General features: G+C 37.9%; 3 protein-coding genes across 4 annotated transcripts; 1 reads left to right on the top strand and 2 right to left on the bottom strand.

Annotated features, from left to right (window-relative positions):
• Positions 1 to 61: 61 nt before the first annotated feature.
• LOC132616012 (uncharacterized) lies at positions 62 to 730 on the bottom strand. The gene has a single exon (XM_060330622.1). It carries the CDS (start codon positions 728 to 730, stop codon positions 62 to 64), a length of 669 nt encoding a protein of 222 aa, XP_060186605.1.
• Positions 731 to 14,865: 14,135 nt separating this feature from the next.
• Positions 14,866 to 25,951, top strand: LOC132642680 (uncharacterized). Of its 2 annotated transcripts, XR_009583304.1 has the most exons (7): positions 14,866 to 15,542; positions 22,294 to 22,453; positions 23,716 to 23,892; positions 23,995 to 24,078; positions 24,346 to 24,427; positions 24,545 to 25,035; positions 25,580 to 25,951. XR_009583304.1 is itself a non-coding variant. In XM_060359754.1 (6 exons), exons 1-6 carry the CDS (start codon positions 15,181 to 15,183, stop codon positions 24,982 to 24,984), a joined length of 1,305 nt encoding a protein of 434 aa, XP_060215737.1. In that variant the 5' UTR covers positions 14,866 to 15,180; the 3' UTR covers positions 24,985 to 25,268. The 2 variants fall into 2 exon arrangements, 1 of the variants encoding a protein (XP_060215737.1); XM_060359754.1 differs by lacking the exon at positions 25,580 to 25,951 and having other exon boundaries at positions 24,545 to 25,268.
• A 1,229-nt stretch (positions 25,952 to 27,180) lies between these two features.
• Positions 27,181 to 31,065, bottom strand: LOC132642668 (uncharacterized). The gene is made up of 2 exons (XM_060359748.1): positions 30,913 to 31,065; positions 27,181 to 29,141 (listed from the first exon to the last, which is right to left on the bottom strand). The coding sequence occupies exon 2, from the start codon at positions 29,137 to 29,139 to the stop codon at positions 27,598 to 27,600; it is 1,542 nt and encodes a 513-aa protein (XP_060215731.1). The 5' UTR covers positions 29,140 to 29,141; positions 30,913 to 31,065; the 3' UTR covers positions 27,181 to 27,597.
• Between the last annotated feature and the right edge of the window lie 41,024 nt (positions 31,066 to 72,089).

Below are 72,089 nucleotides of genomic sequence, written 5' to 3'. Positions count from 1 at the left end.
CTACTAAACTCTTTGTGCTTACGCAACTTATTGAATCCCCTCACATTCCATGTAGCTACTTTCATTTAGAGATAGATTGATAGTTGGGACTGTGCAACCCTACCCCTTTGCTACTATGTCCTTTCTCAGCCAAGGCAAAAGCATTCTGGATCATCTGCTGTAGTGGATTTTCTTCCAACTGGTTGAAGCAATTAGTAGTCTCAAGTTGCTCCACTGGAGGGGATGTTAATGGGCTTTTAGCAACTGCCTTTCCTTCTGCTTCTGTCCACCCACCCTCCTCCTGAGTTTGCTCACCTGCTGGAGAATGTGAGGACTCAGGGATACCCTTTGGCCTTAGGTCTGCTGGTACCTGTTCCTGCCTATTCTTCCAGACTTGCACTTGCTTGTGTTCATCTCTATTTTGTACTTGTTTGGGCTGATCACTCTTCCTGTTGTGAGGCTGGGGATTCTGCTTTGTTTGTTCCTGTGGAGGCTTCTTTGTTTTAGTTGGCGGATTCTGCTTTGTCTTGGCTGGACCTTGAGCAACCTGCTTAGTCGGGGCCTGCATATTCTGTTTGGGAGGACATACATGCCCAATTTGATAGCATGTCGGGCAATATTGGGGCTTCCATTCATATGAGATCTGTTGATCAAACGTTGTACCACTAGGATCCATTACCCTAACAATATTAGGTAAGGGAGTGGTGATATCCATTTCGACAAGCACACGAGCATAGGAGATCCTCTCCATTTTGGTGGTGCAATCATCTGCGCAAATTGGGGTGCTTAAACCACTAGTAATTCTACTCAGTGAGTTCATCCCCAACAGTTCAAGGGGAGGCTGGGGAATTTCACCCAAAGGGGTATTACTTTCACAACTTCATCCTTGAAACTAAAATTTGCCCTCCAAGGCTTCATAATAGCTGGCTTGTTGTTAATCATATGAGGCCCCGAGTACAGAATGTCATCTCTATCACTAACACTATGGAATTTGAGTACAAAATATCCATCATTGTGATAATAGATGGTAGGCTTATGGTCGAACTTCCTATGACTTTCAATGAATCTGGATATAGCTGCAAGAGTAGGGGATGCACCTATGATGTAGAGAATCATAGTTGGCTTCCAGAGCTCAGCCTCTCTTTCCATTTCAGTTTTATCAAGGTGAACAACTTTCATCCCATCCTTCACAGTCGGGGGTACAAATTGGAGATCCATTCCTTTCATTGCCATCTTATTTCCTTCGAAAAGCTGAACCCGGGGTTTCTCCATTGGAGTTTCTTTTGGTAGTTCCAATTTCCTCTGAGTATTCACCTCGCTTTGCACCTTCAATTGACCTCCTTCCGTCTCTACTGGTGGCTTAGTCACACTACCACATTGTTCTATCGAATCTCCAACTGTAAGGGACTGCTCTTGAACGGCGATACTCATATCATCGGCTTGTATTTGCGGAGGATCCTCCCTGGCTGGAGTAGTGGCCCTAGCATTGTTTTCCGGTGATGGGGTTGTTAGTGGGGTTACGACTCCACTCTGGCTAACTTACGCAGCTGTAGTTTGTTGTTCCTCAGAGAATCGTCGGTGCACTTGCTTCTACTTTATTTCTGAGAGTTGAATCTTGTTTGTTGCCGTCGCTTTTCTCCGTCTTCTTGCCATTGGCCCTGGCCGACGAGGTTTCTATCGTGTGCCAAGGGTTTTGCTATCGTGCGCCCAGAGAAGAGAGAGAATTTACGTGGTCTAAAAATTCCTTAAAATCTTATTATTGAACCCCTAGAATTTAAATCCTAGATCTGCCTCTGTTTATAGTCCTGTGATTATAATACTTGGACTATTTATTCTACCTGGAGGTGGGAAAAAATAATTACAAGTTTGATGGGATAAGGTGAGATATCCAGGAGTAAGTTTAGGATTAAAATTATATTGTTTAGTTAATGGTATAAATTTATCATATTTTATGAAAATTTATCATATTTTATGATAAATTTATGCCATCAATTAAACACAATATAAATTTACTTATATACTTGATCCTAAAATATCCATTTTATCTCGCGTACCAAACAATTCCCATATTAAAGAGAGATGAAATATCGGGAAAACATAGGATAAGCATAATAACTCGTTCAACTTGTACTTTCCGGGATAGAATCATTTTCTCTTTTCTAATTTTCTTTTAATTAAAAATAGGCAAAATACATCAAAACACCCCTGAACTATACCCGAAATGTCGATATCACACCTAAACTATACGAGCGACCTATTACACACCTTAACTTGTTAAAACTGAATTAAATTATCCCTCGACAGACCAAAACTCAGACGCGTATTTGTTCACATTTTTTAGCGCGTTGGAGCTATAAAAAAGGCCATTATTATTTTAATAAAAATGGAAAATAACTTGATAAATCCTACTTAATAATACGGTTCAAACCAATTTTCACCCACCCCACATTTACTTCACCCACCCACATTTACCCATACCCGTTTAGAATCCTAAGGCCAGCAACTCCCCTAAATTTGCTGAAGAACACGCCCAAATCGGAGCTCAAGACCAGTTGTTTTTTAATCAAAGGTAACTAAATTCAACTTTATTTAGCTTGTTCTACTGTATAAGCTCAAGTATTGTTGTATTTCGTAGCTGTAAAAATCGTTTGGATTCACCCTTTTTTTTTGTTGCATTTGTCTGTACTCTTTATTTCGTATGGAGCACTGGTTAAGTTGATTTTTTTTGTTCTCTTTTCTGTTAAATATTGTTATACAATGGCTAAAATAGGCTTAAGTAAGTTTTGTAAGCAAGAGGATGATCATGAGTTGAAGGATGTGCGAGGCAAACATGGATTTCTTTTGCCATTGTTGACTTCTTGGACCCCAAGGAACCCTAGTAGAAGATATTGAAGTTGTCCATATTATGGTGTAAGTGAAATTTATTTCAAAAATTGAATTTTGAAGAAGTGAATTTTCCTTTCGAATATTGAACTTTTAAGAGTTGAAAGACTGGTTTTTTTTTATTGATTTTATTACATTTTAGGGTGCTAGATCATGTGATTTTTATCTTTGGAAGAATGCTAACATTGATCCAAGATCCAAATTTGTTATTCCTAAATTGGTGGGAAGAATTGGTGAACTTAAAGCATCATTGGAGGCTTTTGGAAAAGATGATTACAAGCCTTCTCCGTCAACAAACTCCGTGGAAAGCAAAATTGATATGAACAACATAGAAATTCAACTAGAAAATTTTGGAGAAGACATTAAGAAGATGAAGGAAAAAAAGAAGAAGTGGAAGAGCAAGTTGGCTAAGTCCAAGAAAAGGGAAAAAGTTCTTTTGATTTCGTTATTGTGTATTTGTATTGTAGTAGTAAGTTTTCTATTTCAAAACTTTTTTTTAGAGGTGTTTCAATGAAGTTGCCCTAAGCTCTTGTTGTAGTTTGGCATGTCGTTAGCGGGGTTGCACTTGTTAGTGTTGTAAACAACTTGTTAGTGTTGGCATTTTGTGAAATGAAATGGCAATGTTGGCTGTAATGTTGTTGTTGTGCAATTCTTAGTCTTGTGCAATTGCTTTGCAAAATTAGTAAGTATAAGGCATAAAACAGTGACAAAATTTCATTTAACATTGAAAGAACTTTCATTAATCGAAGGCATAAAACATGAAAAGAAATAAAGAGACCTATTCTATAATTACGATCTCTGGTGCCTTCTTATTAACGAAGAAGCATATGCGCCCGCTAACCTCGCAAGCTTGAAATTCCAAAAAATTTCCTCTTTGCAGTCCGTTGTCATCAACAAACGCCTTCCATCCTTAGCAAAGACGCTTATATGCACCCACTTTATATTGCATATAGTAGGCGTGAGCATTGTGAAGAACAACCGTTTCACAGTCATGGTTTGGAAGGAATTGGAAAGTATGGGAAGGAAATATGAAGTCATCCTTGTCAACATATGATTTTGTTAACTTCTTCTCAAATGTTGTTAGGATGGTAGTCATTTTTGGTTTGAGGGGTTGCAATGAGAATTAGTGGAAGAAGTATGATTTTATAAGAATTGGGTGAAGCATTAACCACCAACCACCTCACTTAAAGAAGCCAAAGGAAATGGTCAAAATCTTGAATTCTGAAAACAGATTACAATGACTTCAAAAAGTGTACCAAGACTTGACCAAAACTGAACAAAATCAGTGCCATTCAACCCAACAATTAAGGCTAACAAAACTGCCAACGATAAAATCAAACAAAACAGCTTAGAACTAACGTTAAATGCAGTCACAGCTGCATACCCATTGATCAAAAAAGAGTGACTTTACATAGACAAGAACTAACGTTAAATGCAGTCACAACTGCCAATTCAAGTGCAGTCACAGCTGCCAATTCAAGTGCAGTCACAGCTTCCCAAAACAAACTTAAATGCAGTCATATCTACCAAACCACTACATATAGTTAAGGCAAAATACATCAAATCACAACTTAAACTGTACCCAAAATATAGATTTGATGTATTTTGCCTGTAGTTAACCCCAACCAAATGCAGTCACAACTACCTAAACAAAGTATTTAAAAAACTACATAAACAAATTCACAAAGCAGTCACAGCTGCCAAAAACAGTCAGTAAAGCTAGAATGGTCAAATTCACAAGGCAGTGGTGCTGCCTTGGCTCATTTGTACAACTTTAGTCCTGGTTTGACTCTGATTTTTGTTCCTTCCTTGTTGAAGCTGCCTGGAGATCATAGCTTGTCTTCCTTGCCATTTCACACCACCACTTGCTTTGTGCCGCAGTTCACCAGTGACAACTGCACTAGATTTGATGTTTCGAACCCTTTCACTAGGCAATCCAGGCTGCTCAAATGAATAGAACTACTTGTTAGTGGTATTTAATTTCAGAAAATGTTATTTAATTGTTAAACATAGAACAGTCTTACATTGATGATAGTTGCTCCACTTTGTGTGTGCAACACTCCCATTCCAACCATATTTGGCCTTTTAGTAGCAACACTCTACAAATTATACGAAAATATTAGCAACTAGTTCAGCACTGAACTGTACATGAAGTATGTGAAATTATTTACCTTTTCAGTTGATCCCTTTGGCCTACCCCTTCCTCTACCAGTTGGAGCAGGTGCCTTTTTTGGGCCAGAACCTGAACTTGGGCCAGCAGAAGCACTTGCAGTTGCACTTGGGCAGCACTTGCAACTGAACTTGGGCCAGCAGAAGCATTTGCACTTGGGCCAGCAGTTGTAGGATCTCTAAGACATTTCCTTTTATTATGACCTGGGGTATGACACTTACTGCATGTCATTTCAACCCCCCTTTTGGAGAGTTTTCCTGTTTTTTTGGGTTCACTTGCCTCTTTCCTCCTAACAGTCTTAGGCCTGCCTGGCATCTTCCTCACTTCAGGTGGTATAACAGTAGGATTTGTGGATGGTGGCCACATCTTCAAGTTCAAAACTGGTTGAATAAAGTAGTTATATGTCTTCATATAGGTATCTCTAGAATACCACTGAGAAATGTAATCCATTGGGTTCAACCTCTTGTGGTGAAGAGCAGCAATTGCATGAGGACATGGGATGCCTTTCAACATCCATGCTCTACAAGAACAAGTTTGCCTAGGCAGATCCACAACATGTCTAAAACGACCTTCAAGAACCTCATACCCTGTATCAGAATTCCATTCAATACTGCATTTCATAGACCTTGCAGTATGCTGCTCTGTCAGAACTTTCAATGCCATTGGAGAAAAGTCATGAATCCAACTGTCACAAAACTCCCTAATCTGTCCTACTCTCTTCATCATTTTGACTCTTATTTCTTCAAGCATAATTATTACAGTCTTGTGCCTTGCAGCCAGTATCCAAGTTTTTATAAACATTCAGCCATGTTGGTGTCTATAATGTCACACTTTGTGGTATATTTCATGTAAACCTTGCTCTACCTTTCAGGGTTGTAGTACATCAACTTATCAAGACATTCTTCTCCCAAAAGTTTCATGTAGTCTAAGTTCTCATTCAGCTGAGACTCAAAAGTTGACTTTGCACACCTCCAGAAACAATTCTTCCTCTCAAGGCCTCTGTATTTTTGGGACCAATTGGCTAAAACATGCCTATCACACATTATATGTTCAACATTGGGCAGCTGCTCTTTTATGGCACTTTCAAGACCCTGTGAGGAATAAAAAACAGGCAGTTAGTAAAGTAAAAGAACATTAGGGTAAAGAGTTATGAAATGGAGTGAATTCAACACTTAAATCTCACCTTCTGCATATCTGTTATAACAGCAATGTCTGTCCCATCTCCCAGCTGAAGACCAAGTCCAATTGTGCTTGTTCTCAACCTCAACTATTGCGCAGGCCAGTGACATCATCTGATTGTTTCCGTCTTTACAAACAGCAACAAATAATTGACCGTTTGAGATTCCCTTTAAAAAGCAACCATCCAAACCAATGCACTTCCTAGAACCAGCTAAGTATGACTTCTTCATTGCATCAAAACATATGTAGAATCCTTTAAACATTTTTTTCCACCTTCAAATGTCTCATCACTAAGCCTAACTACACATGTACTACCTGGATTTGATATTAACAACTCATCTTTATAATCTAAAATCCTCCCAAACTCCTAAACATGGTCACCCATCAACTCAGCTAAAACCTTGTTTCTTGCTCTTCTACACACAGTTCTACCAACATAAATGTCACGACCCAACTAGGGGCCGCGACGGGTACCCGATACTTGTACCGAGCACCCCTTATCTCGTATCGTACTTTTACTACTAGGTGGGCCGTATAGACTATACCGTATCTTTTTTTTTTCTGTTGCTTAACGCTAACATTAATGGCATAATTGTAGACATGGACTTATAAACTTTGCTAGCACATTATACAACGACAAGGACCACAAAAGTACAAAACATCTGACTGTACATATCTGTCTACGAGCCTCTAAACAAAGTACATCTACATATACAAGAAGGACCGGTTCTACCGTGCCCGAATATGTACACAAAAGTAGTACCAAGAAACTGAGGCTCCGGAACAACTGGAGCGCTGCCACAGTACTGCTGATGGAGCTTCTAAGAGTCAAATCTGTCTACCTGTTGACCTGCGCGGCATGAAACGCAGCGTCCACAAGAAGGGACGTCAGTACGAGTAATGTACCGAGTATGTAAGGCATGAATAATAACATAAAAGAGATATAGCGCATGTCATGAAGTAGAAACACAACCTGTACATATAAGTGCACGTTGGCGGATACCATGCATGCTTAGCGCTGCGGAACGTGCAGCCCGATCCATATGTGCATATACTATAACGTATTGCTACGGCACGTGCAGCCCGATCCATATACATATAATACTTTGCTTTCTTGGAAAACATTTCTTTTCATATATATATAACATAGAACATATCATATTGCCGAGGCGTCGGCTCCGATCCATTTAACCATATATCCCGCGTCCGGGCATCCCGCGTCCGGGACGATATCATGTACCATACTCCAACTGATCAGGTGGCTATGCGTCTATAGCGCCTTCTCTTTCCCAATCTTCCCCATATACATGTACATATACTTATCGTTCGATAAACGAAACAATTAAGAAATTCCGGGAATAACGGGCCCACCTCGGGTCAAATGAGGTGGCGTACACGATTTACATACGTTACATTTCATGACGTCACTTGTGAGAGTTTTAAGGTAGTCGGGTCCTATTTGTGCAAGTTCTAGATGTTTAGGCAATTTTTCAACATTTCATACAATATTTAATTCAATTCTACTGAATGAAAAAGGGGAAACTTTGGGTGCGGATTTCGGAGAATATAGTTGTCCCCGAGGCTCGTATCCAACTTATTACGTTTAAGACATGCCATAGAAGGAAGGGTGAATCCTTACATACCTTTTCCGCTTCATACACGTCTCCAAAATCAAGTTTCAAGTTCGCCAAAATCTACAATTTGGTCACAATTACCAAATGTTAATTGTAAGGCTTTAAGATTTCAATCTTAACCATTACTTGTCTACAAAAATTTGGGCAGCATCTCCCCTATAAATACACCATCCCCAAAATTCAACTTAGCCAATTTTTTTAATCAACAACAATCCGGGAATTCAACCCGGCCAAACTATCAACACAATGACAACAACCATGACTACAAAACACAATATAACACAACTAGTCTTCTTTCCAACATAATGCAATAGCTTTCGTTCCAACTTCACATTTCCAAACCAATCTCAATGTTTTTACATTCATTACTAATCAAGATCATTACAATCTAATTCGGAAGCATTTCATATCATTTCTACCAAATATTCACAAGATATACAAAATATACAAACCTTCCACCAAAACCATAATCCATCCAAAACTTCAAATCTTCAATCTACATATTCATAACATATTTCCATCTTCCAATTTCATCAACCATAATCATAATTTGCACCTTAATAATTTCATTTTCATAATTACATAAATCTACCATAAAATCACAAAACTTCTCATAACCACTTAACAACCAATCTTTCATGCCAATATGGACTATTATCCTTCCAAATTCACCAACTAACATAATAATTCACATTTAAAACTCCACTTCTATAATTACATAAAAACTTCATTAAAATCATATAATTTCCTATAACTATTCCCAATAATTTTCCATGCCAACTTGAACCATTTTCTTCCATTTCCAATATAAATTTCACCATAACCACAACTAGAATACAACATAAAATTCAACTCATATTATTTATACAACAATATACATATATGTCCACTTACATATATGCACACCCACTTTGTAAACTTCCATATTTCCATAAATTCTACTAATTTCTACATACTACAACATAAACCAACCTTCATAACATAATAAAAAGGGATTAATTCTTACCTTTTTCTACAATCTTCTTCACTTGACCAAGTTGTCAACTTGAAGAAACAAGTGTTCTTTCTTCCAAAATAATTACACCAAGTTGTAAAGGACCCTTTAATTGGTAGAAAATGATTTTTGAAAAAAAATTTTTTTTTTTTTTTTGGTCTAGAGCTTGGCCGAAAATGGCCTTCTTATTCTTGCTCTTCTTTCTCTTGTTTCTCTCTTTCTCAATTGTCTTGAAACTTCTAAATGTTTCAAGACAATTTAATGATCCTTTATATTAATTATCACATGGGAAATTTATTAATTTTGTGGGCTTGTGCCATAAGATGGCCGGCCACCCCTCTCCTTTGGGCCTTAATTCGTTTTTTATTTTTTTGGGCCAACTCGGTTGATCCCGAGTTGGGCCTAGCCCACTGACCTTTCGACCTTAAAACGTCCATATCTCCTTGTACCGATGTCACCTGGGAACCCACGACCTATGGTTGGAAAGCTAATTCAATTATCTACAACTTCTATTTCTTGGTATTTTCCAAATTCCAAACTTATAATACCGTTTTTGCCCCTAGAAGTCAGATCACCCGAAAAACGTTTTCTTAAAAATATTCGTTTGGAGGACTTCCACTTTGATCCAACTCCTTCTTAATGAGCTGCTGAAACTCAAAAATCCTAGTGTTTGGTTGTTCCTTTATTTTCTCATTATAGTGACTAGATAAGAATTTGGTATTGCAAAGCTTGTTCCTATTGGTAGGGTCACACATGTGAATTGGATTATAGGTCTTCACCACAAAGTTGTTAGTCCTAGAGTCAAGACTAGCAAATAAAAGCCAAGGACAACCCTCTACACACCTAACCCTTACACTTGTAGGTTCATTAATACATTTTTCAATGGCAACATGCTCATGGACTGCATACTTGGTAACTGCAGTTCTAAATTCATTAACACTTTCAAATTGGAGACCTGTTTCCCACACTATTTTCTTGGAGGTTTTATCAAACACAACTCTGTTTGTCACCTTCCTTCTTTTTGCTTTTACTCTCTGTTCAACTGTTCCTTCATCATCATCAGATATGTCATCTAGATCAGTCTCAAAACTGGCAGCTTCATCTGAGGGGTAATAAGGCTCATCACCAGCCAACTTACCTTCCATGGTGTCTCTATTAGCACCTTTAGATTCATCATACCCCACATTTGGCCCTTTTGGTCCTGAACCTAACTTAACATGTTCAGGAACAGGAGCTCTTTCACCCCTCTTCCTTCTTTTTCTTTTTCCAGCTCTCTCTTCCTCCCTAAAACCCCTTAGCTCCTCATCTACATCACTCTCACTATGTACTTCTCCTTCATCAAACAATCCATCTAGGTATGAATCTAAATCACTACCAGTTTCAGAAAAATCAGGGACAACCCTAGTTTGTGAAGATTCAACAGTGGTATGAAGGGCAGGAATAGATTCATTAGTAGTAGTAGGGGCAGGATTTGATGCAGCAGCAGTAGTGCTAGGGGTAGGATTTGGTTCAGTAGTAGTATTAGGGGCAGGATTTGATGCAGCAGCAGTAGTATTAGAAGCAAGATTTGATTCAGTATTGTCAACAGTTGGAGGAGTACAAGGGACAGAACTTGGAGAGTTAGGTTGGAGAGGGGCAGTATTTTGAGTTGGTTCAAAAGGAGGTTCATTGAATGGCTCTAAATCAGCATCAAATGCATCAAAAGATGGAACACCACTACCCCCAATGTCTTGACCAGTCACTTTATCAAAAGAAACATCACTTTCCCCTTCCACATGGGTTACATATTCTAATAAGGGTGGGACCACTAGGGGCTCTTCAACCATGTGACACATAAAAGCCTCCAAAATATCCCCATCCCCCAAACATGCAGCAACTCGGGTTGTATCTCTATCACATTTGATTTCTAACAATACCACACTATCGACAAATTTAACATAAATGGTGCATTTACCAGGGTCATACCCTAATTCTTTCACACAATCAAGCAATTCAAAGTAACAAAACCTATCTAAATCCATACGTGTAAATTCAGTTACTTGTCCACCAACGTAGGGTTTTTTGCCAGTCGTTAAATTACCACCATGGTAAAATCGCAAAGTAATCAGTTCATAAGACATATTTCGACCTGAAAACAGTACAAATACTTCAATTTCATAGTCAATGAAATACACAACAACCAAATCGACATTTACATATTCAAGCATTTACCCTGTCATTTACACTGTAAATTTGCAGAAAAATTAAAGACGCAAAAAAAAAACCCTAGTTCTAATCGCACAATACAAAAACAAAATGAGACAATGGACTAACCTTTTAGTAACACAGCCGATTTTTGTCCCCCAAACGTCAACAAAAAAGCCAACTTGGAATCGTCCAAGTTCAAACAATCACCAACACTTCGATTATAGGTTTACGATGAAGAAAAACTAAAAAACTCTATGAAATCCGACAATATTGAGCAGGTAAACTATAAAAATATATGATTTAGGACGAATATTGAACGATTTGTTATTTGTGGTGTCGTTTGGTTTTCTAGGATTTGGGCGTCTGATGTGTGTGGGTGTTAAAATGGGTATGGGGGGTTAAAAATGGGTTTATTATGTTAAATATATTATAATGACGTGATTATAAAATAAATCAGTTCATTTAATACGTGGCTTCACTCAGGGGCGAGTGTCACCCACGACATTCACTGATTGGGAGTTTTGGTCTGTCGAGGGGTAATTTAATTCAGTTTTAACAAGTTAAGGTGTGTAATAGGTCGCTCGTATAGTTTAGATGTGATATCGACATTTCGAGTATAGTTCAAGGTGTTTTGATGTATTTTACCTTAAAATTAAATAAAGTATTAATGGTAATTGGACAGTCAACATCAACAAATGTTAGAATTGGTAGGACTCTAGAAACCACGAAGAGACATTGAATAAACGTGGTTCAAAATGCCGCCTCCATCCTCAAAAGGTCAATCACTATTTATAAGTTAAACAATCTTGTAATTTTAGCAATTGGCTTTAAAAGCAGTTTTAAATACATTTTAATTATGGAGTATTATAATTTATGTACTTTTAAATGTTATTTTTTAAAAAATTAAAATCAAGATACAAGTTCCCACACAAAATTAAATGTGTTGCGCTCATACTCCAAACCCATTAATTTCGTTAGGCCGGAGAAATTACAAGAGTTGCGATCTTAGATAATACGTAGAATTTTATAAATTTCTAATGAAAATTTAAATGTTATAAGGAAATGAGGTTGCAATCATTTTCAACTATAATAAGTGCATAAATACTTACTATATCCTCAAAGCATCAGCTATAATATTACTTTTTCTTTTTATCCAATCCAAAGGAAACAAAGTTTCAACAAAGATAACTTGTTAAACAAAGATCACATTGAAATTAGTACAATCACGAATTGAATCAAAATGAACTTTTTGGCCACGCATAGATATGTCACATAATTTATGTCTCCGTGAAAAAGTTATTTATTATTCACATGTGATGTTACATAAAACAAGATATTTGTCTCTTAATACGTAATTTATCACTTAATTGATAATTTACGCGTAATATGTCATATTACATCATTCTTTGTTAGTATCACTTTCGTTTCAATTTATGTAATACAATTTTTTTTTTAAGTCTGTCTCAAAAGAATGTCATCTTTTCATAATTAGAAATACATCTACTTTAAAATTCCCCTTTTATTCTTAATAAAATACTTCCTCCGTCCCAAAGTAAGTATCACCTTAGCAAAAAAAAAATATGTCCCAAAATAAGTATTACCTTAAAAAATAAGATAAAAATTGACAAACATTTTCAACTATGCCCGTAGTATTGAAAAAATTGTGCTCTTTAATATTACTCAATTCTCAAAAAAAAAAAAATCTAATAAATAGAGGTAGTTTAATAAACTCCGCTTTGTACTTATTGATTTTTTAATGTGCATGATTTTTATTGAAGTTACACCTACTTTGGGATGGAGGAAGTATACAAGACCACTAAGGATTTTTTTGAAATGGATATGATTTTTCCACAGTTAATTAGAGATTTAGAATTCAAGCTCTCAGTATGAAAAGAAATCATGTGAAAACCAAAAATAATATTAACACACAAGATATATGTCTCTGAATTATGTACATATCACTTAATAATAATTTAATCCCTCCATGTCATTTTAGCCCTGCTTAAGGGGCACTCCCTCTATGCAATACCGAGTATTTTTAAGGAGTTTGTTTTAGGTACTAAATTATGTTTTGAAAATCCAAATTTTACTATTTTTATTTATATAGTTATTTAATAATAATGATAATATTGGCATAAAATAATAAATCTCGCTTGTATTATTAAAATAGACAAAAAGATACAAAATACTGTATGCTCCCTCCGTTCACTTTTACGTGTCCACTTTTGACTTCACACGTCCCTTAAGAATTAATCAAAGAAGTATGTATTTTACCATATTATCCATATTGATTGGTGTATAGTGTCAATATATTTGGAAGATTATTTGAAAATGAATAATTAACGTTAAGGTTAAAACAAGAAAAAAAAATGGTTGTTTTTCTCTTAATATACTAAAGCGAATAAGTAAAAGTGAAATTTTATTTTTATATAGTGGATAAATAAAAGTGAACGGACGTAGTATATATATTACTATTATATATAAGGGAGGATCCCAAAATTTTGTAGTCCTCAGATGAAATTTTTTGTCCATTTTACCCCTAATTGAAGGTTTAATTACCTTATAAGCTCTCACATATTTTGGTAAATTTGAATAATTATGTGGGCTAATTAAATTCTAGAAGGGATGATGTGGAAGGGTGATAGTGACACCACAAAATATTATTAATTCAACCAAATTCAAAATTGATCCAAAACTTTATTGTCTTTCTTTTATGTGGAAATGATTAAATTTGTTTCATTTTTTTTTCTATAAAATTTATTACGGAAAAGTAATAAAAAAGGTATATACCTTAATACACGCTTAATTATCAATTTAAAATTATTTCTCATATATAGCTAAAAAAAATTGAAAAAAGTAATCAAAGGAATCTTGTAGCTCTCCAAATTATGGGGAACGAGGGTATTAAGAAAAGGGATTTCCCATGGAAGTCCCTCAGCCTCCCGCACCCATATTTATTATTATTATAATAATAATAATAATAATAATAATAATAAATAATTGAAAACGAGAGTAATCATTTTCACATTTTTTTGAGATTGAAATGTTTTACAAAATATGAGATAATTAATGTTTTATATAATTAAGGACGAATAGTTAGATAAACATGAAACACTAAAACTACATACGCATTTAAGAAATTATAACAGTTCATTAAGAAAACACAAACTACAATATTTTTAAAGAAAAGGAAAGATTAAAGTAAGAAAAATAAATAATTTCATTAACATTCCAGTTCCTTTTTGTATGGTTTAATATGAAGAAACATCTAAAGTATTTCGTTGTATCAAGACTTTTAATTATTTAATTTTAAATGTTATCTTTATTTATAAGTTAACTTCATTGATGTCATTATACAACAATTTATACCATTGAATATTTTTTTTATATTACTTGAATATCATAATTATTTTTTTCTTCCAAAAAATATGTTAGCCAATATAAGTTTAACGAAAAAATTAAGTTGAAATCTAACGTAAGGTAAAACTCAATTTGGATCAGTAAAGATTTCTCAAAAAATATAGTAAAATAAAAGGGAGAAAAGCTTTGACGCATGCATTAATTTGTATGAAAATAAAAAGGAAGTCTAAATACATTCTAAAAAATGTTATTTTTTAAATTACAATTTTTTTTATATAATTAAATATCTTAGAAACATTGAAAATTTGTCAATATATCTTTACAATTGATATGATTATACAAAAACAAGAAAAAACAAAAGTAGGAAAAAAGAAAAAAATTGCAAATTTAAATTTTAATGTAGCTTGAGTTCAGGCTTAACACAGGCCTAACACACTATATATATATATATATATATATATATATATATATTATTTGTCATAAGGATCAAGTGAAATGACACGGCGTAGGACTATGCTCCTCTGTTAATTTGATTGAAGTGATTAACTCCAAGTATCCATCAGGCGCCATTATTATTATCCAGTTTAATCGAAGAGTTCAGATCTTACCACGTGTCCCTTTCCGACAAAATCAAAACAGTACTTTTTCCGTTCCCTTTTTTTTTTTTCTTCCAAAAAATTCAACTCTTCAATCTGCAAATAATTCCACGTAAAAGCTTCACTCTAACTACAATCTCCAACTACCTCTTCAATATAAATCTTATTCAATTTTTGTAGTAATAATCAACAAAAAAAATGGAGGTGGAGAGGTGGATGGAATTGATGAACAAGCCAGCAATAATGGAAACATTTGTCGACATTTTGGTATGTGTTGTCCCGATTTGGGTTGCGATTATGATTGGTTTAATGATCGGTTGGTCTTGGAGACCTCGTTGGACCGGTCTTGTCTTTTTAGGACTCCGGTCTAAGTTGAACCGCTTTGTTTGGACCGTTCCACCCGGTTTTGGTGCTAGAAGGGTTTGGTTAGCTTTTACTGCTCTTTCCGCTTTCTCTGTTGGTAGGAAATTGTGGTTTAATTTTAGGACACGTAAGCCTGACTCGGGTTCGGGTTCGGCTCAGGTGGATCCGGGTCCGGGTTCGGATGAGCCCAATATCAGGTATGTTTTCATTTTTTTTTTTTTTTTTTTGCAATATATCAGATATATGTGCGTGTTTTTGTTTCTAGGGTTTTGATTTTTGAATTTGATGTAAATGTGTTTTAGTGCTAAAAGGTACTCTCCTGTATACTAAAAATAGTTGTCTAGTTTGGAAAATCAAGAGATAATTTACCATTTCGTACCTATTTTACCCTCGTTATTAATTATTGGGTTGCAAAGTTGAAGAAATTCTTAGTGGTATGTTTTATTGATTTAAGTCATTAGATGACTTAGTAATAGTTAGGGGTGATATAATAAAATTGTCATTCTATTTATGGCTCCTTAAGGGGTGTGCCAAGTCGATGCAAGACAGGTAAAAATGGACAGAGGGGGTACTCCCCAGTTTCAATTTATGTGACAGTGTTTGACCTGGTACGAAATTTAGGAAAGAAAGGAAGACTTTTGAAATATGTGGTGTAAAACGAAGCTTTGGACATTTGTGTGAATAGAAATCATTTCAGTAGGGTAAAAGATGATTTTTGAAGTTAAGTTGTTTCTAATTATAGAAAGGTGGTATTTTTTTGTGACGGATAAGGAAATGGTGTGACATAAATTGGGACGGAGGGAGTAGGATTTTTAGGGCGTTGGTTGAAGTTTTTGAGGTTAAGGGCTGATTGCATGTGTGATATTGAAACTAAGGTTGAGTGCTATTTGTTGATAATTACTAGAACTGAAGGCAAGCAAAATTGTTATTGTGCTTTTGTTCTTATAATTTTTGTGTGAAATTTCTGTTCCATTTCGTGACTATAACATCAATGTTTCAATGATCTTGAATGATCTTTGATGTTGCTAGTAAATGTAAGTGGGTTCAACCAGCTATTGTTGATTTTATGAGAATAGTATTAAACTGGAGAGTAGATAGAAAATCTTTTCTAGTATAGTCAAACTTGGGGATCGACTATGGTGTGGTCCATGCTGGTCGTTGAAGAAGAACACAGGCTCGATGGAGTTTCTGCATTGAATTGAGCTGATCTTAGCTGATTACAGTGCTTTTCAACGCCTTATAATTCTGCAAGTGTTCCTGGGCTACTTATATTCACCTTTCTTATGAGGATGATTAGAAGAGAGCAATTTGCATTTTCTAAAAATGAACTTGAATTTGAAGGAAGTGCAATTCTTTGAATTTGAACTTTAAAAATTCTGAAAGTTATATCTTATGTAATCTATTCTGAAGTGGGGTAGATATTTTGGAACGTCCCAAACTTGAATGCATGTCACAAATGTTGGTATAGAGAATGTATGTGGTATTGTTAGTAAAAAATGAATATTGACTAGCTTGGATATTGTTTGTAGTTACCATTTCGTAAAAGTTTTCGTCGAAATCTAATTCTTCTTGCTTCTGAGCCTAAATTTTGACATGCAAAAGATGCTAACAACACAATCATCAGACGAGAGGTAATTTTAATCTCTAGAACTATAACTAGAAGGGAGCTAAGTTTCATTCAATTATGTAGCTTTTATCTGTAAGATAAGGATCTGAGCTTGGCCTTTTTATTGTTTAGTACGAAATGAAGAAGAATGACAGTATTTAGAAAATGAGGATCAAGCCATCTAATATTCGGTGTGAATTCGGGCATCAATTCCTTTTTTTCTCTATGTATTGAAACAAGCCACTTTGAATCACAGTTCTTTTTTGTAGTTGGAATATTCAAAAAATATTTGAAAGAATGGTGCCATATAAATGGGGCAGGGGACTCTTTTAACTGCAAACTTCAAATCTCGTTTAATGGTTTCTTCAGTATTATAGAAGAATGAGGCCTTACTGCATTAATCTGGCATGCCTTCATGTGACAGTAAATATTAGCTTTTGTAGATGTCTCTCAAAAATAAAATTGATGTCCTATGATGCTTGATGTCCATTTTACGTCGTGTGGGCCTAAATTTCGTCTGTTTTGAAGCATCTTCATATGTCAAATGTTAGAATTTTTGGACAAACTCTGAATAATTAATGTTGAATTGAGTTCAGTTGTGCCTGAGCTACAAGTCTGGAATTTCCATTATATTTTGGTTCTTGACAGGCAGGAAAAATATGTCCTACCTGAGAAGGATTAGTTGAAATTGAGGATAGGGTATACATTAGTCAGAAGTAGTTCAAACTTCCGGTGAAGTGGTTGTGCTAGTATCCCTTCAAGTGAACCTGCCGTAGGTTAATAATGATTCAGAGTTTCCTTGATAAAGAAATAGGTAATCGGGAAAGAACTGGAAGAGTTAAGCTGTGTTTGCGTAATCCTTTTATTATTTGCTTATATTTGAGGGACAACAACAACATACACATTGTAATCTCACAAGTGGGGTCTGGGCAGGGTTGTGTGTACATAGCCTTATCCCTACCTTGTGAAGGTAGAGAGACTGTTTCCGGTAGACCCTCGGCTCAAGTAAAGCGTGTCATAATCAGTAAGAACGGAAATACAGTAGTGAAGAAGTTATATAGAATTTGAGAGAATTTGTGCTGAAAACTAAATTTCTCAAAAGAGATAAAAGAAATGGTCTTAGAAATAGGTCAATTTTTAGAACTAATGCATTCAAATACCTTTCTATAAAGTAAATGTCATAGCCACTTCCAAGGTGGACATGAATATTATGACCTTGTGAATATACTTATAGGCCTTCATTTGCCAAGAATGCTGGGGAAACCTATTAGCTGTCCGTTAGCTAAAAGATAAGCTTGTTTCTCATGCTGACAAGTTTATCAGCCTCACCAAAATGATCCTCATCGGTCTTGTTAGCATGTTGAGTAATTAAACATGTTAAGGAAGCAATGGAGAAGAAATGTTAAAATCTATAATAGTGAAGGAAATAAATTAGAATAAGAAGAAAGGTGCACCACGTTTTTGTTTTCGTACTCCTGCAACTTCCTCAATTGATAATCTTAGGGGAGGTATTCTGTACGATAAAGTCATTTTGTTTATTAAACAGTAAATGAGGTAGAAGTTTAAACATAATAAACAGTAAATGATGTAGAAGTCTAAACATTCTTTTAAATAAGAAGAAAGGTGCACCACGCTTTACCCTTTTGCTTTTCCCCAATCAAATTCTGTACTTCTTTCATTTCATTGCTTTGCGCTAATCAAATGCCCTAGCAGCAATAACATTGAAGTTGGTCGTACAAATGAGGTTCCTGAGGTAGGCGACATAAAGCTTCAGAAGATTTATCTCAACTCGTGTGAGACAATTCGTTTAGGGGCTTATAATATTGAGACTTCATTCCTTAAGGAATAAATCATGTGAGACTGACAATTCATGAAGGAGATTTACAATAATGGGACTTCACACCTTCTTGAGGAAAGAGCAGCTGCAAACTCAATGATGCCTGCTCTATAGATCTGTGACCTAAATTTATGCTGCTATTAGCTCTTTGAGTCTTCTTCTCTTTTTCGCGGAATCATTTTGGCCATCCCAGGTCAAATTGATTTAAGAGGCTTTTGAGACTCTTCTTCATAGTGTGTGGGTTTTGAAAGGTGTTTAGAGACCTAAGGTTGTGAGACTTATAAAATATTGAACTATCCATATGTAAAGCCATGCAATCTCACATTTAAAGCTTGTTCCATCTTTATTCATCGACAAAAAAGAAGAAGAAAAAAGCTCGTCTCATTTGTACAGCATATAAAGTGTTTGTGGAAATGCCATAGAGGTCAATTTTGTCAATTTGTGATGATGCTGTGAGTTGTGGAATTAATGTGACTTGTGACAAGATTACTACTTTCTCATCCACATTGAATCACTACCTTTCAAGTGATGCACAAGTGGTTGCTGACTATTAGATGAGTATGGACTGCCGTGTATGTTTACTTTTGTGGTTGAATTAGGTAACTACAAGTTCGTATACACACTTACCCCCAAAAAAAGAAGTTATAAGCTCATGTACAGTTCCACTCTTGCTGAAGTGAGGTAATTGCATTGTGCTGCACAGCTATTACTGTGTCAGATGTAATATATCGTAGATATGCAAAGTGGCTAAGTAAGTGGTTATGTGTATGCCCATTCGTAGCCCAGAATCATTTACGGCTTTTGCTACCTCTGGATGTTGAAAGCGGATTTAAAATTTGTGGGATTAGAAAAAAGTAAGCTGCTTTGACCAATGGGGTTGCTTCGGCCTTCGGGGGCAAGAGCACTCCACCACTAACCAGGAGGTTGGGAGCTTTGAGTTACCAAGGGTGCAAAATGGAAAGTACCTTCGTTGATTCCTGGAAGTGAGTGTTCGTGGGTGGAGTTTATCATACTTAAAAGAAAAAGAGAAGCTGCTTCTGAATACTAAAATTCTGTTTCATATATAGTTAGTATATTTTTCACCTCTATGTTGAGAGTTCTATATATTATAACACATAAAAACGAAATTTCTAGTTTTATTAAGACTTTCCCTTTCATCAAATTGTAAAAACTGCATATATTCCAGTGTTGTCAAAGGCGCGCTTAAAACCCTAAAGCGAGGCTCAAAACATGTTGAGCGCTTCGCCTCGCTTTATGTGGGCTTCAGTGTCATCATCAAGGCTCTAAGACATACTTTTCCTTTCCAATTAGCCTCTCTTGAAGAGATGACACCAGATAATTGATATTTTACTCTATTGTTATGTTTTTACAATTTGTTTGTCCATATGTTTGTTATCCATGCTTATTATTATTAGTCTTGGGCAAAACATATATATATATATATATATATGTTATTATTTTGCACCACTGCGCCTTTTTTCATTAAAGCCCACACTTTATTTGCGCTTTGCGCTTAAAGCCCCAGCTGACTTTAGAGCTTTTTGCGCTTTTCGCTTTTGATAACACTGGTATATTCAAATATCTTTGGATCCTTCTATTAGTTATTTATCCAATCCTTTTTCCTGTTTTGTCTTTTGCCCAGGGTTTAATACTGGACCCAGTATGGATGTCCTCAAGGATATCCAAAGATCACACGAAACCTCGTGGCATTTTTAAACATCTGGTTACTACTTTCTTTTCCCGCTGTTTTCTTTTTTGAACTGCTTTGAAATGTTTTTACTTGAGCCGAGGGTCTGTCGGAAACAACTTCTCTACCTCCCAAGGTAGGGGTAAGGTCTGCGTAAACACTACCCTCCCGAGACCCCACTTGTGGGACTACACTGGGTAATGTTGTTGTTGTTGTTGTTGTTGTTGGTTACTATTTTCTTTTCTAAATTCAGTTGTTTGTCTTTTCGATTGTCATGTTTTTAGGAAAATATTTGCTTCATATTTTACAAATTCAGGAGTTGGGGAGCAGTAGCTTTGCCTTTTGTTCTTGCTAATTGCGGGATGCATGTAATTTTTTTTTATTTATTTTTTTAAATCAAGATTATGGTAGTGTGTCTTATAGGGCCATTTGTTTGGATGATCGGAAATTTGGGGGGTACTTTGTGAATTGTGACTGTGAACTCTATTTCTTGATACTTGAGTGCGCAGTCCACGCTATCTTTACATGGGCCTGTTCTGTGACATGCTAGTTGGATATTCATTCCTCAAGAAGCTATACACTTATGTGAGCAGAATTCTCTAATTTTTAATTCCAGATGCAAACACTATGATTCATATCTCTGAGTTTCTGGAGCTTACCAATTATTTTGCCTGGTCCAAGTGCAATACTTCTATTACTCCTGTAAGATGCCCTGAACCGACAATCACGATTCCTTCAATAATCATCCGTTTCTAGTCAATCTCTCTGCCTTATCTCTCTCCCTGAATATCCGTAGTCTGACGTCTCTCTTCTGCACCAGATACTAGGTCCAAAGAATCAGTACCTTCATCGGATGAGATTTTTGTTTTGGTATGTGCTATCGTCTTTCCAAAAATTGGAGGCACACCTACTTCTCCGCAGATACCTTACTAAGTTTGTGAAAACAACGCGAGGAAGTTGACTGTTGGAGACCCCGTGGTTTTACACAAACTGTTCCTTACATGTTCTGGTAATAAAGATTAGAAATTATGTGTTGGTGTCGCTCCAGGGATCTGGTTCGGTGGAAAGATGCAGCGCATTATGTGTGGGTAGGGCGTACTTCATGAGTTTGAACCCTGCCACCAACTGAAGCTTGGTATTTAAGTTGGAGATGAGCAGAGGGGTGTGCCCACACTCCCCTGAGTTCCAACTAGAGGGCCAATTGGGGTTGGGCCAGCTAACTTGCATAGGGATTCTTGGTTATAAAATAAATACAAATAGATTACACTTTGTCTCTAGTATATCTGTATATGTAGTTTTTCTTCATTGTTAAATGCAATAAGTAATTTCTTGGAATTAAAATTAAACTGGGAAGAAATCGTAATTGACAGTTTTCATTGTTCAATGTCTACTTGAACTGTTCAATTTACCATTAGTTCAATATGATTTTGTGATGCTTCAGATACCAGCTTTTTAGCTGCAAATCACGGTTCTCAAGTATACACAAAAATTAATAGTTTCTTTTTCTGCATTGAATTGACCTTATTCTGTAGTATTGAACAAAATATAGAAGAGTAGTTGTGTTATAGTCATTTAAGGCAGATATTTAGAAGAGGATTTCTATGTTTTGCAGTTCTGGGGAAGAAGTTGGTTGATTTAAAAGAGAATGACAAAAACTAATTATCGGTCTCCTTAGTAAATATGCATTTCTGTCGAGTGTTGAATGAGAATTTCAATTCTATAGAGTGCTTACATTACTGGCACAATTTTCGGCCTTTTAGATGATTTTTGTCCCTTTATTTGGTTAGACAGATGACAGCATCTGCTCCATTCCTGCAGGCATTTTACTGGATCAGAAAATGAGGACATAGTGACTCAGAAAGATCTGGAGCACTTTCTGCATTTACTAGATGGTAAAGATGGAGAGATGGCATGGCAAACCATGATGGAGCGCTCTACTTCAAACTTCACATACCAAGCATGGCGGCATGAGCCTGAGGTCAAGTTTACCTAGATTATTATGATATGGCTTTTCTTCAACATTTCTGGTGTCAAGAACCAATTTTCTTGAGAATTGCTTGATCCCAACTTTTACTTACATCATGTAACTTAATAAGCTGAAAGGGTAAGACTGCTAGTGTGTGGTATATACTTTCAGGAGAAGGAGAAGCATTAGGACTCCTCGGAAACTATTACCTCCTTTTTGACCCGTAATGGAACTGGGTATATGGGAGCATTAAGTCAGTTACAACTTTAGAAATTTCCATAGCACAGGTTGAGCTATTTATATCTTTGATACTTTAGAATGACTCATGTCTACGCTATGTTCTCTAATCAGCTTAATTTCCATTTGATGTCTTGATGTTTCAAATGATCCAAAGGCTGAAAATCAGTTAGTGTTTATCCTATTCAAGGATCAGTTTAGGGTCAGGCTGCTTAGGTACAGGTTCTTGTTTCTGGGGCAAACTGAAGAAGTCGTCTGCTGATAATTTAATAAATGACTTCATATCAGTTCGCATTTTTCCTTCAACATTTAGAAGCATGAATTAGTAACATAATTTCCCTTGTTTCATATGACGGATTGGTTTCTGGTGATACAGCAATGAGTCCCCTTGCTGACACAGCTTTAGATGCTCATTTTAGCAACCTCAAATAATAGTCATTTTTGCTTACATTTTTAGATACATCTTCAGTATCTTTTGCCAATAAAACAGAGGGAGGTTCTTTTAGGCTCCCTTCTTTGAGCTTGATTTGTGATATGTGCTTTCTTCCTCTGTGGAAATGGGGAGCCCTTATTTGATTTCTATATGTTCATATTATTATTGACATGCCAAAAAACATCGCAGACCTAGTTTGAGGGAGACGTGCCTCTGCTTAAATCATTGCTTTATTTTGATTCTTTTTAGATGTATCACTTATTTGCTTTTCCTTTTGCTACTTTCAAATCCTCATATCAATTTGAATTATTTGTGTTATGTTACTGGAAATTGTCAAAAGTAGAAATGGAGTTTTAAATTTTTTTTGCGATTCTCCATGAATCAGACCTTTTTTATGCTCTTCAGCTAGATACCAATATCCGATGTACTACTGGAGTAAGTATAAATTAATCTGTATTTCTCAAGCCATAATTGCTTGTGTATTGCATGATTTGCAATCTGTCAAAAACCAATGGCTTTTTATCCATACTATTAATTTAAAAAATTTCTTTGAAACTTCTCTGTTCTCTCTTAGTGATTCTAACAGAGCCTTTCTGTCTGTCAGATGGGTCCAACAATCTACAAAACCAAAACTGTTTTTGAAGATGCAACTCCTGACATAGTCAGAGATTTCTTCTGGGATGATGAGTTTAGGCCAAAATGGGACCCAATGCTTGGTTATTTCAAGATATTGCAGGAATGTCCACGTACAGGATCTATGATTATCCACTGGATTAAAAAGGTTCGTTACTCGTCTAAGCTGTCTCGGTGTTGTGAGAAATTCCTTATGATTCATTTCTTCCATTAGCTTCTTCACTCACGTAAATTGTTTTTGGTGCTGCAGTTCCCATTCTTCTGCAGTGATCGTGAATATATCATCGGTAGAAGAATTTGGGAATCTGGGAAAACACACTACTGTGTGACAAAGGTGAGCTTTAGAGGACCACATGTGAATTTGATTGTTGTCTGAATGCTTCAAATACAAATTTAAGTGACTGCTCTGTCTTTACACTGTCTTTTCATTTAGTGCTTCTACCTAACATTTTTCAGACCTTTTTGGACTTATGAAGCTGCTGTGTCTAAAACTTTTTAATTGTTTCCATGAAGTTCATAAATTTACTTATTTGTACTTGGACAAAGTTTTCCTATATTACATTTTGAGGTTTGTTCACATCTTCAACATGATCTTCCACAGAGTGTACCATACCCAGCTCTGCAAAGACGTGACAAGCCTAGGCGTGTGGAACGCTACTTTTCAAGTTGGATTGTTAAGCCGGGTAGGTAGTGGTTATTACCGACAGATGTTTAAAAGGGATTAACTTTGCAATATTTACTGTTGCCTTTTCCTTAAGTTGACCTTTACTCAAGTGTGTACACTCGTGAAATTGATGTAGTGGAATCGAAGAAGGGAGATGGACAGTTATCTGCATGTGAAGTCACTCTTATTCACTATGAAGATATGGGCATCCCTAAAGATGTTGCTAAACTGGGAGTTCGTCATGGAATGTGGGGAACAGTGAAGAAGTTGCACAACGGCTTCAGAGCATACCAGAATGCAAGAAAATCAGAGGCAGCAGTGTCTAGGTGTGCGATGATGGCACGAATCACTACAAAGATCTCGCTTGATGAAGGCGTTGATGCTTTGGAGCAAGTTTCTGCTGAAGAAGATAGAGCTGTGGAACTCCGAGGCCAGAGAAGGGATGGCGGGATTGACTGGAAATGGGTGGCTATAGGAACGGTGGCTGTAGTTTGTGGCCTTCGTACAGGAATGATCGGAAAAGCTGTGTTATTTGGAGCAGGGCAAAGGATTGCTCGCAGAGGCATAAATGCTTAGTGAGGAGTCGTAGCCAGCATCACTTTGTAGCAATTCAACCTTATTATTATTGTATGTATTATTCTTTATTGTTTTACATTAAAGCCTGTCGTGATCGTGCCCACAACCAGCCTTAATTGTTCTTCTGATTTTATTTGATTAGGGCTCAGTATAGCAGATAATTACTACCCCCTAAATGGGGGTGGTGCTTTTGCCTGCTTGGCTCAATTTGAGTTGTTCATATCTTGAGAGAAACACTCGCTCGGCCAATTAGTTTTGCTTAATGAAAGCCTAATTCAATGAAATCTATATATTAAAGTTAGGCATAAACAAGGTGATATGACATCTGTCTATGACTTAGAAAACTATTTATCTCCTTTTTTTCACCTTTTTCCACTTCATTTTTTCTTCCATTTTTTGTATTTAATTGCCCATTAACTTCAGCATATTAAAATCTCTACATCAGTTACAAATTGATTACAATTATTATAACCATCACACTTACTAATAAAGGCTTATTATTCTGCCTTTTTAAGTCTACGTCAATTACAAGTATTATATCTATATACATAACAAACCGTACAATGCAACTAACCTACATCATTCTTTGAACCAGATTTATCAGCAGATGGGAGCATTCAAGAATGCACCACTATTCAGAGCAGCAATAGCAAATTAAATCAGCATCAGCAGCCTCTCCCAATGATGATTCTCGTGGATCAGGACAGTAGAGCTTTCACATAACATATCCCAAGATCGACGCTTGAGAAACTTATGACACTATGATTTGAATTGTTTTTTCACTTCCATATATTTTAGATTTTGTAAGAAACCTAAGAATGACTCTAGGCCTTCTTTTTTCTCCAGTTTTGTTTTTCTTTAATACCTTTATGTTCGTTGATCACAGTTATTTACCTTTATGTTGGTTGATCACAGTTATTTACCTTTATGTTGGTTGATCACAGTTATTTACCTTTATGTTGGTTGATCACAGTTATTTACATGTACTTCTTTTGTTTATCTGAAAACTTATTTTGCTTGTATATATAGGTGGATAGACGATACAAAAACTATTACAATCAAATAAAGGTAGTTGTATTAATGTATGAATTAGTGGCTGGAAATGAAGCTGTAAATATTTTTCAGCCTTAGCTCATGACTCATGTCACGACATTTCAGATGTTTAAGAGCTGGAATTATGGGATAGATTGAGGTCACAAAAAAGAATACGGGAGAAAAGGACGATATGTTTATTCATGGAGACCCCGACGCAAATGATTAGACAGATCAATATTTGTTCTTCGAGCTTGAACTTAAAGCAAAACTATTGATGCATATTTATTTGACTTTCGACATTTTAAAGTCGTAAATTTGAAAAGAATGACCAAAAGAATTTATCACTTAATCTTAATGAATGTGATCTACATTTATTTTCTTTTTCATTGTGATATGTCTTTCGAATTTGTTTTGTTTTTCTTCCTTTTTATCTTTTCACGACACTTGAGCGATTTAGAAGTCACAAAATATTTTCATCGTGTGACTGATTTATTAAGCAAACGAAGACAAAAATATTTCTCCTCTCTAAATTTAAATACTTGTGTTTTCATTTCCTTTTTTCTTGAATGCTATTATCTTTTATATAATGCCTGTAAAGTGTTATGTGATAGTTTTTTCAGTTGGAAATTGTGGCAAAAATCATAATAGGAAAATAATAGCAACACGTAGTGAGTCAAATATTTCCTTTCAGATGTAAATGGTTAATCACCCTATTCTTTCCCCATCTGATCTTAATTTCATGTCATTAATAAAGTGTTATGATCCTTTTATTTAATTAAGGTTCAAATATTTTCAAGATTTAGATTTTACTTTTGCGTTACTTTTAATGTTCAGGTATTAGTAAAAATCATTTTGAAATATAATCTTCCTCTTCATCTCACCCCTCAATTTCTGTCCAGTGGATATAATAAACTACCGAATAGGCCTCTATTCTAAGACTATAGAAGCAAGATACAGTCTTTGTATCCGACAAATAAAAATGGCCACAACCATCCATACTTCCATTCACTGTGAGACACCCCGGGAGGCTCTATGTGATGCATGAGATAGAGGAGAGCGAGGTGTGTGCGCGCGCGCATGTGTTGACGTTAAGCTTTAAACATCATCAATACAAAAGCGAAAAGATTTTAAAAAATAATTGAACAGTCATTAAACACGCCATAGATCCACATCATAAAAAGAACAAAAAAAATTATGACTGCATTTTTCCGACTTTTAAAAACGTGTTCTTCTATCAAGAAGCAGTGGCTTCACTGTTACTCAGGAAAACATGGTTGTCCCTGTATGTGTGTTTACAATCAAACTGAATAAAACAGGAAGAAACATGTATGAGCACTATCACAACTGCAGGATCGGGACCTGATTACTCCAAACAAAACTGATTCTTTGCGCTTTACAAAGAATAACAAACCACGAAAAGCAGGAAATCATAAATACTGTAGAAAAGGGCAACGGGTGCAGCAGCAGCATGTAAATACTGTAGAAAAGGGCAAAGGGTGAGCAGCAGCAGGTCTCACATGTGAAATTCATCTAAGATTTCAGTGTCCAATAAAGTAAGTGCATGTTCAAGTATTCGACTCACTCCATCATGCTATCATTGTCGTCAGCTTCCACCTCACTTAAATCAAGATCAGCTAACAATTCCTCCAACGGGACAGAAGGGGGGGCATCATCGCCATCAGTCACAGATGCCATTTCTGATGGCTGATACTCCTTGTTGCGATAAAGGGATATGTTGAATCTCAAATCTGGATTCTCCTCTAAATCTCTCAAGAATTGTTCATACTCAGAGCTATTCTTCTCTTCATGATCTCTACCCTTTACATTTTCATCAATCTCCATATTGAGAGATTTCAGCTTCCATGAACGAGACTTCCCACGCTTCTTCTGCCATTTTTCTTCATAGCTCTTCTTAACCAGTATCACATCTGGGAGAACAAAGCCTTTATACTTGTCCAGCTCACTGTCATTACTATTAGCAGCATATAAGTCATACCCAAGTGCATAATCCCCAGGATTTAGAAGATGCCCGAGATGGGTTCGTACGTTGAAAATTGTATCATTCTTCCCAAAATCAGACACACGAGCTACTTGGGCATCTGCCAAAGTATACTTAGATCCACCAATATTCACCGCAGAAGAAACAGCCTCAACATCTAGAACTATATATTCCACAAGTTGCCTACTAGAAAGTAGGGACTTAAAAGACGACCTCCAATACTGTTCCGCATCCAGAAAACAGTTCCTGAGAGTAAATGGGTCAAGTAAAGCAATGTTGTTACTCACCTTGGTGCAGATCACAAGTGGCCCTAGATTCCCCAAACTATTTGCAACTTTTGGTGGAAGACAAATCAGGTCCTCACGACAAACTGGGCAAATTTCAACTGAAAAAGTATACTTATAGTTGTAAAGGCTGCTCTTAACATCATGAGACACTAGTTGTTTGTCATTACGGCTACGACTGGGAACAACTTTAGATATGAACTCCACAAATTTTACAGCATGACTCCGATTAGAGAAGAACATATCAATTCCTTGATCCATTTGCTTAATCATTATAGCACGAGCAGCAGCATCATGCTTAAGAATAAGCTGTTCCAAATAGAAGAAGGTTCGCCTGTGAGAAACATGCTGTCTTAGTTGCACTGCAGCCACCCACTGATCAGGATTAGCTTGAACCCTAGTACAAGCTTCACACATTTGGTCTTGGACAACATATTCAACTGTGTAAGCCTGCTCAAGGATAGCTCCATGAAGAACCTCTTTCTGAACCTTCAACTTGACTTTGATTCGCTTGGAGTGAGGTTCAGTCCAAATGAACTCTGCCTGCACTAAACGAATTTTATTCAAATTCTTCAACCTCTTCACACAGAATGTCAATAGCTCCTTTGATTCTAATTGGGCTTTAATCCAAGTCCTCGGAGGCTGCAAATATCTATCACATTCAGGGCAATGGCATATGATAACATGCTTCTGGAGACCTTCTGTTATGTCAACTTCAGACCTCAAGCAGTTGGCACACATATTCGCAGCATTTGGTTGCATACTTATACCACATTTGCAACATAAAACATTTCCAACTGTATGATGCACTGTAAACATGCCCATTTCTTGTGCCATGGCTGGTAAGAGACACAGACAAGACAGCAATAAGCAGACCAAAAGACTATGAAATATGCATCAACAATTTAAAGTTACCAAAGCAAACAAAAAAAGACAATTTAAAGTTACCAAAAACACCCAAAAGTGTATGTAATATATTGCAAAGTCAAGGTCTACAGTCACATCCGGTGGATAGAAGATTTTTTACCTGACATGGCACCAAATTACCGTAGAAGCTACAATGCCGAAAAGTGAGAACAAGCTACTGGGAAATTTAATTCGGGTAATCTCAATTCTATGGCTTCAAATATAAGTGGAAAGGAAACATAATGGTGGAATCCTTTTTTAAAGCCATGACGAACAGCTTTTTATTTTTCAGTTAACCTTTAGTCCAAGGATAGAAGAAGTACAAATAAGTGCAGCTCTTGAACAAAATTGATCTAAACCAAGATAAAACTTCACTACATTTTAGAATCCCCATTAATTAATTTCTTCTATCTTTCCTTAGACAACAGCTTGAGATAAAAAGGAGAAAACCGTGATTTAACTTTATGCTTCCTTTTCACTTCCTTATAGAAAAGAAAAAAAAAAAGGAACATCTTCATCAGAAAATTGTACTAAGAACCAGAGATCTTCCGTTTCTAGTTTGAAAGTTCAATTCAAAATTGAGGCCACGCAAATATACAAACACAAAGCATGACTAAGCCTTAATCAATTTTGAATTCCAAGCCACTTGGGGCCGGTTATATGAATCCTCACCATCCATGCCTATTTAGATTCTCTGACAATAGAATTTCTCTACATTTTCTACTGGCATACAAATATCTAACATAATTAAAAGACTCATAACAGATATCGGACCTAAAGTAAGCTTACAAGCATGAGTAAGCCTTAATCAATATCTTCTCATCAATCAAAAAAAAAAAAATTATCCTCTCCTAAGAAGCAAAAAGAATAACAGAGAAAATACATACATAAAAGCTGAAAACTTCATGGCTTCAACATGCAGAAATAAGTGATTTTGAAATATTTATTTTTGTCTAAGGACCCGTTTGGCCATGAGAATTATTCACTTTTCAGAAAACAAATTCACTTTATTTGAAAATCAGCGTTTGGCCAAGTTGTATTTGGAATTTTGAAAACACCTAAAACCCTGTTTTCACTTTTTTTTTTTTTCACTTTCAGGGTCGTTTGGTAGCCGGTTAGGAGTAAGTTATTCATATATTAAAATCTACATAAGTAATACTTTGTTTTGTAGTCATGTATAAAATTAGTACGAGGTTTGGTTTGCAATTTAGAAACCCGCATAACTAATACATGTATAAGTTATGAGGGAATCTATGTCTATTTTAAAGGTGGAATAGCTATTACATGAATAACCAAGTCGTGCATAAAATAACACATAAATTCCCTCCTAACTAATCCAAGTATTACTAATAGCCGCATAACTCTAACCAGCTACCAATCGACCCACAGTAAATTCAAGACAATAAAATATTATTTGCAAAAAGAATAACCAAACACACAAGTCCATCTTCAACTCCAACTTGATAAATTCCAAATAAAGTGAAATATTTGGTTTCTATGGCCAAACAATATGCAGTTCAACAACTTCATATAAAGAGAAATGAGAATAATAACCAAAACCACGTTTTCAAGAAGTAGAAATCTCGATTCAATTATGGTGTGTAAAGTTGAGTTCTTTTCAAGTTTAAGAATTTCAACAGATTTTTCTTAGACTTTAAATTATTTCTTTTGGGCAAAAAAGACAGACAAAAAGATGAAACTTACCTGACGAAGAGGAAGGCGGCGGGCGGCAGAGACTCCCAGTTAATGGGATTTAAGTGGAACCCTAAACAATATCTATACATTCACTTTACTTTAGTGTAAAAGAAGCAAAGTTTTGGGCTGATAGGTAAATAATACTCCCTCTGTTTTGGATTTTATTTTTAGTCCGTGTCAAAATGAATGACCTCTTTGCTAACTTGGAAATAAATTGACTTTATGCAATGATTTACAGCCACACAAATATTTAAGATTTTGAATCACAAGTTTCAAAACTCTTCACTCTTTTTTGAATGTCGTGCCCAGTCAAAGAGGTTCACGTAAATTAAAACGAAGGGAGTAGTAGCCACTTTTAATAGTACTCCACCTGTTATTATAGATACAATTTTAAAAGTGGAAAATGGCTAAATATACCTTTCGTTATACTATTGGTTCAAATATATCCCTTTTTCGTTAAAGTTGTCCAAGGTGGATATCCAATCCCACGTGACACTGACATTTAATGATGTGGATGGCACGTGGCATGACACCTCAACACCTCTAACCCATTTTACTCCTCTCTATTTATTCTTCCACCACTAAAATTTCTTTCTCCTCCATCACCTAGGACAACTTTAACAGAGGAGGGTATATTTGAACCAATAGCATAACGGCAGGGGTATATTTGGATCCAAATTATAACAAGGGGTATATTTGGCCCTTTTCCGATAGTACAGGGGTATATTTGGCCCTTTTGTGTTTTAAAAGCTACTCACTCTGTCCCAATTTAGGTGTTTTAGTTTGACTAGACACGAAGTTTAAGAGATAAAGAGAGACTTTTGAATCTTGTGGTCCTAAATTAAGGATGTATATAATGTATTAAAATGTCATTTGAATCGTGTGGCTATAAATTTGTCGGGTAAGATATTTAAATTGTTAACTTATTAAATATAGAAAAAGATGTTGAGACATACCAAAAAGAAAAATAAGACACTTAAAAGTGAGACAGAGGAGTATTAAGTAATTTTTGGCTATTATTTTAATAAAGAAAAAATTTCATCCTTTCAGTTTACTAGAAGTAAAGATAAAAGGAAATCATGTGTTACGTTAAAATATATTTTTAGCGATAGTTGAACAAATGAATTATTTACTGAATATATACTGTGAGGGATCAAATAATTTACTTTCATATGTCAAATTACAACCTTATAAACATACCTAACCTCAGTGATTAGAAATAAGGGGAAAGAGTCGAATATACCCTCTACTTTAGTTTATTAGTCAACTTTGTCCTTTGTTAGCGTAAGTAGTCAAATATATCCCTCCCATTAATAAAAAGTGTATAGTTGTACCCTTAAGTGGATGGAAATCCCAAATTCAACTAAAATTAACCATTTAATTAAAAATATCCATGCCCCTACCCAAAAAATATAATCAGCCCCACCTAAATATACCCATCTACGCGTTCTCAAAACTCAGTCGATATTTTCGAATTTAACTTTTTCAAAACCAAATGCTATATATGCACTGTTATTTTTCAGCAGTTATGTCTCAGAGATGATTAATCAACCATCAGAATACTTGATTTTACATTCAGAGTCAAACATGAGGGAAAAATCAGTGGAGCAGTGAGCTAGTGGCATAGCAAAGCATATCAAATACTGAAAAAATAAGATTTCTTCTTAACGGAGATAATAATCGCCATTATGCCAAATACCTAAAACCATATAGCAGATCATTCATCTAAGTGATCCTTCCTTGCCTAGTACACTGGAAGAATACTTCAGTTGTTAAGTAATTCGCAAGGAACGAAATTGAGGAATAGAATTACAATAATATCATAAGAATAAAGGGAACACGTATACTTGCTGCAAGGATTAAGCTCAGAGAAACAAAATCTTATGCATAGAGTTCACAATGTGATAACGACCGTTACAAAGTCGACCTAGTTCAGAGAAAATATACCCATCGCCATTGATACACAGCTCTCACACTCGAAAATATCGACTGAGTTTTTAGAACACGTAGATGGGTATATTTGGGTGGGGTTGATTATATTTTTTGGGTCGGGGCGTGTCAAATTTTGGGACATGGGTATTTTTAAAGGAAAATTACGTATATATATGTTAAGGAGAAATAGTGACGCCATATCTTCATTGCAAAGACTACTGCTGCCAATTCTAGATCATGAGTCAGATAATTCTTTTCATGAACTTTAAGCTGTCTAGATGCGTAAGCTATAACCTTACCATGCTGCATTAAAACACAACCGAGACCAACTCCTGAAGCGTCACAATAGACTACGAACCCTTCGATTCCCTTTGGTAGCGTCAAAACTGGAACAGAAGTCAACCGTTTTCTTCAAATCTTCGAAACTCTCTCGCATGCATCGGACCACTGAAACTTAACCTCTTTTATGAGTCAACTTAGTCAACAGAGCTGAGATTGAGGAAAACCGCTCTACAAAACGCCTGTAGTAGCCTGCCAGACCCAAGAAAATTCTGATACTAATGTGGGTCTGGGCTAATTCTTAACAGCGTCAATTTTCTGAGAATCGACTTTAACACCCTCTCCTGAAATTACGTGGCCTAAGAATGCCACTGACTTTAGCCAAAACTCACACTTTGAGAATTTTGCATAAAGTTCGCGATCCTTGAGTGTTTGCAACACTATTCTGAGTCGTTCTGCATGGTCAGCCTCACTACGGTAGTATATCAGAATATCATTAATAAATATAATGACAAACAAATCAAGATGCGGCTTGAAGACCCTGTTTATAAGATCCATAAAAGTTGTTGGTGCATTCGTCAACCCAAAGGACATGACAAGAAAACTCAAAATGACCAAACAGGTTCTGAAAGCGGTTTTCGGGATATCAACTCCCTTAACCTTTAGCTGATGGTAGCCTGATATGAGGTCAATCTTAGAATAACACTGAGCACCTTGAAGTTGATTAAATAAATTGTCTATTCTGGGAAAAGGATACTTATTCTTAATGGTGACTTTGTTCAACTGGCGATAGTCTATGCACATACGTAAGGAACCATCTTTTTTTCGGACAAACAAGACCGGTGCCCCCCAAGGTGAGACATTTGGCCTTATAAATCCCTTATCAAGAAGATCCTTCAACTGGACTTTTAACTCTTTTAACTCTGCTGGGGCCATTCTATACGGTGGAATAGATATCGGCTTAGTGCCGGGAAGTTGGTCAATCTCAAAGTCAATTTCCCTATCGGGAGGGACTCCGGGTAGACCATCTGGAAACTCACTGACAACTGGTACTGACTGGAGAGTCAAAGTCTGGGCATTTGCATCCCTGACTCGAACTAAGTGGTAAATATACCCTTTGGATATCATCTTTTTGTCTCTAAGATAAGAAATAAATCTACCCCTGGGTGTTACTGAATCACCACTCCACTCTAAGACTGGCTCATTAGGAAATCTGAACTGAACTATTTTGGCTCTACAATCTACTGTGGCATAACAGGATGCTAAATAATCCATGCCCGTGATTACATCAAAGTCTACCATTTTTAGTTCTGCTAGATCTGCTGTGGTAAGACGATGATAAACTCTGACTGGACAACCCTATAGATGCGTCTGGCTAAAACTGATTCTCCAACTGGAATAGACACTTCGTAAGGTTCATGCAACTTTTCGGGTTCTACCCCAAACTTTTTAGAAATGGAAGGGGTTACGAAAGAAAGAGTAGAGCCTGGGTCTATAAGGGCAAAAACACTGCAACTGAAGACTGATAGAATACATGTGACTACATTTGCACGAGCCTCTGTGTCCTGACGACCGGCTAAAGCATGCATGCGGCCTGTGTTACTAGACTTAGTCGCACTACGCCCTGACTGGGCCTGAGAAGCACGAGGGGCTACTGAACTAGTGGACTGTGCTACACTGCCCTGCTTCGCTGATGGGCAGTCTCTCAAGAAGTTCCCTAGATGCCCACACCCGAAGACACCATCCATACCTGAACGACAAACTCCCGGATGCCTTTTGTCGCACTTACTGCAGACGGGGTGCTGAAAATCCTTGTTACCCACGTTGGACTGAGATTGGGAACCTGCTGATCCAAAATTCCTGTTCTTCTAGTCATTCCTAAATTTCGGGACTGGGGCACTGGCTGTAGATGGGGCAGGTCTTGCTGATTTACCTTTATGAAATGGTCTGCCACCACATCCCTAACTGAAATGGCCACTGGACTTGGCCCTTTTTGCGAACTCTCTGTCTTGTTCTTTCTGTCTCACCTCTGCTGCTTTAGTATAATCTTCATTCTCTTTCACAAAAGTCAACATCTTAGTGATGGTCATGTCTTTGTTCTGAGCCGCTATCTTTGCAGGACCATAAATCTCTGGACTGAGTCCCAACACAAAGTGTCGGACTCGGGCTCTCATAACTTTGACCATGTGAGGAGCATACCTGGCCAGTGATGAGAACTTGACATAATATTCGGTCACACTTATGCCATCCTGTCTCAAGCGCTCAAATTGCTAGGCTTTAGCTTCCTCTAGCAGAAAATGGTCAATGAAGGCGGTCTCAAACTCCTCACAAATAACATGAGAAGTATCTTCACTGCAGGACATCTCTCATGACTGATACCATAAGTGAACCACATCCTTGAGTTGGAAGGTACCAGACTCCACTGCTTCCCTGTTTGTAGCTTGCATGACCTTGAAAATCTTCTGTAACTCATCGATAAAATTCTGAGGGTCTGCAACTGGGCCTGTTCCTGTGAACTCCTTGGGCTTCATGCGCAAAAATTCCTGGGTCCTCGAGCTGGACCTTGATGACCCCTGACGCTGGGCTTGAGCAACTACCAACTGAGTAAGCAACTGAATAGCTCCGCCAACACCCGTCTCAGAAGAGCGGGGAGTCTGAGCTGGCGCTTGGGGAAGTGCAGTTGAGGGCACAACTCTTGGAGGGTTCCCCTAAGCTGGGACGTCTGAATCCTGAGCCCTAGTGCGCATCCCTCGAGCCTGTGAATCTGTAGTTTGATCGACTTCGGTGAAAGCCTACTAACTAGTAGCTGCAGTCTTTTGGTGTACTTTCTCTTGGCAGGAATTTTTCTGAAATACATAATTTCGCAAAGTTACAAGACTTTCCTGAGGTACTGTTCTAACTGCACGATCTAGAGTATGAAAGAAGTTAAACAATCTTGCATGTCTTGGTGGCCAACTATTTACATGTGTGGCACACACACACACACACATAAACGAGACTCCACTAGACACTGCTTCATAGACTCCCTAAGACTCTTGAACTTAGGCTCTGATACCAAGCTTTGTCACGCCTTGAACCATGGCCTAGGCGTAACACGGCACTCGGTGCCTATCTGCATGTGACTGAGCGAACCAACTGGCAGGCTGGATCAACATGTGGTATACTGATATCTAAGTATAATAAACACATGCTAATCGAGTGAGAATAACTGACTGAAATATATCTGAGCAGAAGAAATACTAAAAGTCTGCAACATAAGTGGTAGCCAAAAGGGCTAACTCAATAATCCAACAAAATACTGAAATATCTGACTGACTGTAATCTATGAAGCCTCTACTGAATAAGAGAATACTGACTGACTACCGGGACAAGGCCCCCGGCTTAATACTGAAATACTGTCTGCTAACTGACTGAATATAAAGATAAAGATAGGGTCTCGGAGAACTGAGGCTCACCACTGACTAGCTGAATCTGAAAGCCTCCTAGCGAGCTGCGTCTGCACCCTATATATCAGTATCTGTATCATGAGATGCAGTGTCACAACCCAACCCCGCGGGCCGTGACTAGTGCCCGAGCTGGACACCCATACACACCTACTTACCAAATCGACATATCCCTAATTTATCTAAATCCAGCATATATCAAATTATACAGGTATTAAGCACATATGTCGTCCTAAGCGGTCGCATATATCAAACATATCATACAGAAGCCACCAAGGTTGTCGTAGGACATATCGTCCAAAGCATATACATAAGTATATATATACATACAAGTCGTTAAGGTTGTCATAGCAAATAGGACCGCTTAGATGCAAATCACAGACATAACCGAACAATAATGACCCATGACCCACATATATGTCTACAGGCCTCTAACGAAAACAACAGAATCATATGACGGGACAGGGCCCCGCCGTACCCCTGAATATATACATAAAGAAATACAACGGAAGGGTCTGTACCAAAATATGGGCTCCAGAACAAGAGAGCACTCCAAGGCAGCAGAACAGATAGCCTAGGCTGTCGGGTCACTCACACGGACGTCTGTACCTGCGGGCATGAAACGCAGCCCCCGAAGAAAAGGGGGTCAGTACGGAATATGTACTGAGTATGTAAAGCATAGAGTAATATGAACAGAATCAGGAGTGGAATAAATAGTACAAATGATTAGTACAGAAAGTAAGCACGATATGCAAAATAATAAAAACAACTTACTGGAAACACAAACCATGCATGCCAAGAACGGTATCCGGTCCTTTGCGGGACCCGGGGAACGTGGCGCCACCCCAACTTTGGCGCCACACACATCATACTCCAAAAGGTTTGCTCCGTAATCTCCGTCACACATAACACATCATAACATATACACGGTACCCCGGGAACCGGACAAATATACACGAGAACCCGGGAACCGGACACATCTGTCACGACCCAACCCAGTGGGCCGTGACTAGTGCCCTAACTGGACACCCATACTCATTCACTTACCAAATCGACATATCCAAGACTTATTCATATTTAACATACGTTATTTTGCACAGATACTGAGAACAGACGTCGTCTTAAGCGGTCACCTGTAACAGAAATATCATACAAAAGCCGGCAGGCTGGCGGAATACACATCGCCCGAATATACATACATATACAAACATATGGGCCGTTTCGGCCATAATAGCAAACGGGACCGCTTAAGGCACAAGTCACCGACATAACCGAACAAACACGACCCATGACCTACATATATGTCTACAGGCCTCTACAAACCACAACAGAAACATATGACGGGACAGGGCCCCGCCGTACCCCAAATAGTCATATATACAGAAACATGTACAACAAAAGATATATACCAAAAATGTGGGCTCCGGATCAAAGGAGTACTCCAAAGTAGCAGAATATGTATCCTACACTGGTGGATCACCAGAACGAACGTCTGCACCTGCGGGCATGAAACGCAGCCCCCGAAGAAAGGGGTCAGTACGAAATAGGTACTGAGTATGTAAAGCATGAAATACAGTAATCCAAATCATAACTGAAGTGAGAAGTACGGAAAATGGATACAGAGTTAGTATATCAAAACCTTTTTTGAAAACATAAATCATGCAAATAAAAATCATGCATAGGGCTCAGGAATGTGGTCGCCACTCCGACGCTGGCGCCACAACACATCATACTCCAGAAGGTTTCAAATCTCCGTACAATCCCGAACATATCGTATCATCGTAACATATCACAACATCATAACACATCATATGCCATAACACATCATAACTCCGTATATAAGCGGTACCCGGCCCTATGGCGAGGGTCTCGGGAACCGTAACACATCATACTGTCGAATATAACATAGTGCACACGATAACAAAACCGGCCCGGGACCCGGCGAACGATGTAATAGTAGTATGCACGAGCGGAGTAGTGAGAAAACCATATGCATATAAATAAATAAATTTCAAAACTCGATGGAAAAATATATTTACCGACATCTGAAGGCTCAGAAACAAGTTTCGGGTCAATCGGAATTAGAATAAGAAAGTTGCGAGCTTTTGAAGTACAGAACCTTCTAAAAACATTTCCTAAGCCATATTTGGAAATTCAAGTATCATTCATATTAGGTAACTTTCGAATAACATTATGGATCAAATCAAATGGAGACTTTAGGATCATATTTACGTATCAAAATATTCATCAAAGACTTTAGTCATCTCGATTTTCTTTCGAACAACATTCAGAAACATAACAACTAGAATCTTCGAACATCATAAATACGTATCAAGCCATATGGAATAGCTTATGGAAGTCAAATATATTAGCCATCCTAGTGGCTCTAAGAATAGGATTTTCTTTAGAAGCATACATATACGTTATTGGTTCATTTCATAAAGGTCATGCCAAAAGAAGGAAAGGTAAGCTTTACATATCTCGATCGCTCGCTAAACAAATCCCGACTCAAGTCTCGGGCTCTCCAAGATCTACAATAACGCCATTAATTACCAAACGTTAGCTACAAGTACTTAGAAATTCAATTCTAACTAGCACTTGTCTACAGAAATTTCGGCAGCATTTCCCCTATATATTTGCCTATCCAAATTTCCAATTGCTCTCCTGTTGACACAGAAATACCAACAATAACATATGGACACAACCATATCTTCAATTCTTTTATTCCAACAAGAACAACAACATATCAAAACAGCCCCCCAACTATAACATAACGATGCCCGAAATTCTAACGAACACTTACAATACACCAAGCAGCCCATATACACTTCTTATACCTTATTTCATGCAATCTTTTCAGCAAATTTCAGGGAAATACAACAGCAACCACACGACACCACATCATTTATTTATATGCAAGTAAGCTACATTATTACCACAATAATCCTCACAACAACCCACAACAAATTTAACTCCAACTCTAACTATTAAATTTCTTCATTCTCATCACATAATCCATGATATCAAAAACCAAAATATTGATTCAAATCAGTCCACCATTTTCAAATAAAACAGCCCCTACGGCTTCAACGACATTCCATCATTAACATACATAATTTCATAGACTCAATTCATGTTTACAAGTTACAACAATGCCCCAACATCAACACACATAATATCACACATAAAATTTACATTTGCATATTCCCCACACGTCCAACTTCATCATCAAACACATAGAAAAATGATTAACTCTTACCTTAACAAGTTGACTTCTTCACTTAGCTAGAATTTGTGAAATGAACTAATACTTGTTCTTGTTGCTCCAAATGACTTTTCCACGTTATTATCACCTTCCTAAGGGCTGAAATACCTAGAAAATCTGATTTTTGGATCAACAAATTTGAGCTCCAATTTTGCTAGCCATGGCCGAATGCCATGGCTTATGCTCTCTCTCTCTCTCTCTAGCTTGTTGTTGAAGATGAAATGAGATCTAGGGCACAGATTTTTCACTATATGTACAGACCCTAGGAGTGACAAGTGTCCCACTCAAGGTTGAGCCAATTAAATTTGGCCACATGTCTTGGTGGGGCCCACTTAGTGCACTAGTGACTTGTTTAATGAAAAATTAAATCTTAATCCCCACTTAATAATCTAATCATGGTAAATTAATCCCAACTTTCCATTAATATATAAAAGAAGATCAATTCTTACCTTTCTCCTTAATTTCCCACTTGACTAGAATTTTGAACTTGCAACAAAGAGTAGTTTTCTTGCTCCAATAATTATACCACGTTAAAGAGGACCATTGAATTAGTAGGAATAGTAGAAGAATATATTTTTTTGGATCAATATTGAAGGCTTCAAAAAAAAAAAAACTTTTCTTTTCTCTTGGCTGAATGGCCTTTATTTTGCTCTCAAGGTTTTTCTTTCTTGAAGGTTCTTGAAATAAGATGACAAATGGTAGTAGTCATCCTTTTTATTTATTTGGATTAAATCCCCAAGTGGGCCTTGGCCCATCCCTTGGCCGGCCACACTTGGGCTTCTTTTTTTTTTTTTTTTTTTTTAATTTTCCAAGCCCACTTACTTATGTCTAATATTTGTAATTCATGAAACCATTTTTCAAATTTTCAATTTTGCCCTTAGCCTTCCTCCATATTTCCGCATCAATATTTTCCATGAACAACTTGTATATTAAGTAAGATCAAAATATTGTCTTATCTCTTACTAGTCAGAATTATTTCAAATTTTCCGAATATGCAAAATACGGGATATAACAACATCATACTCCATAACATATACATGGTAACCGGGGACCGGACACATATACACGGAATCCCGGAACCGGACACATCATACTCCGGAATATATATATAGAACCCGGCCCCTAAGCGAGGGACTCGGCGAACCATACGCACGATACATACCGGCCCGGGACTCGGCGAAAGAAGTAATGACACATGCACGAGCAGAGTAGTGAGAAACTAAATGCACATAAATCAAAACTCGATGGATGAGTACACTTATTGACCCCTGAAAGCTCAGAAACAAGTTTCGGGTCAATCCGACCTAGTATGAAAAAATTACGAGCGTTTGAAGTACAGAACGTTCTATAAGCGTTTCAGAAGCCATTTTTGGAAAATCAAAACCATAATCATGTCAAAAATCTTTTGGATATCGTTATGGATCAAATCAAATAGAACTCTTGGAATCTTATGTATGTATCAAAACATATCAAAGGCTCGAGGGAATAATCGAATGTGTTAACATTTGGAAGGTCAAAACTATAGTCATATCATTTGTCTCTCAAATACTATTCAGAAACATATTGGCCAAACTTCGGACATCATAGATTCACATCATCGGACATCATGGATACATATCAAAACCATACGGAACAACTTATGGGAAGTCAAGAACGTTAGCCATCCTAGTGGCTCTAGGAATAAGGATCTTTCTGAAGTCATACATATACGTCATATACTTATTTCATAAGGATCGTGCCAAAGAAGAAAAGGTTAAGCCTTACATACCTCGCTCGCCTCCTAAGCTAATTCCAACTCGAGTCGCGGGCTCCCCAAGATCTACAATAACGTCATTAATTACCAAACGTTAGCTACAAGTACTTAGAAATTCAATTCTAACTAGTACTTGTCTACAGAAATTTCGGCAGCATCTACCTTGTAAATACAACAACCCCGAGAATTCAACTCGGCCAAACTTATCAACAACCATACCAACAATCATTTCAACAATACCAACAATCGATTTGGAACATATTCTAACATTAGTAACTCGCACAACATTCAAAACGATTCAACCAAACTCCATTCCACCCGAAACTCTACAAATGCAACAAAAGCTACAACAACACATTTTCTTCTTTCAAATTCATAAACTACAACAACAATTCATACTTTAGCAACTTCATTCTCACAACTACGTAAAACCATATTAAAATCACATAATTTCCTACAACAACCTACAACCAATTTCCATGTCAACTTGAACCATTAGTCTTTCATTGGCGTCATAGAGTCCACAACAACACAACTAACATATTAAATAAAATTAATTCACCTCTCCTCCACCATTCAACAACCACACGACCACCATTCAACACACACACCCACACGGCCACACACAACACACACTATTTCCATGATTTTCATTCAATTCTACTTACTACAACATATATAAACCTTCCATAACATATAAAAGAATATGAATTCTTACCTTTTTCCTCAACTTTCCACTTGACTAGAATTTTTGAACTTGCCACCAAGAGTAGTTTTCTTGCTTCAATAATTATACCACGTTAAAGAGGACCTTTGAATTAGTAGGAATACTAGAAGAAATAAATTTTTGGATCAAGATTAATGGCTTCAAGATTTTTTTTTTCTTTCCTTAGCCGAAAGGCCCCTTGTTCTTGGCTCTCAATTTCTTTTTCTTGAAGGTTCTTGAATGATGAATAATGGTGGACTTTTCTCCTTTTTATTTACTTAATTTGGCCCTTACATGGGCCTTGGCCCATTCCCCTTATGGCCGGCCACCTTGGGCCTTTTTTTTTTTTTGTTTTCCAAGCCCAATTATTCATGACTAATTTTTTTGGTGATTCATGAAACTATTTTCCAAATTTCCAATTTTACCCTTGGCCTTCCTCAATATTTCCGCATCAATATTCCCATGAACAACTTATGTATTAGATAAGATCAAAAATGTTGCCTTATCTCTTACTAATCACAATTGTCTCAAATTATCCGAATGTGCAAAATACGGGATATAACATGCAGGCCCCGAGCAAATGGGACGTCAATACACTGGAATTGTACTGGTATGTAAAGCAACTGATTGAAATAATAAGTTGAACTGAAACGAAACTGAAGTGCTGATAATTGAACTGAAACAAAGAAGTAAAGATATGGATACTCCCTGTCCTGAATAATGAATAACTTGTTTACTGTCTGTGACCTTAGGTCTAATAATAATAATATGCATGCAACATCTGTGTCATGATGCCTAAGTATACGTATACATAATCTGTGACCTTAGGTCCATATTTGTGGGCCTGATGCCCTAATACAGGTATTCAATAACAAGCATTGAGACTGAGATATACCGATAACATGATACTTGTTTTGAAGATGAAATTGGTAACTATTCATAATAATTCTAAGTATTCATACCGAGACTCATGAGATACAATTCACAAGTCTATATTGATTACATACTGGGTTCATGATATTCAAATTAATCACCATGAACGAATTCTGAAACTATAAGCCTGGAAGATAACAGTTCTACAACTATTCAAGAAACTGGGGCTAAACTGTATTCTGAGTCAATTCACTGATAAGTATGAAGAATAAAGCGTAGAGAGAATCATGAATATTCCCTAACGTAGATAGTTAGCCTCACATACCTTATTTTTTTCACAATCCTCAATCCAAATGTCTGAATTCTGAGAAGAACCCAAAAGCTTGTGTCTCAAACCTTATCTGTGGGTTTTCATGAAAACCCTAGGTTAAGAACAATGAATTATATCTTAGATTATCTAAATACATGATAGAATTTAATTGGTATGGGTATAACTTGCTTACCTTAGAGTTCTTGGGGTTGGAGAAGAGAAATTAGTCATGCTAGGGTTTTAGAAACTTGTAAAAATAAAATTAGAACTGAAACTAAGTATTTATAGGTTCTGGTGCAAGCTGAGAAATACGGACCAAAAATACGGTTCGTAAACCTGGACCGTAATTAAGCATGTTCAACGGACAGAACACTGCACAAACTAGGGCTCGGCATAAACACCGAAAATAAAAAAACCGGACCAAACCGAATTAATTTGGTTTTTCGGTTTTGATTTTTTGGTTTCGTTTTTTTTTTATAACAAATCCGGTGTTTCAGTTCGGTCTTCGGTTCCGGATCAACGGTTCTTCGGTATTTCAGTTTAACCGAAGATCTACTATTTTTTTGTAAGATTTACTACATTAATGCAATTTTTTTACAACACTCAGTCCAATCTCTCAGGCCCAAATTAATGTATCCAAGCCCATCCCTATAAAGTATACACCCACCCTAATTTCATTCACTTAACTTAAGCCCTAACTTCATTTCCTCACTTCCTCTGTCCTCAGTTTAATGAACTGATGAATTGCAGTCAGTTTAATGATCAGCTTGACATCCATAATACAAAAGATTACATCACGTGTTCAAATTTTTCAGTATTCATTCTTAAATGTGATAAAACGCCCATCCTTAATTTTACAAGCAGAAATTAGCCCATTTTAGGCCCATGCTGAAAAAAAACCGAATTAGAAAAATCGAAACCGGACCGAACCGAATCAAACTTCAAAAAACTGAACCGAACCGAACTAATTCAATGCGGTGTTCGGTATCCACTTTCAAAAAATTGAAACCGAAAAACCGAATCGAACTTTGAAAAAACCAAACCAAAGAACCGAACGCCCATCCCTAGCACAAACTCCTTACCAAATACGACCACCAAATACGGGCCGTATTTAACTATGAAATTTCCTGAGCCAATTTCCAGAATGCACAGTGATTTAGATGTCACATTACGATTTGAAATACGGGTCGTATACTGAAATACAGTCCCTATTCTGGGGCATAAATTCCCATCTAACAACTGTAAAGAAATTTTCAATTCCCATATTCTTTATCTAGTTTTCTAAGTGTAGAATCATGGTCAAAGCTTAAGTTAAAGGTCTTAGGTGTTACACTAATTATATGAATTTTTTTTTAGTCAGTCTAAAAAGGAATAGCATCTTTCTATATTTAGTAATGATTCAACTTTAAACTTACCTTTTTACCCTAGTGAAATGATTTCTAGCCACACAAATTTCTATAGTTTGTTTTATACCACAAGTTTCAAAAGTCTTCCTTTTGTTTCTTAAATTTCGTGTCAAGTCAAACATCTTCATATAAATGGGACGGATTGATACGATCCTGAGGAGCACACATGACTCAAATCGAGCGTGTGACGTATGGATGATTGCTTGGTCGTGTGGAGTGAAGATAAGATGGATGGGACGACGGTGGCTAGCCATGCAAAAAGGCTATTCTCGAAATTCAAGTCATCATCCCTAAAGAAGACTACCAAACAAGACCCTTACTTTATTAAGGGTATTTTTGTAATAACTTATTTAGTCTTCTTTAGGATAGGGTATTCGGAAAAGGACCAAAATATACCCCTGTACTATGAGAAAAGGTATAAATATACCCTTCGTTATACTTTGGGTCTAAAGATACCCCTGCTTTTATACTATTGGTTCAAATATACCCTTGCTCCGTTAAGTTTGTCCAAGGTGGACATCCAATCCTACGTGGCACTGATATTTGATTAGGGGGATGTCACGTGGCATGCCATCTCAGCGCACCTAACCCATTTTACCCCTCTCATCTATTTGTTCTACTACCACTAAAATTTCCTTTCCCTCCACCACCATTACCGCCATCATGACTACCTCTTCAAATTCCAAGCAGATCCGCCTCCAACTGGCTTTGAATAAGCCAGGAAATATTCCGGCTTCCTCTACATGTTTGATGGTGTGAAGTGAATCCTCTCTTATAGGCAAGTATGCAGTTGATTTTTAAGTGATGTCAACTAGAGCTTCGTTTGCATCTACAGAAAAAACCGTTCCTTTCACCTATAAAGAAAAATGTGCAAAAAATCAAACTGCAATTACTGCTTCTTTTGGTTTGTCGTTGGCAATCAGAATAGTAATTTATACTTCAGTGATAAGTCCTTTTTGGACTGCCCAAACTAAGCTAAAAAATCGAATGATAAACAATAACATAATGCAATTTTACTAAGTCTCAATCCCTACGTAGGGTATATAGTAAAAACATTGTGTTTAACATCTCAAAATGTGATCCACTTTGCAATTTGAGGGGAAAAAACAACACTCAGTTTGCTTATTCAAAGCCTATTGAAGGCGGATCTGCTTGGAATTTGAAGAGGTGGTCATGGTGGCGGTAATGGTGGTAGAGGGGAAGAAAATTTTAGTGCTAGTAGAACAAATAAAGGGGAGAGGTAAATGGGTTAGGTGCGCTGAGGTGGCATGCCACGTGGAATCCACCTCATCAAATATCAGTGCCACGTAAGATTGGATGTCTACCTTGGATAAACTTAATGGAGGAGGGATATATTTGAACCAACAGCATAACGGCAAGGGTATCTTTGGACCCAAAGTATAACGAAGGCTATATTTAAATCTTTTTTCATAGTACAGGGGTATATTTGGCCCTTTTCTGTAGTATAAATACTACACTTAGTTATTTCATTAGACCAGATTATGATGAATTGGGAATTGATATGAGTATCATAGTTTGTTTGGCTTACTTGCCTTAGTTTTAGACTTAGTTGGTGGAGTGTGATTCCATTGTTGGCTTTTGAACCCATTTTTCATTGATGTCATGAAGAGTTGTTCATTTGTGAATATCAATTGAATTTCTCTTGCCTTGATTTCAAATAGTTTAGGTTCTCTTAGGTTGAATTCAATTGGGAGGGATTGAATTGCATATATCCAAGTTTGCCCATAAATCCAATCCTAATTGGGTCTTGCTTCTATCCCTCTTTTCTCATCCCAATTTCTTCAATTCTCACCCCCATTTTCTTGTTATTTTAGTTTCCGCGCATTTGTTGTTTGAATTCGTGTCTTTCACAAGCCGATCATTATCATTTGGTATCAGAGCAAGGTTGAGGAGTTGTTCTATCAATTCTTCAATCCTTGGTTGAACTAAAAAAAAAAGTAGAAATTTCGAAAAAAAAAATAGAAAAATTGTTGTTGTTTGGTGGATTTGAAGTTAGAATCAAGTTCCTTGTGGTCAAATCCATCTAGATCTCGAATTTGAGAGTGTTTTAGAAAATCGCCATTGAAGACCTTCAAGTTTTTTGAAGAACTCCAAATGGGTCTTGGTGATTGAGGTTAAATTGAGGTCTAATTCCTATTGGGTTTTGTTCTACACATCAAGGGGAATCTAGATATGTAATTTGGTGGGAAAACAAGGTGATTTGAAGGTAATTTGAAAATTCATTGTTCTCAGTGTACATATGCATTTTCATATCTTCAAAGGAAGAAGACAACCTAAAAGAGAAGTTTGATCCAAAAAGTTTCCCAAAGTTCTGAAAAGTTATTTTTCTAGCCCAAAAAGGAAAGATCCTAAGTTGAGTGGGCCTAATACATCAGCAAAATTCAGCCCAAAGTTCGAGAAAACCGAGTACAAGAGACGTGCGTGCGTGGCACGACTAACGCGCGTGGGTAAAATTTCACTTAGAAATCAGGCACCTGACATACACTTTCAAAGGCGTATAATTGCGAGTCGAGCCTGCGACGCAGGGGCAACGCACCATCAGAGAAATTTTTCTAAGTGCCAAAACAATTTGAATCTTTCCTAATCTCTTTTCTTTGATTCTCCTAGCTAATTAACAACTAGTAATTAATCCTTACTTGTTGTTAACTAGTTCTTGAGTTCAAATTCTTTTCATACCAATTCTTTCATGTTTTTCTCGTTTTAATATCGTTGAACCTTCTTTGGCTCTTTCCATTAGTTTTTGAGTCGTCCGTCTTTCAATTAACAAGAATCAATTCTTCCACAAAGATTAGCAGCTTTGTGAATTGATTTGGGAGCGGTTCATTGCCAACTTCGGAAGGACACTAGATTGTGCTAAGCTTGAGTGCAAATACGAGTGACGTGAGGAACTTTACTACTAATCTTGTTTGTTCGTTTTGTAGGTACAAGAAGAGAAGCCATAAGGGAAAGAAATATAAGGAATTATGTCATCCATAGCCTCAGAGTCTTGTGATGGTGAACTTGAGTATGTTGATTAAGGGAAGCCGGATCGTTATCATTGACAGATGGAGTACAACTTATGAAGTTTACGTTTATTCTTAAAGTTTACGTTTAAGAATAAGAAAGAAAATAAATTTGATAGCATAAACCTGACACTTGTGAATTTATGAGAGCATGTGTCACTTTCATGTGACATCAGCAGCTGTAATGCCTTTTTGGGCATTGAAAGAAGGCTAAGTATTCATTGAATTTACAGAAGTGTACAAATGCGTTTATTGTAAAAAAGTGCAAAAGGAGGGGTAAAGTGTGATTTTTACAACTCAATCAATTCAGCATAAGGGTGTAATGAGAATTAGAGCAAACATTCTTGGTTATTCGATCAACACAATGAAAAATCCAAGTCCCAAAACCAAACAGTGCAATACAACTCGGCAGCAAAAATCAGTAATTACAAAAGTACCCCAAGCAGAAGGGCGAATTAGTCAATTACTATGAACGGGAAGCTCCTCTCGATTCGCTTCTATTAATAGTAGTAAAATAGTAAAATATAGACCAGTTACCTAAAACTCATTTTAAAAATATATTCGATTTCTCGGTTAAATTAAAAATCGAGGCTTAAAAACTGATCACCGAATCAATTACCGAATTTATAAATTAAAAAACGGTAAAACAACCAAACAAACCAAGAAAAAAAAAATCGGCTCGGCTGATTTATTCGATTTTATGCCCGCCCCTAATTTTGAGCAAACCAGTAGCATGCTTGAAGATACTAACAACATATTGGAATTCAATTCCTTTTTTAAAGTACGAGGTCACGTGGCATATGTTAAAAGTACAACAACAACCCAGTGAAATCCCATAACGTGGGGTCTGGGGAGGGTAGAGTGTACGCAGATCTTACTCCTACCAAGGTAGGACGGCTATTTCCGAAAAACCCTCGACTCACATATGTTAAAAGTAAATTTTCTTAAAAAAATTTTGAACTTCATTTTTTACGGTAACTTTTTGTGCACCTAACTTAAGATAACTACTCCAATTACATAAATACTTTTTGAGTCATTTCATTTATAATTTGTTATGTTGGTTAACTAATGTACCTCTTTTAGATATAGTTGTGAATATATTTTAAAACATTTAATAGAGCTAACTTATCTTATAACGATACTGATAACATGTGATTTGAAGATATGATGTTATACACATCATAAACACATATGTACATAATTATGCATGTGTTTACAAAGCGTATACACATTATATACATATACCTTTTGTCAAATCCATTAACTGTGAAAACTCATTTCAACCTAGACGTCTGCTATTTATCCTTTTGTCAAATCCATTAACTGTGAAAACTCATTTCAACCTAGACGTCTGCTATTTATAATGGACAAACTCATTTAAATCCTAAAAAAAAGGAAGAAAAAGAAGAAGAATAAGACTACTCTTGGCATACCCTTTTCCAAAATCAGGTTTAGTCATAAAATCAACAACAATTTTATGATTTGCTATCACATCCTCGAAAACCTGTTCAGCTTCAGCAATAGTTGAAACCTTGGCAAAATGAACTTAGATCTTAACAGTAACAACTTCATAAGCATGATCTTATTTAGGAAAAAGAGAAAATTAAGTCAAAGTCAACAAACCCTGAAAAGTCTATTCTTTGTCAACCTGATAAAATTTCAAAATTAATTACATGCACGGATTACTTATAAACTTGTGGATCCAATTCTAGGATCAAATTTTCATTTTGACTTTAATAAAATTTCAAAATTAATTACATGCACTGATTACCCATAAACTTGTGGATCCAATTCTAGGATCAAATTTTCATTTTGAATTTAATTGCTAAGTCAAAGTTTCAATTTATCTAATTTTAAAACTAGGTCAAAATCCCCAAATTTAAGCTTTCAAATCTCATGATTTAATGCTCCGAAATCAAGCTAGGGGTGTTAGAGAATCTATCACCTTAAGGATTTAAGTTGAAATCACTCCATTAATTTGACACCCACCCCTCTCTTTCAAAATAGCAAAATTTCATCTCTGATCTCGTCATTATCCAATTTTATGCCATAATTGTTCTTCTTTCATAGTAGCGAAAGTTTACCTCGTGATTGCGATGGGTCATTCCTTTGACCTTCGTGACCACGACTCGTCGCAGAGAGTAAAGTCTCTTTGACAAACTAAACCTCCATTTTCCTTCGCGATCGTGGTATTTAATCTCGTGATCGCGATGCACCAGACACTTGGCAGAAAATCTACAACTTTTATATGGTTCAAACATGTACTGAAATACTCTCCAACCCTCAGGCTTCCCCCTTCCCGTTCCGACAAGTTCCAAATAGGTATATAAAATTATCCCAAGCTTCAAAACATAATTCTAATCACATATTAGGAAAAGTAAGAGTCGGGTTATTACATTATGTCATATTTAGCCCAATTAAGTAACCATTGAGGCATATATAGGTCAAACCATAAAAGGAGGGAATCGTTTTGCATTCCGCATAACTTTGGGACATTTTCTCTTTACCCTTTCCCAAAAAATTATGGCAATCTAGTTCTAACTCATTTTAAGACTTAGATTTACCTTTCTATGAGAAAAAATAAGAATCTTGAGGTTATTATCATTATTTACTTTGTATTTAACTTATATAAATAAATAATGATGAAAATTAATAAAAATATATTTTTGTTGATTCTAAAATACTAATAAGGTATATAAAAATGAAATGATGAAAAAAAAGATAACCATCAATCAAAAGCTTATTGGTGAAGTTCTATTTGTCTATCTCTTTATGGTCATTTGTTAAAAGAGGTGAAAAAGTAAATAAGCCACCGGAAGTTATATTTATTGGTTATTATGACCATTTTGATTTACCAAGATAATAATATTTGTAACTTTTAAGTGACAAAACAAAGGGGATTATGTGACCTGGGTACAAAAATTAATTATAACTACGTAACTAGTTGGGAAATTTAAGTTGTATGAACCTGTTTGATGGACTTATAATTTATGGCTTTTATAAGCATAAACCATAACTTAAAAATCCTAACTTATGCCTTTTGGCTTATTTTTGTTATTTTGACCTAAATAAAGTTATTAAAAGTACATTTTTATCTTACACAAACAGTAAAAAAATACTTAAAACAGACTCAATGATGAAATGAATTTGAGATTAGTGTAGTTGGTTCAATGCTAATTTTTGCAGTAGAAATCAAAGAATTGAGACAATGACAATAATTGGTAAATATTACACAATCACTACAAGTGGAGCCAAAAAAATCAATTAATAGAATTAAATACACTTTCAGTATCTCGCAGATCCCCAAAAATTTCTTAAGTTTCTTGTAGTTAAAATTTGTGATGGTAAAAAGTTATATCACTCTCAATCAGTTTCTAAGCATTAAAGAGTGAAGATCATATTCTCAAGTAATAATTTGAACCACCGATTTATAAATTTGTCAATTTCCAAAAGAGTTTTTCCAGTATCCTCAACTGTTGTTGTAACTCACTCTTCATAAATCACTAGCTACACGAGATTTAACTTCATATGTCAATTCCATATCAAACTTGGATTCAACAAAACGACATTCCAGATAATCGATAATTTTATGAAGAGGTGGTGAATGATTGGGAAAAGGATAGCACAGAGTAAAATAGAATTTAGGTTGAAATTTTCTGTCAAATTATGTACTAAATGGGCCAAATTAGACAAGATTTAAAAATATAACCCCATTTTTATTATTAGCTTGGCCTGGGTGATTGAGAGTAGCAAAATCTCTTACTTTTACTATTTTCTTTAATTAAGGGAATATTTTGTCAATTCATCATATTTTCTTCTCTTCGTTTCTAACATCACCTAGAAATATTTTGATTTATTAATTATCCATAGTTCTTCTGATAACAACCATAATTACCTCCTCAAAACAAAAACCGTGGCGTATGGCAGAAACCAGGATTATGATGGAATTAGCTGTGAGGAGGGGTTATGCTAGATTAAGTCTTTGTTTAAATTTTAAAGTCAAGATCATTTCTATACTGTATAAGTTTTAGTAGTCTATAGATATTTCATTACTATTTTATTCTTAGTCACCTCTAAGTGATCACGCACGAAAAGGAACACTATTATAAATTAATTGCCCTCCATCAAGCCAATGGAGTCATGCTACTTTATTTTTGCGTTTGGAAGTTAGCACCTAACATATCTTTTTTTTGTTTTTTGGTCAATAGCACCTAACATATCGTGTTTGTTGTATATACGGTAAAAATCGGACATATGTTAGACCGGTGAGACCGGAGATCGAGGGAAGAGAGAAACAAGCACGAGCATTTAGACTTTCTTTCGGACCGGAGAAGTGCTTGATTCGAAGAAAGCGAAGGAAATCGTTTGGTCCGGTTTCTCCATAGCCGAGTTGATCGTGGCCGTTGGTCCGGTTGGTCGTGGCCATTGGCCCGATTGTTCGTGGCCGTTGGTCCGGGTGATCCGTTACACAATTGTCACGCGTCAAAACCGTTCTGCCACATTGTACTGCCACATTGTACTGCCTATTGTACGGGTGTCAGACCGTACGACCCAACCTTATCCTTTTAGGGTTTTTTTTAGGCTTTATGTTGTATGAGGCCCACAAGGCAAAACTATAAATAGGGGGCATTACCCTACTTTCAAGGGTTGGATTCTTCAGTTCTAGAACATTGTAATAGCATAATATATAAAATCTCCCTTCATTCTCTGATTTTGGTCCGGATTTAGTGCGTTCTTCTTTAGCTTTATTCAATTAAACAATATTCACATATTATTAAATACATACATTTAATGCAAACCATCGATTATTATTCACTTGCTCATAGCATATCCATATATATCTCTTTTCGACCAAATAGATTAAAGCTCAACTACATATCCTAGACCTCACTCTCAAATTTAATTGATTACCTAAATTCGGGATAAACAGTTTGGCGCCCACCGTGGGGCTAGGATAATAGTGGTCTTTGATCTTGGTTTCTATCTTACCCGTCAGAATCGAAAATATCTTTTGTTCGTCTCTGTGAAAACGGACCAAATGGCTAACAGTGGACAATCTGGTCACGTCAACAACAACGAGATTGTGGCCGAAAATGAAGACAGTGGGCCACGAGGATTACCAGCAACTCCTGCTGACCCGAACCCCGTTAATTTGAGGGAGGGCCTCAACCGGCAAAACACCGTGAATCAGGAGAATGCCGCCTGCCCGGCCACCGATCCTTTAAATACTCACAATTCAATTACTTTGTCCCGGACACGAGGCTGGAAAGTACCGGATACCCCGGATGATAATATTGACTTACGTTTAATTTTTGAAATGTTGCAGGAACAGAGAGCAGCGATTGCCGAACAAGGAATCGCAATAGCCCAGTTGTAAAACAAAAGTGATAAAATGACCCCGGAGAGGGAAAAAGGTGTTGCTGAACCCAGAAGGGACGAGACGCGGATGGTTGAGAGCAATGGGTCCGGAGCTGGTTCATCCACCAAAGTTATGAGAATGCTCGAAACATTGGCGAAGCGGGTAGACTCGACCGAAAAGAGGGTGGAAACATATAACTCTCGGGTGGACCAAATCCCGAGGGCTCCGCCTATTCTGAAAGGACCGGATTCGAAGAGGTACATTCAGAGGCCTTTTCTTCCGAGTGCGGCTCCGAAATTGATCCCGAAGAGGTTCAAGATGCCGAATATCCAAAAATATGACGGCACAACGGACCTTCAGGAACACGTGACTTCATACACCTGCGCTATAAAAGGCAATGATGTGGAAGAGGATGAAATTGAATCCGTGTTGCTGAAAAAGTTCGGGGAAACTCTGTCAAAGGGAGCATTGACTTGGTACGACCATCTGCCCGAGCATTCAATCACTTATTTCGAAATGCTTGCCGATGCGTTCATAAAAGCTCACGCCGGTGCCAAAAAGGTGCAGACCCGTAAGGCGGATATTTTTCGTATAGCCCAAAAGGATGACGAGTTATTGCGTGAATTTGTCAACCGATTCCAAAGGGAACGAATGGAGCTCCCTCCGGTTCCGGAGGAATGGGCTGCACAAGCTTTCACCAAAGGGCTCAATCCTCGGAGCTCGACGACCTCATTTAAACTAACGGAAAACTTGCTGGAGTACGAGGCCGTGACCTGGGTGGATGTCCATAACCGATACGAGTCAAAGATTCGGGTAGAGGATGACCAATTCGAGCTTCCCCTGGGACCCATAAATATGAACAAAAGCTCGGAGAGATCACGAAAGAATTACGAACCGGAGTCGAGACCATCGAGGGAAAGGTATCGGCCATACTCTCATTTGGAAAAGCCAAGCTTCAGGTCGGAAAAATCAAGGGTTGGCCTGAGTCATTTCTCCGGGCGAGGTGATAAACGGGCCGAGTGCTCATCGAACAGTCGAGGTCTCTCATTCAGGAGCGATGCCGGAAGCTCGGCCAGCAAGAAAGACTTGCCGAGGATATCGGAGTACAACTTCAACGTCAACACTTCGAACCTCGTCTCGGCTATTGGCCGTATCGCAGATGTAAGATGGCCAAGACCACTAAGGTCAGACTCGGGCCAACGGGACCCGAGCGTGATGTGTGAATATCATGGTACCCATTGTTGACACCTAATTTTGGCTCGACATGCTTAAAATTAACGTTTTGGGGGGGGGGGGGGGGGCCTGATTCCTTAAAGAGCGCGAAATACATTTTTTACACATTTTTACATATTTCGACAATTTATTGATAATTGTCCTTATTTTAGGAGTTTTATCAATTTATTGTCATTTTCGAGGATCATTATTTTTTGCACATGTACAGCGTAATACTACCATTTTTGTGCAATTAATAATTGTTTCTTATTTTATAGCAGTACATTTTTATATTTTATACTTACATTATTATTTAAATTTTATACTTACATTATTATTTATACATGTATTAATTAACTATATTTTAGTACGGTCCGTCAGTGCAGAGAAAATTGAAGCAATTAATTTTTAAACGCAGAGCAAAAATTCGATCAAGTCAAGGTCTCATCACCTTTTTAAAAAAAGTTGACATTTGAGGTGATGGGTTGAATTCTTGATCCATTAATTAATAAATTTTAATACATTGGTTAAAAGGATGAAATCTCCATTGGACAATAACCCAAGGATTAAAATGTGCATTGAGGGGACAAGGGGGTATGGCTTTATATTTTTTGGACAATAAAATGAGCCACTTTATGTTATAAAAGAAGTTGGGGGGTTTAAGTTTATTTTTTTCATCTTCATTCTATACATATTCTACACACACAACACTTGCACAATTTTTTCTCAGATTTGTTTTTACTCCTCTCCTTCACTTCTCCAACAACCGCCACCGCCGGAGCTCCGGCGACGCACCAAAACCACCCCCACACCTCCTTTTTCATCTTCCTCACCACACCTCCACCAAACAACCACAACCACCGTCTCCATTTTTGCTGCTCCGGTGAACCGGAGCAGCCGCGAAACAGCCGCCACCAACGACTGCTTCATACCCACAAACCAAACTTTACCAAACAACCCCATTCCATCTTCTTCGCTGCTCCGGCGAGGAGCATCTAGCTCCGGTGAACTGGAGCAGCCGACCAAACACCACCGCGCCACCACCAACGCGCAACCCCATTCCCTTTCCTCTCTTCCCCGCTGCTCTCTCTCTCGTCTCTCCCTACTGATTTTTTTTTGGCTTGATAATAGCTACAACAAAAACCAGCAGATCTGGTCGATTTCCCGTTCATGTCTGGCTGGTCGGAAAATGCAAACCTCTATTGTTGTTGCTCCGTATTTACCATTTTTAGCCCACCTCATATTTACGTGATTGTGATTGGTGGTTTTTTCTTTGTGGTGCTCTCCGAATTGGTTGATCTTTAGCTTCTGTTAGTATTTTGTTTGTCAGTTCCTAGAGTAGTTAGTTGTCCAAGTGATTTTTTTTGTATGCCTTGCATTCTGCCGGTTGTATTCTTGGTTGAAAACATGGGGTGTATGCTTGTTTGGAATGATTGACATTTTTGTGACCTGGTTGTAAAGTTTGCTTAATTTTCAATGAGTTCTGGTAGTATATGCTTGCTCAGTCATTTATCTGATTTTGCTAATGGGCTGCTCGTTCTACGTTGCTTCGACATCGTTTGATTAATATTTTGTTAGTATTGCTGTTTTGGGGCTGTTTTAACATCACCTTTTCTAATAATATGATTTTGTGCCCGGAAAACACTATTCCGACGGCCAACGTTCCCATGTGTCGTTGACACTTTTACCCTTTTATCATTTATTTAAACTCATTTGGGCGAATACTAAACCCAAATGGCCGATGAAGAAATTTCCGTCGATTTCCAAGGCCTCCCATGTATAAAGGACGGGTTTTTTATTTTAAGTTTATTCATTATTTCTTTAATTCATCCGATAGTTATTTATTCTCTTACTAACAGTTTTACTAAGTGTTTATACAAGTACCCGGAGACGACACTTGGAAGGAACCCGAGGATTTCATTGAATCATTGTTTGTATTTACTTTCCGCATTCTTTTTATAACTGTACATAACATAAACTCATAGTATAGTGAAAACTTTATTTTTGAAATGACGGGTTGATATATTTATTTACTTGTCGCCTTGTTTGTTAAACATAAAAATTGTCATTCGCTCTAGGCAAAACTTAGGCCGTCTAAATTATGTGTGGTCAAATTAGTTCGATGGTCTTGTTTATTTTTACACATTTTATTTTTTTCAAAGATCTGTTGCTAGCTTTATTGTCTTTTTATGTGTTCATAGCTGGGAGTAGATGAAAACAAATATTTTTTGTGGGATTCGTGATTCTTTCTTGTTTGGAACAATTTGACTTAATTTAGCTATACTTAGTTGGATCAGCTGGTTGAATTAAGGGAATAGTTTTGTGACAAAGAGTCCTTGCATTTTAGCAGTCATTTAGTAAATTGACTTGGTATAAATATTTTGTTAAATAAATTCACACTTTTGACGATTAGGCAAAAATACTGGTCCATTCTTTAATTTAGATTTTTTATACACTCTTAATACAACTTACATTTTATATTGTTTCCTGTACACTAATACATTTTTTAATTAAGTTAAATTCACATTTTGACGCTAGGCAAATATTAAATCGTCCATTTACAAATCTTTTATTCTTTAGAGGCATTACACATTTTTCAATCATTTTTTATCCACAATTCCTTATACTTATTTTTACCAATACTTTTTTACAATTATTTTATTCCTTATTCTTTGATAGGATATTCATTAAACAAACACTCTTTTTTGACTAAACGGTAGAAACAAGTCAAATAAATTTCACTTTTCTGAATAATTTCGTTATATAAAATCTTTACACCAATGAATATTCGTAAATTATTTTTTTACATTCTTTATGCACTAATATACCTAGTTATACAATTCTTTATACATTTTAGGTTTGACGTAGACTCTTTTACACTTGAAATATGTTCTTTATAGTTTAATATACATACATTCTTTTAATATATATAGACGCACATTACATAGACGCACATTCTTTATATCCTTGATATATTTTTTTTTTAGTCTTACATTTTTTTTATATTCTTAATATAGTTACACATTCTTTACACTAACATATATATACGCTCTTTGTACTAACAGATATACTTTATACTTACGAGGTACATTCTCTTTTTACTCTTTTATATATTCTTTTTTACTATACATTCTTTATGAATACTTGATATAAATACATTTTTTATACACTGTATATACTTAGGATATTATCACCTAGTGTAGCTTTTCATGAAGTCATAACATTTTGAAAACAGGTAATAATAATGATAAACAGATAAATAATCTCCCTCTAGTGTTCAGTTAAACTAAGTTTAAGGACTGTTTTCGGACAGGCTCTGAGTGATGCTTAATACCTTCCCCTCGGGGTAAATAAAACCCTTATCTAGAATCTCATTGGTTTCATGGACTAAAATGGAGTAGACACACAAATACATATAGGTTTCCTAATTTTCCTAAAAAATAAGGTGGCGACTCTAACCCTTTTATACCAGTTAGAAGAACCGGGAAATTGCAAACTATCTTGGACCCGTTCAAAATAGGGCGTAACACCCATGGACACAGGACTGAAGATTGGCGCCAGCTAAGAGAGGAGATGGCTCGGTTACTGAAGAATGACCATCTCCGAGAATTGCTAAGTGAACGGGCCAAAGGTCACTACAGGGAAAGAGAGTCTCATAAACGGGTCGAATCAGTAGAATCTCAGCATATAATCAACATGATAATCGGGGGTACCGATACCCTACGGGGGCCGGTGATGAAACGGACGAAGGTTTCTATTGTGCGTGAGAAGCGCAGCCGGGATTACTTACCCGAAGGTTCCATCTCTTTCAGCAACGAGGATGTAGAAGGCATCATTCAACCGCACAATGATGCATTGGTAATCTCTATACTTATTTTTAAAACACAAGTTAAACGTATTTTGATTGACCCAGGTAGCTCAGCCAACATCATCCGGTGGAGAGTGGTCGAACAGCTAAGGCTACTCGATCAGATCGTATCGGTAACCCTGGTGCTCAGCGGGTTCAACATGGCGAGCGAAACCACGAAAGGGGAGATCTCTTTGCCGGTTAACATTGATGGCACTATCCAGCAAACAGTGTTCTATGTAATCGAAGGAGATATGAAGTATAATGCATTGCTGGGTAGACCTTGGATACATAGCATGAGGGCCGTGCCGTCGACATTACATCAGCTGCTGAAATTCCCGACTCCGGAGGGGATAAAAACCATCCGAGGTGAACAGCCCGCTGCAAGGGAAATGTTCGCGGTCGAGGAAGCGACACCTCAGCCCAAAAAATCGGATCAAAAGGAAGAAGATTCAACCGGGAAAAAGGACACCAAATAGCAACTAAAGCACACGGGGTTGGATCCGGGATATGAAGAGGATGATTTCGGTGTACCCAGATCATTCGTCATGCTGGATGACTCGGATGCAACCAAGTAAACAGTAGAGGAGTTGGAGCAGATCACCTTGTTCGAATATCTACCGGACAGAAAGGTATACCTGGGCACGGGGTTAACATCGGAGCTCAGGAACAAGTTAATTAAATTTCTTCGAGCTAATGCCGATTTCTTCGCATGGTCCCATATAGATATGACAGGTGTGCCACCGAAAGTAACAACTCACAAGCTCAGCTTAGACGGGAGGTTTCCCCCGGTGAAGCAGAAGAGAAGGCCCATGGCAGAGGCAAAACACGCCTTCGTAAAGGATGAGGTAACGAAGCTTTTAAAAATAGGCTCTATCCGGGAGGTGAAGTACCCGGACTGGCTAGATAACGTAGTAGTGGTACCGAAAAAAGGTAATAAATTTCGAATGTGCGTTGATTATAAGGATCTTAACAAAGCATGCCCGAAGGATTCATTTCCGTTGCCTCACATCGATAGAATGATCGATGCGACGGCCGAGCATGAGATGTTAAGTTTTCTCGATGCTTACTCCGGGTATAACAAAATCCGGATGCACCTGGAGGATCAAGAGAAAACATCCTTTATTACCCGGTATGAGACTTACTGTTACAACGTCATGCCTTTTGGATTAAAAAATGCCGGTGCAACTTACCAACGCCTAGTTAATGGAATGTTCGAAGAACAAATAGGGAAAACAATAGAAGTTTATATTGACGACATGGTGGTCAAGTCCCTGGAAACAGAGGACCATTTAAAGCATTTACAGGAAACCTTCGATGTACTCCGCAAGTACAACATGAAGCTTAACCCGGAAAAATGTACCTTCGGTGTCCGATTCGATAAATTTTTGGGTTTCATGGTGTCGAACCGGGGAATTGAAATCAACCCGGATAAGATCAAAGCCATCGAGGATATTGAGGTGGTGAATAACGTCAAAGGAGTGCAGAGGCTCACCGGAAGGATAGCGGCGCTGAGTCGATTCATATCGAGGTCTTCGGATAAGAATCACCGCTTTTTCTCCTTACTAAGGAAGAAGAACGACTTCGTTTGGACACCGGAGTGTCAAAGAGCTTTGCAAGAATTGAAAAGGTACTTGTCAAGCCCGCCGCTACTGCACACACCAAATGCGGACGAGCAGCTTTCTCTCTACCTTGCCATCTCCGAGGTAGTGGTAAGTGGTGTTTTGGTCCGAGAAGAATCAGGTACGCAATTCCCCATATACTATGTGAGTAGAACTTTAGGGGATGCGGAGACCCGTTATCCCCGCTTGGAAAAGTTGGCATTGGCATTGGTAAGCGCTTCTAGAAAGCTCAAGCCTTACTTTCAATGCCATCCGATATGTGTAGTGACTACTTACCCCCTAAAGAACATCATGCATAAACCGGAATTATCGGGTAGACTAACTAAATGGGCCGTAGAGATTAGCGGATAGGATATCGAATACAAGCCTCGGACGACCATCAAGTCCCAGATCTTGGCCGATTTTGTGGCGGACTTCACCCCGGCTATGGTCCCCAAGGTTGAGAAAGAACTTCTGCTAACCTCGGGGAAAACTTCGGGTATTTGGTCGCTACACTCGAACGGAGCCTCGAACCTCAAAGGTTCCGAGCTAGGAATCGTCCTTAGAACCCCCGCCGGGGATGCCGTTCGACAATCCATTAGAAATGCTAAATTGACTAACAATGAAGCTGAGTATGAGGCTATGATTGCAGGTCTGGAATTAGCCCGGAGTATGGGGGCCGAAATAATCGAGGCAAAGTGCGATTCTCTTTTGGTCGTTAACCAGGTGAATGGCATCTTCTAGGTCAAGGACGAACGGATGCAAAGGTATTTGGAAAAAATTCAAGTGATACTACACCGGTTTAAAGAATGGACCATGCAGCATGTACTGAGGGAGCAGAACAGCGAAGCCGATGCATTGGCCAATTTGGGATCTTCAGTGGAAGGGGAAGAAATCAACCCCGGGATTACGGTGCACTTGATGAATTCAGCAATAGAAAACGGACATGCCGAAATAAACACAATGGGTTTAACTTGGGATTGGCGCAACAAGTACATCGACTACTTGCGAGACGGAAAGCTCCCGAGTGACCCAAAAGAATCACGGTCGCTAAGGACAAAAGCTGTGCGTTTTTGCTTGGTAGATGGTCAATTGTATCGACGGTCTTTCTTCGGACTCCTGGCCAAGTGTTTGGGTCCCGGAGAAACGGAGTATGTGATGAGAGAGATGCACGAGGGGACCTGTGGCAACCACTCCGGTGCTGAAGCCCTGGTCCGAAAAATTGTCAGAGCCGGTTACTACTGGAACCGGATGGGGGAAGATTCAAAGAATTTTGTCCGGAAATGCGACGGATGTCAAAGACATGCCTCGATGATTCACCAGCCTGGGGAGTTGCTGCATTCGGTGGTGTCACCTTAGCCTTTCATGAAGTGGGGAATGGACATTGTTGGTCCATTTCCATGGGCGCCAGGTAAAGCCCGTTTTATTTTATTTACGATTGACTATTTCTCCAAATGGGTTGAAGCGCAGGCCTTCGAAAAAATTAGAGAGAAGGAAGTTATCGACTTCATATGGGACCACATTATTTGTCGTTTCAGCATCCCTGCCGAGATAACTTGTGATAATGGTCCTCAGTTCGTGGGCGGTAAAGTCAATGATTTCCTAGAAGGGTTGAAGATCAAGAAAATCATATCAACTCCATATCACCCGTGTGCGAACAGACAGGCGGAATCCACGAATAAAACAATAATTCAAAATCTGAGGAAAAGACTTAAAGCGTCAAAGCATCACTGGAGGGAAGTACTACCGGAGGTATTGTGGGCTTACAGAACCACATCGAAATCAAGCATGGGAGAAACACCTTTCTCGTTGGTCTACGGGGCCGAAGCCCTCATTCCCGTAGAAATTGGTGAACCGAGTCTCCGGTTCAGGTATACCACCGAGGAGTCAAACGAGGAGGCCATGGCCGTAAAACTCGATCTCACGGATGAACTTCGCGAAAACGCGTTGGTCCGTATTGCAGCCCAGAAGCAGAGAATGGAAAGGTACTACAATCGGAAAGCCAATTTTCGACATTTTCAAGTTGGGGACTTGGTACTTCGGAAAGTTACCTTGAACACCAAGAATCCCAACGAAGGAAAACTGGGAAGGACCGTACAAGATAACCGAGGTAACGGGCAAAGGATCGTATCAGCTGGAATCCATAGACGGGCAACGGTTGCGCAATAACTGGAATGTGGCTCATTTGAAGAGATACTATTGCTAAGGTATGGACACCTCGCGTTTATCTATTAACCCTTTTCTTTTTTGTAGGAAGTCAAGTACCGGATAAAGTTAGAATCTAGGTCTGAAAACACGTGTTGCACTATTTTCCTTAGTGCGGTTTTGTCCCAAAATGGGTTTTCCGACAAGGTTTTTAATGAGGCAACAAGTACAACGTGTTACTTGACAAAGAAAGGACAAACGCCCTAAAACTCAGGGTAACACCCTACGAGTGGGGACTTAATAGCGCTTACCCGATCTTGCAGCTCGGATAAGCACTAGGGGACTACTATACCCACATCGAGGTTTACCCAGTTAATCGAAAACGGAGGAGCTCAACAAACCAAAACTGGACCTTCTGTATTAGGTTCCGATGTAAGGACCAAACGATCAAAATGAATCGTGTCCACTTAGTATTTGCTACGGCAAAACCAAGACCGGACCTTCTGTATTAGGTTCCGATATAAGGACCAAACGATCAGAGTGAATCGTGTCCACTTAGTATTTGCTACGGCAAAACCAAGACCGGACCTTCTGTATTAGGTTTCGATGTAAAGACCAAATGATCAGAATGAATCGTGTCCACTTAGTATTTGCTGCGGCAAAAACAGAAGGAAACGGAAAAAATTCTCATATCATGTACGTACAAATACTTGCAATACAAAGATTATCGAAAATCTCGGATTACTGTATTTTAGATGTCTTCTTGTTAAAACACCCTACCCCGGTGATCACCGCCGTATTTCGGTATTGCTTCATTCATATACCCTATTCCGGGCACTACGGTCGAAATTCGACAAAGGCAACAAGGTCACAATGAACCGAGCCAAAATCTCTAAACACCCTTGAATGGGGACTGCTACATCAAAATTTGCTAAGGCTGGGATTCAGGTGTCTGAACCTAATCTATGACAAGTGAATAGCCGAAAAATACCGGCCCTAGAAAATGCCTAACGTGATTCGGAGACGTCTAAATTCACAAAGCATTAAATAAGTCCCACGGGCAAACCACTCGGTCAAATTCCCGAACAAAATGTACCGGACGAAGAGAAAATCCAATACTTAGGCAATCCAAAATAATGACTCCGAATCTCTGCTTGTCCTAAAAACGGACCAACAATTGGGGCAAAAGTCATAAGCATTCGAGCAAAAGAAATAAAGAAAATCAGGAAAATGCATGTTCCCATTTATATAAGGTTTTTACACCAGAGACCCCTACGAGGTCGGAAAACAAAAATCAAGTCAAAAAGGCAAAAAACAAAATAAAGGCTAACTACAGGCCCTGGTCTATCCGGTATGGCTGGATCTGGAGTGTTCGGACACTGTCCGCTTGGAATCTTCGGAGTCAGTATTGAGGTCTCTCTTAGCTTCTTCCTCGACCCTTTTAGCCTCAAGTATCAGGGTCGGAAGATCTGCAAAGCCATGCCCGGCATGCTCAAGGGTGACCTTCCGAGACTTCCACCGCTCATACTCTACTGCAATCGTAGTATGAGCCTCGGCAGCCTCCACACTCTAAGGGCTTTTGCAAAATCGGCCTCACCCTGGGCTAGCTTTGCCACCAGTTCATCCCGCTCATCATCGAAGACTCTTTGGATTTGAATGGCCGACTCGAGCTTGGCTTTGAGAAGATTATTAGCCTCGGCTGTCTCGTCGAGTTCGATTTTCAGCTCATCACATATCCGGGCCCTGTCCTCTGCTTTTCACTCAAACACCCTCATCCGCTCCTTATACTTGGCACTCTCGGATTCAAGTAGCCGATGCCTTTCGGCCATGCTCACGGCATCGGACTTGATCGAGTCAAGTTCCCCCCTGAGTTGAGAGATAGTGGCTTCGAGCTCACCAAGCCTTGAGTAAAAACGAGAGTTGTCCTGGCTAAGGCCGACCTTGTCCACTTCAAGAAGCCGGTTCTTCTTGACCATCTCGGCCAACTCATTCTTTAATCGAAGGTTTTCGGCCTTCGCCGCGTCGAGCTCGGGTTGAAGGTTGGAAAGAGTAACTGCTCGATTTAATTCATCCTCCTTGACCCGCAAAAGGTGCTGGAACTTCTCCATTTCTCGACCTTGGGCATTCAGCTGGCCCTTGAGATCATCAACTTCTTGCTGAGCGCGGACGAAGGCCTCGTTAACAAGCACCACACTCTGCAAAAGAAACAAGTTAAAACTCGGATAAACGAGAAACTAAAATTCTCAATGAATTATGCAAGGATGGCTGATAAACTTACTTGATTTCCCTTTCGTGCATGCCCTCGTTAATGAGACACTGCCAGGGGACTCCGTTCATCTTCCGTTTGTCCGAGTCCGAGACGAGCGGCCTCAGGTAGCTTGCTACTTCCACTGGGCGAGACAAAAAGCTGCAGTCCTCGAGGATGGTGATTACGGCCAATCTGGTCCTCCTAGGTTCCACACTTGGGGCCGGGAAGACACGCACCAGGCTATCCCTAGCTCCAGTCTTGTTGGTCCGGCTAGCCGCTTGTTACACCTTCAAAATTTCATGTCGTCGCATAGTGAATGAACCAACGCGAGCTTAAGGGTCACATGAAGTTTTAAGACTAAAGGACGAATTTTTAGTGGTCTTAGAATGTGTACGACAAGATCTTGAAGTTATATGAATTGATGGAATAGGGATTGATAAGGATAAGTGAAGTATAAGTGAGATTTAGGAAGGGTTTCATAAATTAATTACGTTGAGAATTGTTTGGTAAGGTTTTGAGGACAAGTTATAGGGATGTTTAGATCATTAATGAAGTATTAAACAAGTGTTAAGAAGGTTGTATAAGGATTGGAGATCAAACGAGACGACGAGAACAACTTCGGAAGGAACTGTGAGTTCCACGACCACAACAACGGGCCGTGAAACTTTCCACAGACCGTGTATTGGTCCGTGGAATACCCAACAGAGTTGACGACTTGCCAGTGGTGAACCACGACCAGTTCCACGAACCGTGAAAGGTTCCACGGACCGTGAAAGTGTCCGTGGAAGTCCATACGAGCTGAACAAGTTCTGGTTATATAAATGTGTTCCCACTTCATTTATTTCATTCCCACACTTTTATATCTCTCTCAAGACTTCTAGAGAATTCCACACTCTTCATCCACAAGAACTCAAGAAAGATTGGTGATCAATTTCATCAAACCAACAAGAATCAAGTGGAAGAAACACTTTAAAGTCCATCCAAGTCAAGGAATTCCTATGGAGGTGAATTAGGGTTTTGGTGCAAGAAGAGTATTCCTACTCAAGGCTTATTCATACACTATCTAAGGTATGTTTCATGATCTTTCCATGTTGATTAAGGAAATGAGAAGTTGAACACATGGATTGTAGAAGGGGCGTATGATGGTTACCCGGACGCGGGTTAACGATGATGATGATGATGATGTGATGTCATATGTGCTATGATAATACATGTTCCATGATTATGTAAATATGCGATATATGTATGAAATGTGCTCACCTATAGAACTCATGCAGGTTTATCCTTCTCCTATGGTTTATGAATCTTCTACTATACTTATTTCATTCATGTCTTACATACTCAATACAATGTTCGTACTGACGTCCGTTTTCTTTGGACGCTGTGTTCATGCCCACAGGTAGACAGGGAGGCGATCCCGACTCGTAGGAGCTGTTGGCCGATTTGAAGAGCACACTATTTTTCCGGAGGTGCGATTGATTATTCTTTTGGTATATGTGTATATGTATATGTATATTTTGGGTACGACGGGGTCCTGTCCGGTCCTTATGTCTAGCACTCCAGTAGAGGCTCGTAGATGCACAGTGTGGGTTATATGGTCTCACAAGGTCACTACTGTACATATGTATGTAGGTGTATATTATCATTTTGATAGCCGAGAGGCTTATGTATATAAAAGTATTTGTGTTCCCAAATGAAATATGATTTTCTTATGATTTGAGTATAAATTTGACAAATGAGTGTTAAATGAGTATGATAAGTAATAGGACGAGCGGTGCTCGGTGGTTAGCCCCGGGTACCCGTCGCGGCCCCTAGTCGGGTCGTGACAAAAGTGGTATCAAAGCAGTTCAGTCCTAGGAAGTGTTTACGAGCCGTGTCTAGTAGAGTTTTATTTATGGTGTGTTGCGCGCCACACTAATAAACAGGAGGCTACAGACATTTAGGAAAAATGACCATCTTTCATCTTAAGAGATCGTGCGATAGAGCTGTGTTATAAGATTTTTCCCTCCTAATAGTGTGTTATAATTCCAGAAATGCCGTCAAAGGGAAAGGCTACAGCTGCCCAGAAGGGCAAGACTACGACAAAAAAGCGGGTAGAAAGAGAGCCGCCAATGAATGTGGAAGAGGGCGAGTCACATAATGAGGTCCTATCTAATACTTCCTCCACCCCGCCCAATGTAGAAGAACAAGGAGGAGCTTCAGCTCCAATTCCTCCACCGGTTGCTTCGGGTCAACAAGTGACCGAAGCCATTCATCTTTTGACGCAGTTGGTTGCCGCCCAGGCTCAGCGGCAGAATGCGGGCCCAAGTGATCGGTCAGCTAGTACCCGAGCCCATGACTTTATGAGTTTGAATCCTCTGGAGTTTTTCTGGTCAAAGCCGGATGAAGACCCGCAAGGCTTTATTGATGAGATGCTGAGAACCTTGAGGATTATTCATGCCTCTGAGACTGAATCCGTGGAGTTAGCATCGTATAGACTCCGAGATGTGGCAGTATTATGGTATAATAATCGGATAGCATCGAGAAAAGAGAATGCGCCTCCTCCCGTTTGGCAAAAATTCGTAGATGCTTTTATTCGCCATTATTTGCCACCCGAGGTCCGCCGAGCTAGAGCGGATAGATTTCTAAATTTGAAGCAAGGAAACATGAGTGCCCGGGAATATAGCCTTCAATTTAATTCTTTGGCTAGATATGCCCCGACTATGGTGGCCGACATGGGAGATCGGGTACATAGATTTGTGAGTGGCTTGGGGCCACATTTGTTCAAGAATTGTTTGACGGCTTCGTTGCAAGAAGGGATGGATATTTCCCGAATACAAGCCCATGCCCAGAATTTAGAAGGACAATGACATCCGCAAAGGGGTGATCGCGACATTGATAGAAGGCAAAGCAAGAGGGTCAGATCTATGGGGACAGGTAGCGATTATAGAGGGGGATCGAGGCAGACTTATTCCCGACATTCCGGCCAGTCAGTGACTAGTGCGCCCCCACGATTTGCAGATAGGAGATTTGATCGCTCCTTTCCTTCAGGACAGGGTCAGAGTTCGAGAGCTTCGGGTTCTCAGTTTGGGGGTGAGTATAGTCAGAGGAGACCACTAGTTCCACGGTGCAGCTAGTGTAGAAAATTACACTCGGGGCCATGTCGCCAGGGCACAGATGCTTGCTATATTTGCGGACAGACTGGGCATTTGATGCGAGATTGTCCCTCGAGGTATGGTAGAGGTGGGGTTCAGCCCACCGGATCAGCGGCGGGTTCATCTTCAGTGCGCTCGGTAAGGTAAACTTCTCAGATTCCAGCAGGCCGAGGTAGAGGCCGAGGGGTAACATCTACTTCAGGTGACACTTAGCCCCGTGTGTATGCTTTAGCCAGACGACAGGATCTCGAGTCTTCCCCAGATGTGGTTACAGGTACATTATGCGTATTTTCCCATGATGTGTATGCCTTGATAGATCCGGGTTCTACTTTCTCTTATATTACTCCGTATGTTGCTGGTCGTGTTGGGATGAAACCCGAGCCAATTAAACCTTTTGAGGTATCTACTCCGGTTGGTGATCCCGTGATAGCCAGACAAGTGTATAAAAATTGTGTAATTGTGATATACGATCGTCAGACCCAAGCTGATTTAATTGAGTTGGAAATGCTGGATTTAGATGTGATTATGGGTATGGATTGGTTGGAATCGTGTTATGCTAGCGTTGATTGCCGAATGAAAGTGGTGCGATTTCAATTTCCGGGAGAGCCCGTGCTTGAATGGAATGGTAATACGGCAACTCCAAGAGGTAGGTTTATTTCCTACCTTAAGGCAAGAAAGATGATAGCCAAAGGCTATATGTATCATCTAGTCCGGGTTCATGATACAGAAGCAAAGTCGCCAACTTTCCAATCTGTTCCGGTAGTGAATGAATTTTCGGATGTATTTCCTGATGAGCTTCCAGGTCTTCCTCCAGAAAGAGAACATTTTTCAGGAAGATGGTCTGATAATAGTGAATCTATTCGTACCATGCTTCAAAATCTTAGATGTAAGACCCTAACCTCATTTAGGTGGTATAAAGATGTTTTTATTTGCAGGGTCATGGAATTACCCGAGAGTAATGACTCTCACTAGAAGTCCAAATTTATAGATGGACTCCCCCCTCTTTTTGCAGAAAGAGTTAGAAAAGCTCTTAGGAAAGGGGATATAAATATTAATTATGATACTTATACTTACGGAAATTTAATTGGTACTTGTATGCAGGAAGGATTAGCCTTATGTAATGAAATTAGGCTAAACCAGCAAATCAAGCACCATGGTCTTAATGAAAGACAACAATTAGGAGAATTTTGTGGACAGCTTGGATTAGACATTCCACAGTCTGCTAAAAAGCCTCATAGGCATAAGAAAAAAAATATAAAGACTTCCAACAATGGAAGGGGAAGCGCTTGCAGAAAAAATCAAGGCGCAAAAAGACTTTCAAAGAAAGAAAGGATTTTATTAAATCCAAGGATCCAAAAGCCTGTTATAAGTGTGGCAGAATAGGTCATTTTTATAAGAATTGTAGGGTTAAGGAAAAGATTAAAGCCCTTAACATAGATAATGACCTTAGAGTTCCAATTGGAACTCCTCGTTCCTGTTCAGCATGTTTATTAACATAGAAAGCTGTGCATGACCATGGAGATTTCGAAGATCTTACAAGACCTTTTTGTAAAAGGGAGGAAATCTCATTTTTTACATAATTCCAAATATTCTGAATTCATTTGGCATGGTCTTGCTTTAGTAGGAATATTATTTTCAGAAAAATATTCTTCATATGGAAGAGTGACAATATGTCTTTTTCTGTCCGAAAAAGCATTAGGATGATCACTACAAATTTGTAGAGAAAATTGATTTTTTATAAACTCAATTTTTTCCTGTAATTTAGGATTTTGTAAAATATCTTCAATTTGAAGAGTATAAATTTCTTGTTTAAGAAAATTAATCTATTGATGTTTATTCATCAACCTATCTTTGATTTCATTTAAAATCCTTGAAAAAGGTTCAGTTATAAACTGGAATTTAATCGGTTTGAAATATCTTTTACCAATACAAAGCTTTCAGGAATACAAACTTTGTCTTCACAAATATAACCTTTGGGTAATTTATAAGTAATACCCATTTTTTGGCCACTAGCAGACCGCAAACTATGAGTAGTTTTTTGAAAATATTTTGAAGGAATTAATCCTTCTTGGATACAACTTAAATCTGCTCCGCTATCAACTAGAGCAGTAAACTCTTTTTTGAAATTATAATCAATTAAAAGAGTAATTTTTATAAAAAAATTTAAAAGAAGTAATGATATCCAATTTCGTTAGAAAACTGGAACTTGGATTACTACCTTCTCCTTCTTCCGTAGTAACAATCCCTACGGCGTTATCAACTGGTAGATCTTCTACAGTATTATAAACTGGTGTATCCATGGTTTGTTTTCCTTTCCCTTCTAATTGCGAGACCCTATGATCTAACGTGAGCTGGTGTCTCCTAAGGGTAGAAATTTCTTGCTTAAGGTTATGAACCTCTCTTTCTAAATCTTGAGTGGTTGCCGGTGTACTTATGATATTCCGGCGTTCTTGGAGGAGTTTCTTGATTCCAGCCATAGTATAAGGTCCTGTAGGTTCTCTAATTTCTACAGCAGTTGGTTCTTCTTGGGGCTGCTGTTTTGAACCTATTTGGTCTATGATTTGGGACCTAATATTGGGATCCTTAATATATTTAAGGAGATCGAAGAGGTTATTACCATCTAAAACATGAAGACTGTTTTCACTAAATTGGGAAACAAGTTTATAAAACTCATCTTCTTCCTTGGATTTAACACAAGGCTGCCCTAATTGGAATGGTTGGCATTCACCATCTGAACTGGTTGAGATATTATGCACACACGCATCGCATTTATTTTGTGCAATTAAACAATACCATCTACTTACTGTTAAACCTTTAAAATATTATCATACGGCTATTATGATATCATATAATTTTATTTTTATCTGAGTACTAACAGATATATACCTTTATATTGGGTAATTTCTTAGTACGCGTTAATACATAGTTAATTAAAATGGGTCCTTCATTCAAATTTAGAAGCCCATTCGTCCAATGACCCAGCCCATGTTTTTAAATTCATCAACCCGCGAATGTTTTTTTTTCCAGATCAGCCCAATCCGTATGAGACCAGCCCATTACCCCTTTTCGGTTGACCCGGCCCATATCTGTTTTATCACTTCATTTCAACCCTAAAATAAAAACTCATCCGCGCATTCTTTCTCCTTTCCCCTTCCTCTCTCCCTCTCTCTTCGACGCAAACAGAAAGTTCGCAGAAGCTTTCGCGAATACAGGCCATGCATGACCATTTGAGGGAAAGAAATTAATGACCTCGTCCTTCCTCCTTCAGAATTTCAGCCGTTGAAGGTTTGGTTTTTGTTTTCTTTCCCTGTCCTCTGCTTTCGATCTGAAATCATTTTAATGGGTTTCGTCCATTTGTGAAGTTCAAATCTTTTCTTTATCAGTTCCTTTTCATTTTCGGGTACAAGCTTTAATGGATTTTGTCCATTTCTCTCTTTTCTGGTCGGGTGGTCAAAATACCCAGAAAAATCCGAATGTTGGACCAAGAAATCCCGCCCAAAGATTTCAAATTCGAGCAAACCCTAGAAATCTCCCTATAAATAATCGCTTCTTAAGTCATTTTGGATAAGTTTTAGCCGCCTCAATTCCCCTAAGAAATATTAGTTTTCATCAGTCTCAATATTCCTTGATATTGATTAAAAAATACTAAATCATTTTGGTTTTCTATTGCCCCTGTTACTATCCCGAATCTGAGCGCATGCAAGCCCGGAACTCGTAGTGTTTGAGCGTAGATCCGAGATTCAAGCCCCTGTTCACTGCACCCGAAAAAGGTAAACCCCTCCCCTTTAATTACTTTTCTGTAATTGTTTAGGTGTGTGTTGTTTATGTGGTTTTTTATATGTTATTTCTGCTTATTGTATTTTGATTAGCATAGTATGCTTTAGCTTAGGTTGGTTCTGCTAGCTTAGTTTTTTTTCCTACATATGCAATCTTGAGTTAATGACATGTTTTAGGTACATGTTATTCACTGCTATTTGATTATTTGTATGTTCGGTTTAGGTTAGAGATTTGATAATCATGTTTGTATGCTTAAATCTTGTGTGATTAGTTAGCCTAGATAGTCTACATTTCTTATCTTGGGTCAAACGTGTATTAGGTCCATATTTGTCACTTGTTTGGTCCTGATCTCTATAATCATGCAATTGATTTGAACTTCAGTATTGAATAGAGTTTACATGCATTTTGAAGCTCATTTTTGACTGACTGCTATTTAAAATATTAGTTGTATGTCAAAATGTGTACTCCCTGCTCAATCTGAATTTGTTTTGCTCATTACTACATAATTGTCACCTTGTGAAAGTGCCATATGAATCTGTCAAATAGATATCATCTAGAATACTTGTGTGTCAGCCTTAAAATGTTATTAGTCGCCCTTTCCCTCTATATGAGATGAGAGCACTTGGTATGTACGTCTAGATGCTATAAAAGACTTAAGAACTTGTCCTATACATGACTACTTGCACTTGATCAGTTCTATTTGAAACCTGCTGACTCTGGTTTGTTTCACTTGTGTCATGTTGCACCTATCCCCTTTCCTCTTGGTGTGTTCTTCTATTTCCAGGCACCTGGTATATGCCATGTTAAACATGAATCCAGTGTGCACATCTGGTTGATGTTTGCTGAATATTGTGTCCCCTTTTTGTGGAGTGC

This window comes from Lycium barbarum, chromosome 1 (assembly GCF_019175385.1).
Source record: "Lycium barbarum isolate Lr01 chromosome 1, ASM1917538v2, whole genome shotgun sequence".
NCBI classification, from domain to species: domain Eukaryota; kingdom Viridiplantae; phylum Streptophyta; class Magnoliopsida; order Solanales; family Solanaceae; genus Lycium; species Lycium barbarum.
Note: the sequence above shows the minus strand (reverse complement) of the source record. Positions and strands in the feature narration are given on the sequence as shown.

What these genes read in the sequence shown, in the direction of transcription:
- LOC132616012 (XM_060330622.1), bottom strand. Translation starts at nt 730, where the DNA reads ATGGAGAGGATCTCCTATGCTCGTGTGCTTGTCGAAATGGATATCACC.
- LOC132642680 (XM_060359754.1), top strand. Translation starts at nt 15,181, where the DNA reads ATGGAGGTGGAGAGGTGGATGGAATTGATGAACAAGCCAGCAATAATG. An exon ending in CATGGCGGCATGAGCCTGAG is followed by an intron (nt 22,454 to 23,715) that starts GTCAAGTTTACC and finishes TCTGTCTGTCAG; the next exon opens with ATGGGTCCAACAATCTACAA. An exon ending in AAGTTGGATTGTTAAGCCGG is followed by an intron (nt 24,428 to 24,544) that starts GTAGGTAGTGGT and finishes AAATTGATGTAG; the next exon opens with TGGAATCGAAGAAGGGAGAT.
- LOC132642668 (XM_060359748.1), bottom strand. Translation starts at nt 29,139, where the DNA reads ATGGCACAAGAAATGGGCATGTTTACAGTGCATCATACAGTTGGAAAT.